This window comes from Myxocyprinus asiaticus, chromosome 43 (assembly GCF_019703515.2).
Source record: "Myxocyprinus asiaticus isolate MX2 ecotype Aquarium Trade chromosome 43, UBuf_Myxa_2, whole genome shotgun sequence".
In the NCBI taxonomy this organism is placed as follows: Eukaryota; Metazoa; Chordata; class Actinopteri; order Cypriniformes; family Catostomidae; genus Myxocyprinus; species Myxocyprinus asiaticus.
Genome location: NC_059386.1, coordinates 11955798 through 12027886, shown reverse-complemented (window position 1 = coordinate 12027886; position 72089 = coordinate 11955798). Strand labels below are relative to the sequence as shown.

Sequence of the window (72089 nt, the reverse complement as noted above, 5' to 3'; positions counted from 1 at the left end):
TTTTTTTTATTTGTACTTATTTCACTTTGTTAAAAGCATACACAAAATATAGTTGTCACAGAATGGACTACAAATTAATTTGTTGCAATATGACAACAAAACAAACATACAAAAAAATAAAATAAGCTAGTGCATGTAAAGTTACAATAATGCTACTAAATAATGAATATACAGTAGTTGATATTCATATAGTATACAGTAATAGTGATGAATATACTGTAGTAATGTATTACAACTTAAACAATAAGTATCACTGAACACTAAATTGAGATTCAAATGATTACAGCACATTACTTTGATAAAAACATAGTTAATATGTTTGTTAACAATAAAACAGACCAGGGAAAGTAAGCAATCACAGTATAAAATAAATTCGAAAATACAAAAAGGTGGATAAGTGTGGCAGAAATATACAATTTGCATTGAATAGGTTTCCACAGTTTGGTTTTGAGCAAATGATTTTACTCTGGTTATTACATTTATTTTCTGGAATGTACTTCTTTCTTGCTATTCTAATAAATAAAAATTCACAGCTGTAAAATAAGTTGAAAAACTTTAATTTTAATAATATACAAGAATCTCAGAGTATCCAAACAGTGGAAGGTTGATTAAACTTGTATCAGAAGGATATTTAGCATTTGTATGCACTTTTTATAAATAAAAGAATCGGAATATGAAATGAAAACAATGTTTTTCATAATAGATTCCTTAATCAGCGAAGAGAATATGGCCAGAGAAGTAGCTGGAACTGGTTATTCCATTTGCACCCCGAGAAGTCTCTATCCACACACAGTCTCCTTTCTGAAGCCTCAGAACTACCTGCCCTTCAGCTAATGTTCGTACATTTAGATTGATTGTTTCAGCAGTTAGCTGTACAATTTGTTTTTTTTTAAGGTCACAGTGCCCAACGTTCTAGTTCCTATGCATGAGAACTGAAATTCATATACACCAGGTATATTGCAGTAGAACAACCCTGTTGTTCGGTCATAATGGTTCTGGCCATTGTAAAGGACCTTATTGAACACAACAACTTTAGCAGAGATCGGGAGGTTGGTGTCAAGGGAAGCAAAGAAGGCAGACTGTTGTCTTGTGGTATTAATGGGTGGTCCAGATTGGTCCAGGTGGGCCTGCTAGACCTCGGGGACCTGGAAAGAGCAAATATTAGAGAGGACGATAAAAAAATCTTTAAGGGATATTAATACTCATCCTTCATGTTTTATTTAGTTTAATACTTTATTAGATAATAATACTGTATATTCATTCATTATAAAGTTTGGAGTGGTATAGCTTCTGCAGTTATCCAGCTTTTAGGGATGATAAAAATTCTGGGCCTGAAACAGTTATCGCTAAACAGCCATGCTAAGTATAAAGTTGGCGTATACATCAATGCATAATTATTCTGTCTGGAAAGTAGCTATAAATTAGTTTTCAAATGGCAAAATAGGAGCAGAAACTTTATTCTAATGTTGTTTATCTAATCTTGCCTCCATTGGTTTATACTGGTTAGATCTGTCATCAGGTATAATTAAAGAACATTGAAGCCCTGTTTACACCCAATATTACAAGCAGTGTGGGTGATCAGATCACAAGTGGTCAGTCAAGACACATCACTTGTGCATTTCCTGCGGCCACTTGTGATCGGAATTCAAAGGGAGGGTCTTTATTTATCAGTGTCCACATATGATTGCATCACTCGAAACAGATGTTAAAACCATGTGTAAACAGGGTCTGAAGAAGTTGATAAACTGGCTTACCTTGTTCCCCTGGAGGTCCTCTGGGTCCGGGAGGCCCTTGAAAGGTATCGGAATCTGAGGGGTTAATGAATGGCTGTTATATTTTTGTGCTATGAGCCTAATTATTTTACATTTATAGTAAATAAATAAATAATTTACCATTTAAAATGCAAAAGAGGTAGAAAACCCAAGCAAGAAGCTTTAAGCAAGTAAAATGGAGGAAGTTCAGGACTTAACAGTTTACAAAGGTCTGGTGCAGTTCCTGGATGAGCTATAAATTACTGCTTAACAGTTAGACTGAGTATCATACATGTCACTGCACCAAACCTGTGTACAGCAATACATACTTGGCCCCTAACAGCTGCTCATGTTCATGCCAGTTTAAAAGTTTTGCAGAGAATTTACAGAGAAGTTCACTTTCATTCAAGCTAAATAATAGTTAATACACAAAACACAGTTATTTACTCTTTTTCTTGCATTCAGAAGAAAATAAAAACTTGTCTAACCTCATTTCCACTGTTTGTAACATGGAAGCCACCGTCACCTGGAAGGTCAAACACCAAACCAAAGGTGAACCAAACTATGGTGACAATGCAGACAGATTGTAAAATGTCTTCAATACCCAATATGTGTCTATGCTACTATGAAATTAGGTACAGTACTTTACAAGCATATATAAAGGTAGGTAGAAGCTTAGGCAGAAATTTGCAGTCGATTGTTAGACTGGAAATGGAAGATGATTTGTGTTATATATGACCACATACATATACTTGATGCATTTAAGAGTTCTTCTGCTTGGTGTCTTACCAGTCTCAATCCAAGGGGTGAGGTCAAAGGCTGGGATATTGTCACAGCTAATGAAACTTGCAGAACTGCTGAAGCGGAAAGGATCATAGGGAACGTCACGGATTCCTGTGTTGTCACAGATGATGCGGGCCAGAGACACAGGGGCCAGTGAGGCTTTTTGTTTGGTTGTGAACACTCCTTCGTTCTCCCACCATAACCTGAACACAATCACACTTGGCTTTAACAACAATCACACGCATACTTGACTAATAGACTAAATGCACAGAGATTTACCTGTCACCCTGGCGAATGTGCTTGAACTGCATAGAGATAAGGCACGCAAAAAGAGGACCAACACGACCACCAGGTACAAAAGGCTCAGCGACGCCTCCTAACCAAACGTCAATGTTGGCAGGGGTTCTGTAAAGCTCAATAAGCCTGCGAGCTAATTCAGTGTTGTTCATCACCACAGCCAATTCTTGCTCATTTTGAGGAGTGGACAGTCCACAGAACTGCCGCCATGCATTATAGCCTTATGAGGAACAAAATGTATGTATACGGTAAGTTTCCTCTCAAAAACACATGGAACTAAATTAAGTTATACAGGATTAAGTTTGGCTTAATTAGCTTTAGGTGGTTGGTTTTCAAATGGTCAAGACTTTGGTAAGAGGCTAGAATGTTTACCTGGTATACCGTGGTCACGACTTCTTTGCATGTTGAGGGCGGCCAGGTCCAAAGCAATGTGGCTTGTAAAAGCAAACAGCCTCTCTCTAAGAGCGTCCACCAACATGTGATCCTGTGTGTTCAATTTTGCCGGCTGACCAATCAATCCTCGGAGCAGAGGATCCACGCCACCTAACAAGAAGAAAAGTTTTAGGGCTCAGTGTGGAGACTGCAACAAATCTGTACTACATTATCTGTTACAGGTTGTGTTCCATTCAGAATATGCCCTTTTCCCCTCTAAGACTTTACACTCAACTGTTAGTGCTTGGAGAGCCAAAAGGTCTGGGGCTTAAAATTACGGTCATTCTGAAGTCATTTTTATTGGAAATTCTTTTTGAAACGACCTTACAGCATGGCTACCATGATTGTTCTCCCTTCAAACTTCCTTGCGAGGCATCATTGACATTGTTTACACCTGGTTTTATAGGTGCTGTAAGTGATTTTTTTAATTAAATGAAATGCAGAAAACATCCGTATTACCCCTCAGATAACACTGTAATAAGTGCCATGAAATATCACACCTGTCTCTCATACAGCCCTAGGCTCTGCTAACAGTCGTGGCCCATTCGGCATAATGCAGCATCCTGTTTCAGCTTATCACCGCCCATTCGGCCCCATTTTGTGGTCGGCCCACCAGGAAAATGCCAGTCCGCCCCTGACCACATCACATTTGAGGTGTAAATGTTAATCTGTCCTAATGTGATCCGGACAGCAGAGCAGCACCCCTAAGCTCAATCAAACACTTTCGCTAAAACGAGTTTTAAACGTTGCCGGTTGCGTGCAGCTTTAAAAGGAAATAACCATATGATGGGGAAATTTAATGAGATCAACATGCAGGGAATCTCAGCTAACACAGGTACTCCACTAAATTAACTGATAATTTTACTTGAAATGTTGCTTTTGTGCTTAGATTACATTTCAACTGCATCTGGGAGAGACTTTTGCATCTTTTTTGCCATTTATTAACATGCAGATGATTGATGTATGTTGTAATGAAATCAGAGACCCTCCCCTCAAAAACCAAACACAAATGATGACAGGAGTCGCATTTGAGACACATGGTAATACCAGGTGTAAACAGCGATGTGTCTCGCCTGACCACGTTATCAGATCAACCAAGAGGCATCTTAATACCAGGTGTAAACAGGATAATTTATGCTGTTTGAAACACAGTGCAAGTCTCCCAAACTTACCCTCAAAAATCACCCTCCAAGGAGAAAAAAAGGCCTCATAGAGGGGCACACTTGGAAATTGAGGATGGTTCTGGTAATTTTCATCAAGACGAAATATGATGGGTTGAATGGCCAGGTGGGCAAAACGGAAAGCTGCAGTGGCAAAGACATTAGCAATGCTAGGGTCCACATTCTCATCATAACCTGGATATAGGCCAAGGTGTTTATTGTAAGCATCAGGGCCAACAATGTGCGGCAGGTATTCCTTAATCACCAGTATCTAAAAGAGAAAGATTTAGGAGTCCTTGATAATGCATATCTGTTCAATTAAAGGTTGTAATTGCTTGTGTTTAATCAATGGATTTTTTTGGGTGGCTTTACCTGTTGGTAGGCACCCACAATCTTTCGTGCCTCTTGATAGAGGGTTTCACTACTCCAACTAGGATTGAGTATGTGAAGGGCACGAGCCAATCGGTTGTGCTCCCTCATGAATAGTGCATGTAATGAGGTAAGAGCAATGTTCTCATCAACACGACCATCCCCTACACAAATGCATAATTTGAGAGGCAAAATTTACCAACTGTCAACTACTATGCAATGTGATAATCTTATATGAAGACAAATTTGCTGCATTTACCATCAAAGAACCAAAATGTTACTGACCTGCAATAAAGCAAGGCACTTCTGTCAGGCTTGTGTCATTGAGGATTTTTCCACGCGTAGCACACATTTTGCTCTGTACATTGGTAAAGGGCAGGTGCTCTCGCCCATTGTCAAGAAACTGATCATTGAAGCGAAGCAGACCACCATCATTGGTCAAGTCACGCAGTTCCTTCGCCAGCCCATCCTCCGCCCCATAAACCTGCCCAGCATCTAGAAAAGCTGTTAGAGTGTTGATCTGTTCTCGGACTTTGGGGACTCCACCAAAGATAAAGGCGGTGTTCCCGGAACCACAAGCAGGTGATGAACGAAAGAAGGGGAGACAGGTGTCAGGACTCAGACGTGGATCTTCCTTTGGGATCTGATTTCAGACATTAAAAATAGCATGAAAAACAAATTAGGAATGAAGTAAACAGGTGGGAAAGGACATTGAGAGACTGCAAAGGTACAAAAATTGACTGACCGGAATTGGGAAGCAGGGTTCGGAGCGCTCGCAGCTCTCATCACAGTTGAGGCCATTGCTGAAAGACCTAATGCTTGGTGAGGTGGGCGTAAGAGTCAGATCGTGGTCAACCCACTGTCCAAAGATTGTGAGCATGAAGGTGAAGTCATTATCATTCTCTACGTCAGCATCCGCAGTGCTTAGAATACGATTGGAAACCAGTCTGACCTGGAATCAACAAGACAGACAGAATTGAGAAATTGTGAACTGATTGGTGACCTACCTGATTGTCATGTTCATTTCAGTAAGCTGATTATAAGTATCTCCATCTTACCAGGGGTAGTAATGCACCATTGTGCAATGTGTTGGGGTCCCACCCTTTGGGCTGTGAGATGCTATCCTCATACTTTGCAGGCAGCCAGCGGGTAAAAGGGGTGTTGGATGCACCAAGGAGAGGGTTCCTCCTAAAGATTGATAAAAATCACAAACAGAGTTCAGTCCACAGCAGTGATTCACTTGTTTTCAGTAACTGCATGAATACAATTGTAAATAATTCAGTAGGGTCCTGAGTCCACTGAAAATGCTTCTGTTTTGCATTTTTCTGATTTGATACATTTTTTGTTTGTTTTATAACATATATTATGACCATAACAAGATAAAAGAATTTTTTTTGAAAAATTAACATGAATTTCAGAGTTTCTTAGTATTTGTATGTCTGCTAATGACAGCCTGTATGTTGCAAGCATGATTTGAGAATGCTGCAAAGAGTATCTTGTGTGCTTCTATATAAGTAAGGAAACCTGACCTTTTGTACAAAGGGGTTAACATGGTCAATGTCACAAATTTGCTTATTCTTTTATTAGTGACCTAGGAATAGTGCATTGTAGTGCACTATCAAACTTTTGAACCCCAATGTATTGTATCAGTAAAAAATTTTTATCAGGTGGTAATTAGTTGAAGAATTTGAAAAAATTATCTGAATAAGGAGGGAAGGACTGACCTGTTGTTGCAGACATTGGAGGCAGTTCGATATTTGTTTATGAGGGGTGTGGTCCTACAAGATGGGGGCTGGGTTTGAGCAGCACAACCTGTCAGACGCTTGATGGTGTTAAGCTCGTCTGGAGTGAGTAGGCCTAAGAGAAAAAACACATTGAGAGTTGTGGGCATGGAACATCACACTGTAATGGATCAGATCTGCATTTCTGTGTGAGTTTTGCAAGGTATTGCCCTCATACTTGTAGCATTGATGGACCTCTTGTGTGCATGATGAGCCTTCTCACTGATCAGTCTAAGCGTCTGCTCCATGTAATCTGCGGCTCTCACTGCCTCACGGGTTTTTCGAGCTGGCTGTTTCATAAGACGCAGTTTGTCCGAAGGCTTGATGACGTCCTTGCGCACCCTTGCTAAACTCCTGGGAGTGGGAAAATGTATGAAAATAGATCAACGACTGGCATGATGGCAAAATAATGTTGAGCAATTTACGTTCTTACAAATTTTACTTACTCATCACGGGAATACTTGTAGGCAGCATCCACAATTTTTTTTGCTTCCTCAATTGAATCTAGAATGAACTGTCTTCCAGGACTCTCTTCTTCTGCTAAATAAGAAAAGGGTATTATGAAATGAGACGTATGCTAGACAGACTATTAATGACTAATACTATAGCAAAATGTTTTTAGATGAATGAGCTGCAAGTCTACTGACTCATGACAGCAAAACAGGATTTCTTGCAGCTAGGGCTGTCAATTTAACACGTTCATTTAGTGCAATTAATTACATGAAAAATTACACATAAAAAATATTAATGCAATTAATCACACCCCTGATCCGTACTTTAATTCCGTAATAAGGAATGTGCCTACTATTGGAGCAATTCAAACTTGATGTTCCATATTGATGTGGCAGTAGGGGGCAGTCAGCGCTCCAGCTGTACAGGCAACATGCCTCGTCAAACCAACAAGAACAACAGGCAGCACAGCCTTCTATAGATGCGATTTTAAGCTCGAAGACAGCTGGACCCGAGCACAACCGAATACAAGGATCTTGTGATGCATTTTTCAAAGTTTCAAACTACATTTTAAGGTGATGTAATTGAATTATTTTTTATTTTTTTATTTTTTTATTAACAATTAAAAATACTGTAGCTCAGACAGACGTAGACCAATAGTAGGGTTGTTTTCAATGATATGGACATAAAGCTAAAAATATTTTGACTTAAGCCACTTTTTGTATTGAAGAAATGCTTAACTTGTGTGCTGCCAATATGTATGTAAATGATGTATTGAGTTATCTGAATTCTAATATTTATTATATATTATATGTATAATTATTTAAATTATTATATACTAAAGTATCATTATTTTTGGGCCTTTCTCAGTAAATATTGATACGTATTTGCGATTAATTGTGATTAATTCATCGATGCATCATATAACTTAATCGATTAACAGCCCTACTTACAGCATAAACACATTTGATGCTATATTTTGCATCTCTTGCTGTTTTTGATTTCATGATTAATTGGTAAACTTACCTAAGGCATTTGTTTTAAGGGCACAACAGCAGCCCACCACAAAAAGAAATGTGTGAAGATTCATCTCTGAAACAGATATACAGAGAAGAGTAATTTTTTGACCATATAATAGACCATTTTATGTTTATGAAAATTGTGTTGGGACAACACATGCAGTGCCATTTTATGCATTAACACTTTTTTGAAAATTTTCTTTTATAGTTAAATGGCTGCGTTAAAACTCTAAAACAAAATATCTGCTCAAAAACATGTCAATGCAACTAACGCTTGGGTGATCAGGATAATACACATAGAAAATGTCAAAATACTGATAGAGAATCAGAAACAAATGACAAATAAATACCAATACTGCTGTGCAAAGTACAATAAACTACATATTTTGTCGAAAGTTTGTTATGACTGAACTCTTAGAATATGATATGTCCTGTAACAGATGGGTTTGGTTCAACTGTGCTCAAATTCAGAGAAAATGGAGAGTGAAAACTGCAGTAACTCCAAAAAAAAAAAGCACAGTTACTGTGTTTTGACTTAAAGGGGCAGAATAGTCTACTAGACTTTAGTTTAACACATGAATTCTTTACATGCATGCCTTGCATTGGGATGAGCATTATTAAGAATAACAATAACCACATATAATTTGTAAAATAAAATTTTGCAGTTAAGAAAATTAATTAAGAGAGAACTTCAAAATATTTAGCATTTCTCACCTGTATATAAGATGTTTGTGACTCAAGGCTCAGAGTGTGTTGTTCTGGCTGAGGATGGAGCAGATGAGCTTTTAAAGCAACCCTCATCCTCAATCTGTGATGCATCACTCAGGGAGTCTCAGGCGTGGCTACAGGATTAGTTCCTTCTTCCTTTTCGCAAGTGCAGTGACCTTGTGTGTTAGTTGTTTTATTGATTTATTTGAAGTGACATTCTGAAACATTTTTACTCTACATTACTGACATCAGTGTTTCCCAACCCTGTTCTTGGCAGACATTGTAAAAAGTGGAAGCATGCAATTGGTATCTCAAGGATCTGTTTTAACTTGATCTAACCCTAAAAATTACTTATTAATGTGAATGATTTCACTACCTTATTGTCTTCCTGTTTCTATTGTTTGTTTTTTTCTTACTTAAAAAACAAGAAATCTTTTCTGTGAAACTGACGAACAATAGATAGGTTAAAAAAAAATTAACAACCTAGTGACCTATAATCTCTGACTATCACGGCAGTAAACGTACATGCTAGGAATTAGAATTTCCTTCTCTAATTATTTATCGGCAAAAAGACCATATTTACTGACTTTGCACCTGTCAAAGAGTTTATGGCTTTGAACAAAGGGCATGTTGTGACTGATCCAAGCCTGGAAACTGATTAGAAACTTGTTTCATGCATTAGCCTAAACCAAGAATGTCTATATTTACAGAATATTTGAAATATTCTGTAATATTGCACGTTCACACACTATGGCTCGACTAGAACGAGAATGACTTAAATGAAGAGAATATTTGATATAAGCTAAAAACCTTATCAGAATTTATTGTCTCTTCATTTTCTTATCAGGTTGTTTGTGTTTTGTCAGATGTCCTACTTTCTGTTGTTGGACATTCAGTATATGGGGTCTCTCATGTATAGTACAATATGTTTCTCATTTATTTATCTGCAGAGAACAGCTCCAGACAAATCGTGCAGCCAACTTCTGCAACAATGATTAGTGGTTCCATGGCAAGTAATGCCCTGTCACAGTAATTATATTCATTACTTTTGTACTACTAAAAGAGTCTACAGATTGGTTGTTTTTTGGTTACATGTATAAACACATCTATGTTAAAACAATGTAGAGGAAGTTATTTTATTTTTTAGGCTAACTGAACTAAAGGCAAAACCTCAAGACAAAATCTGTCTTTCAGTTGGGATTTTGCTATTAGATAAGCAACATATGTCATGTAATGGCGCTAATCAAGTGTTAAGCATGTTCACTTTTCAAATGACTCTCTTTTTCGAATTATCTATCCATCACTTTGTACTGTTGTGAATTGAAATTCATTCCTTCCCTTTGAATCAGCTCAGTCTTTTAACCTCAAGTCGTTTATATACTGTAGTTTTTACACTGTAGTTGAACTATAGATCATAGTTTTAGATGTTTACCGGTGTCAGATTATAGTAAATTTAAACTGTTTCACAAAGTTGAGGGAAACACCAAGTCTCCTGTGCAAAAGCAAGCAAATGCAATGCCACTAAAATGATATTTTTCACCATCCATGGTTATAGGATGGTTACATCCTCTTTTTTCCAGACATGTCCTCTTTTTTTGGACCTGAAAAAAGCTTCTGGCAAGGATTTCAAAATTATCTATAAATGTCCGAGATTTGGCTTTCTTCATATTAACGTGCAGTTAGGACTCTTATTCATTCTGTGTATTTGATACTGCGCACCAGTTTTCGTGTTCACATCTCCTTACGTGATTATTCTGACAGAGAGCGGCAGACTAAGGGTGTTTCTCAATCAGAAGGCTGCAGCCTCGTTAGGCTGGATATCTCGGCTGCCACGTCATCAAGCACCATCGAACGCTGTCTCAATTGTGAAGACACTTGGAAGGCAGCCTCGTATCGCAGCCTTATTTGCCATATTTTGGAGGATGCATTGGGTGTATCCTTTGTGGCCTTCAATCACCCACAATCCATTGCACATGGGAAAAGGTCGGAAAATGTTTCGGTTATGAACGTAACCTCGGTTCCCTGAGACGAAGGGAAAGAGACATTGCGTTTATTAACGCATATGGGGAGTGCCTTCTTACACGACCTAGTTGAAACCTCTCTACAATAACGGCAATATTCTAATATTTGCTATGGTGTTTGAGCCCCACCTGTTTTGGCATGAAACTGTCCGTTATAAAACAGGTACAGAAACACCATTTCCTCAGAATTTCTGACTGAAAACAAGGAACTCTGAGTCTTGTAGTGCGGCTAGCGTTCAAAATGTTTCGTTCCCTTCATCTCAGGGAACCGAAGTTACGTACGTAACCGAGATGTTCACTTATGACTCAGTACACTTGATATTGCTTTTATTAATGCATATGGGGAACAGAATCCCATAAAACAGAACACACCATACGTCCATGCCCATGAGGAGGCCATGCCTCTAGTTGAGTGTACTTTAACACCAATTGGGCAAGTCTTAACCTGCGACTCATAAGCCAGGGCAATTGCATTGACAATCCAGTGAGAAAGTCTTTGATTGGAGACGGACATTCCTTTTGTGCATCTGATCAGCTCTTTGTATCCTTACAAACAAATTTGCATTATGCTGCACAGGGCATAATAAATGCAAATATTGTTCCTCATCCCAATTAATGGAGGAGGGAAGAAGGCCTGAAGGTGAACCACCTGCAATCTGAAGGCGTGGTTAGGACCTTAGGCACATAGCCTTTTCTGGGTTTGACAGTGACACTTGAAAGACCGGGGCCAAACTCCAGTTATGAATTGTCGATTGATAGTGCATGTAAGTCACCGATCCGTTTTACTGAGACCAGAGCCAGCAGTAGTGCGGTCTTAACGAAGAGCATGTGCAAATCAACAGAGTCCAAAGGTTCAAAAGGGGGCCTTGTGAGAGCTTTTAGGACTAAAGTTAAGTCCCAAGTCGGGACGTCTTGCTCCTTTAAGCACAGCCTATAGAGGTGCCAGCTTCATGTGCGTGATACGCAGATATAGTTGGGGTGAGTCCTGCGTCTAATCTCTCTTGAAGAAATATAAGAATTTTGGGCAGTTTACTGGGTCTTTGCCATGTGAGAGACACCAATCAGTCAACACCTTCCATTTTAGCGTGTAGAGGCATCTCGTGGACGGCACTCTGACCAGTAAAATGGTGTTCATAACTGAATGCATCATTTCTGGTGCATCTAGCATGCTCCATTCAGGGGCCACACATGCAGGTTCCTCGCTGGTAAAACACAGGAGCTGTCCATGGTGCTAAAGCAGCTATACAGCGGTGGGATATAGTGATGTGCATGCGCCCTTGGCGCCAAGCACGTCATGGCAAACAGCGCTTCAGCCAGCACTGAAGAGGTCTCATGTGTAAGAGACCTAATAGAATGACGGCGGATGCCGCCACCATAAATCCCAATGCTTTCTGAAACAGCTTCAGTGGAAGTGTTCTCCCCAGTTTGATCTGAGACAGACACTGTAGAATTGCCTGAACACGCTCACTCGTGAGGTGCACGTGCCCACTCGTGGAGACGAGGAGGACTCCCAAAAAGGCAGAGAGCGTGCTCTTCGCCCAGTTCACATCGAGGCCCAAGCTGTTTAGATGCTGAAGCAGCAAGTCTCTGTGCTGGCATAACAGAGCCTCTGATTGCACCAGTAACAGCCAATCGTCGAGGTAGTTCAAGATGCGCATGCCGCTCAGATTCAGATGGGCGAGAACTGCATCGATGTGAGGAGCCAGAGAGAGTTTGAAGGGCTGGACTTTGAATTGATACACTGTTCCCTCGAATGCGAGTCCCAAAAACATCCAGTGATGTCGTACAATTTGGATATGAATGCATGCATCCTTCAGATCTATCGACGGAAACCAATCATGTGGGCGTTCATGCGATAAGATCCGTTTCTGAGTAATCATTTTGAACGGGCGCTTTATGAGTGCGCGATTTAAATGCCTCAGATCCAAGATCAGCCAAAGTCTGCCGTCTTTCTTTGGAACAAGAAAATAACATCTGTAAAACCCTTTTTGTGCTAGACAATTTGGCACAATATCATGTTTTTCACGATGAGATTGTGTATTTCAGCTCGTAACACTGGTGCGTCTTCAGGTGAAACCGTGGAAAACAGAACGCTGTTGAATGGGGAGGCTGGCGTGCAAATTGGATCGTATAACCACGTTCAATTGTTTTTTGCACCCATTCTGAAATACCCGTTAGGGCTCGCCACGCGTCCGCGTAACGGGACAGAGGGCAATTTGGTTTGCTCACTGTTTGATATAATGCAACGCTCACAATAGGGAAGCAGTTGTGCATAATGTGTGTGCTTTGAGGAAAAAGGGCTCTTTACTGAGGATGTGTGAGCAGCTCATGCATTTGCAATGAATGCCATATTCTTTTTTGCACTTATTGCATTCTTTATTGCATTTATTTGAGTGCAAGACACAGAAACAACATTTTGAACAATATTGTGAACAACAATATTCCTTTTCCGGCAAACAGTATTGGGGAGATTGGGAACAATGTTTTGTGTCTCCAGCCAAGCCTTTTTTGGAGCAGACCCGGAGGGAACCGCAGGCTCTGCTTTCTGCATCAAAGGGTTGTGCCCATCAGGAGTGCTTTTGTTGCACGTGCTGATATGCAGGTGCCGGTGAGGCAGCAGGTATGGGGCTTTAAGTCGGGCGTTGGCTTGAAACAGAGCAAGGGTGAACTGGCTGTGATTTACTCTGTTTGGGCATAAAGTGTCTCATAGCCTGTGATTGCTGCTGAATCGCGACGTAACGCTCAGCAACTTTATTCACAGAGCCGCTGTTAGAGGCCGGCTGGAGAAACTGGAGCATCCAATAGAGTCTATTTTTCCTTATCACTCATTTCTGTGAGGGCCAGCCATATATGTCTATCCAGAACTGCCAGGATGCCCATGGACTTGCTGATGGCCTACGCAGTGTCTTTCATGGTATGCAGAGCTAAGTCTGTAGCGGTGCGGAGCTCTTTGAATGTCTCTGGATTGAAGCCGTGCTCGTCCATTAAAGAGGATGGCGTCACTGCGTGAGCGCGCCAAGAAGGGCATGCACTAGGAAGTAGATAGTTTGTTATGAACTTTGGGGGAAAATAGGCCAGATTTGCAGGACGCTGCCGTTTGATGGCGTCCGGACTGCAGGAACCATTCATCGAGGCGAGACTGTTCAGGTTCCTCTGGGGGAGACCATTCAATGTTAAGCTCTTCGACCGCCCTTGTAAGGACGCGGAGCATCTCCCTGTTAGTGGTGCATGCAAACTCCTCTCCCTCACTTGGGGGAGGGGCGGCAGCATCATGACCACTCGTATGATGCAGCGAGAGACATGACTTCGTCATTATTAACCCCAGTGTCAGAACCGCTGCACAAGACGAGGCTGCCCACTCTTTCAGAAGGTCGGAGCTCGTCCCACACATAGTGTATTGGAAAACGTGCTTCAGAGAGATTAAGGGGCTCGCAGGGTGTGTGCCACCACGAGGACCACCTCAAAGTCATCCTGCTTGACCATGCGGCCCCGCCGTGCATCCTCGTGTGAATCTTCGGGTATCACAGAAGAGGCGGGTGGGAGGGCGCGTGAGACTGAATCGTCCCTCAGAACGAGGGTGATTCATGAGCGAAGCGTCCTGAGACTCATACCCTCACAATGAGGATAGTCTGTCTCCATGAGAGCTGACTCTGTGTGGGCACAGCCCAGACAGTAAATGCAGCTCTCATGCTGATCTGATGGCGGGATGTGCTTCTCGCACAAGGAACACTTAAGTCGCGAACACGTAAGTGACTCTTTTAGATGTGTAAATATATAAATTAATATATATTTATATTTGTATCACACAATATACAATACACAATATACAATTGCTTTGTAAGGATACACAAACCCTGCCGAAGTGCTGCGGGGAATCAGGATGCTGAGGCCTATTCACCAGTGAAGCGTCAATCGGCGAGGTTGTGTGATGTTCGCCGGAGCACTGCAGGGGAGCGGAAAGTCTTCCTGCAAAGATTCCGCCCGCTGACTCCTATATATCGACGGCAAAGATAGAGGGCTTCTAGACAAGAGATGATCACTGTCTTGAAGGAAGAAATTCTGAGGAAATTGTGTTTGTGTGCCTGTTTTTATAGCGGACAGTTTCGCGCCAAAACAGACGGGGCTCAAGCACCATAGCCAATATTAGAATATTGGCATTATTGTAGAGAGGTTTCAACTAGGTCATGTAAGAAGGCACTCCCCATATGCGTTAATAAACGCAATGTCAAGTGAACTGAGTCTTAAGGGAACGGGTTGCTTGACCGAGGAGGCGGAAACCTTTATGACGCTGCTTACTTTTTTCTTTCTCTCTTCAAGTTTATTTATTACACATTTGCACCAAGACAATATGTAGAAAAATAAAAAATGCAAGTAGTTTAGACAATACATCAAATTACAAGATGCAAAGCACAAAAAAATAAAATTAAAATAAAAGGGCAATTACATGAATTTGAAAAGCTTTAAAGTTTTATAGTTTTACAAGTCTAGGGTTCTGTTTTTTCATATTTGAAAGGGTTTAAATATAAATTCTAAGATCAGTGTTGCAAAATGTATTGTATAAAGGTTTTTTTGAGTGACTCTAGCTTTGTGAATAAAACATTTTGCTAAAATAATTAAGGGATTAAGGACATATTTCTCATTTTCTGAAGTATATGGGTTTTCTAAACAAAGTGAAATATCACATGGTTTTAAGCATATGGTTTGCCATGCACACTTAATAGACTGTCTCATTCTAGCATTGAGTGCTGAGGAGGAGTCTAGCCTACAGCCTCAGAAGGACGGGTCTTGGAAGGACACTGCCTTACTAGGCTGCAGTCTTCCATTTGAGAAGCACCCTAAGTGTGCAGTCTTTAAAAAAAAAAATATCTCTCTCTCTCTCTTGCCCGCCCACTTGCTTTCTGCACGCGCAGCCGCGCACTGTATGTGTGTAGGCAAAATGTCACCAGACGTGCTCTGCGCTCTCAACCAGAATCATAAATAACGTAAGTTGTGAAAAATATTTGACTTTGAAATATACTACTTATCAGGAAAACGTAAACTAATAGGATGGATAAAATAGACCATGATTAAAATTTTACAACCCCTTCATCTGATATTTGTAGTGCAACCTCTGTACTTGATCTGTAAAGCTGGTACTTTAATGCTTAAAAATTCAGAAAATACAAAAACAAAACACAGATCAGGCTATGTGAGGGGTGAAACAAGCAACTACATTTTTTCTTTTTTTTTCTTTTAAGATTTACACATTTCAAATGTATAAAAATACTATACATTTTTTAAATATATACATGTTACAATAAATGTAATTTGTAATTTGCATAAAATACACCCCCATCACCAAAATCACTTCACACATCAGTGGTCTCCTGTTAGTTATACTACAACACTTAGTTTGGGAAAATGTGCTTTTGCATAATTTTGGTGAAATTTATTGGGGAAAATATTCAATAACTTTACTCTTATGCAGTGTAGTCTCCAAAATCCCTTCACACATCAGTGGTCTACTGTTGGTTATACTACAACACTTAGTGCATAATTTGGGGGATTTTTATTAGGCAAAATATTCAATAACTTTACTCTTATACAGTGTAGTACCATCAAATTCAGTTTACACATCAGTGGTCTCCTGTTGGTCATACTACAACACTTAGTTTGGAGAAATGTGCTTTTGCATAATTGCAGGAATTTTTTATTGTGAAAAATATTCATTAACTTTACTCTAATACAGTGTAGTACCATCAAATTCAGTTTACACATCAGTGGTCTCCTTTTGGTTATACTACAACACTTAGTTTGGAGATATGTGCTTTTGCATAATTGTAGGGAATTGTTATTGGGAAAAATATTCAATAACTTTACTCTAATACAGTGTAGTACCATCAAATTCAGTTTAAACATCAGTGGTCTCCTGTTGGTTAGACTACAACACTTAGTTCGGAGAAATGTGCTTTTGCATAATTTTAGGGAATTTTTATTGGAAAAAATATTCAATAACTTTACTCTAATACAGTGTAGTACCATCAAATTCAGTTTACACATCAGTGGTCTCCTGTTGGTTATACTACATCACATAGTTAGGAAAAAAAGGCTTTTGAATAATTTTGGGGAATTTTAATTAGGAAAAATATTCAATAACTGAGTGAATTTTAGTTCTCCTAAAACAACACGCTTATTTTTATTCTTTTGGCACTTGATTTTTCCTAGATGATCTCATGGATTGCAGTGGAAATTATGGGCAGGTTAATAAAAATTCTCCCATTAATCAATTAATAAACCTTTTGAAAGATGTAACCAATATAGCTGTTCAGGTTGTAGTCCAAAATTCACATTTGAGGTATGACTGTGTGTAATTTGTTGTAGAACAAAATGTCCAAGTATTTAAAAAGTTTTTTTTACCACAGACCTTATTTTACTCATAAATTGACAACCCTATCATAAAAAAACACAAGGCAACCTGGCACAAGACAGCAAATGAAGGGAAAATAAACAGGGAGAGAAATCAAACCGGGACCATGGGTTGCTTGTTGCTGGACTTGTTACGAGCAAAGACCGAGCAAGCCCCCACAAACCGGCGGACGTCCTCCACCATGGCTTGCCACCAAAATGACTGGCAGACAGTGGCCAGAGCTCTCCTGACTCCTGGATGACAAGTCATCCTGAACAAATTACCCCACTGAAGAACGGCAGCCTGAACTGACTCAGGAACAAACAGCAGGCCATCCAGACACCTCACATGTGTCTTGACCCCAACCAAGCCCTCCCTCAAGCACCACTCAACTCCCCAGACGACAGCCCCAACAACACAATCCGAATACAGGACAGTGTCAGGGAGGGAACTGTCGTCCCCTGCAGCAAACTGATGTGAAAGGGCAAACTGTTTAAGGTTCTTTGAACCTGAGCAATAAGAAAGGGTGAAGTCAAAACGCCTGAAAAATAGAGCCCATTGAGCCTGCCGGGAGTTAAACCTCTTGGCAGAATGGATATACTCCAAGTTTCTGTGGTCGATCCAGACCAGGAATGGAACAGCCGCTCCCTCCAGCCAGTGACCCCATTCCTCCAAGGCCAACTTGTCTGCCAACAACGCCTTTTTTGATGTCGTAGTTCTGTTCAGCTGGGGACAGATGTTGAAAGAAGAAAGCACAGGGATTTAACTTCTCATCAGCAGGAGATTGATGGGAGAGAACTGTCCTGACACCTACATCTGTTGCATCCACTTCTACAATGAACTGCCTTTCAGTGTCTGGTCTCACCAAAATGAGAGAAGAAGAGAAACGGGACTTGAGGAAACTGAATGTGGACTGAACCGCGGGGGACCACTGAAAGAGTGTTTTTGTGGAAGTTAGTGCGGTCAGTGGCATGGCTTCCAGACTGTAATTTTTAATAAATCTTCTATGAAAATTGGCAAACCCTAAGAATTTTTGGAAAGCTTTGTGAGAGTCACGAACTGGCCAGTCAGTGACGGCCCTCACCTTAGAGCAGTGTTTCCCAATCCTGGTCCTGGAGTACCTGTTCTTAATCATTATGTCATTTAACTTCTTGTTAGTCAATGCAAAGATGCAAGGAACCGTCCTTCATCACCAAAAAAGAATGCCGCACCAGCAGGTAAAGAGGAAGGGCAAATGCAGCCGGCTGCCAGAGATTCTCTAAGGTAATTGTCCATTGCCTCATGTTCAGGTGCAAACAGGGAATACAGACATCCTCTCAGTGGAAGGACAGGCACAATTATACAGCCGATAAGGAGGAAGAAAAGTGGCCCCGGGCCAACTGAAAACCACCCCCAAATCATGGCAATTGGACGACACCCCTGAGTGATTCACCGCCTCTTACTGCAACACAGAAAGACAGGAGACAGTAGACGAGGCAGAGCCAAGACAGTGAGATAAACAAAATGTGCTCCATGAGCTAACAGAATTATCAGCCCAATTAATGTGAGGTTTAAGTAGACACAAACAGGAATGTCCAAGGACAATGGGCGCAAAAGGAGAGTTAATTAAAAAGAATATTATCTTCTCCTGATGAATACAGGAGATAGTAAGACTCACAGGGATGGAAATCTTGGACACCTCAGTGAGTGGCTAGCCATTGAGCACACTGGCAATCAATGGGGTTGGGAGGTGTTTGCTGGGAATCCCGCATCTGGTCCACCTGATCAGCATCAGGGATGTTAACCTAATCTCCAGAATCAATCAGAACAAAGCACTGATGTGAATTGTTTCCCCACTGCAGGATGGTCGGAAAGAGAGTTTGGGTGCTGGAGGAGTTGAGTGAGGTGTGGTGCTCGCCAGTATTTACTTTTTCATCAGGCACTGCCTCTTGTCTGTGGTGAGGTGTGTTCTGCCCACCTGCACGGGCTCGGGTTCAGACAAAGGGCCGGAAGTTGAAGGAACTGATGGAGATTAAGACTCTCCCCAGGCAGGAAGAACCAGACGGTTACAATGACAAAGAGACAAGCGATTATCCACTAGAATGGCCAATGCCACTAGGTCGTCGAATGAGTGGGAAGATTTTGAGCATATAACTTATCTTTAACTTCCTCTGCCCATGCATAAACATCCATTTGAGCTGCCGCATTCCACTAACTGGATGGCACCAGAGTATAGAACTAGATGGAATACCCCTCCACGGACCGCTCCCCTTAACGTAACGCAGCCAAGTGATGTGCTGCCTCCCTCCCTTTGATCGAGTGGTCGAATACCCTAATCATCTCCTCCTAAAAGTCCTTAAAAGTAGCACAGAACCTGGGCTTTGACTTCCCGGTTAGTGGTGACCCATTCACAAGCTGGCCATTCAACAGTGTGATGACATATGCTACCTTGGCTTCCTCTGTGGCAAACATAATAAGCTGGAGAGAGAACACAACAGAGCACTGGGTAAGAAAACACGACAGGTTGTGGGCTCACCATCATAACAGGGCAGAGGATTGACTATGTGTTCTAGAGTGAGGGGGTGGGGGAGGAGCGGTCACAGCGGCGGCGGTGGTGGCGGTGGACAGAACGGCATCCCGATTGATCCTGAGATGATGTAGTTGGTTGGTGATGTCAGCAACAAGGGTGTCCACCACTTGCTTGGCGGATGCAAGTTATTCTTCATGCCTCCCCAACAAAGCGCCTTGTAGCTCCACTGCTGATCTCACTGGGTTTTCTTCTGAGTCCATTGTGGCCAGTTTGTACTGTCAGACTCAAGTGCAGTGGTGAGTAAACTTTCATAGTCTTTATTAAACAATGCATGAATAAGAAATGCAAAACAAAACATTATCTCCTGAGACAGTGATTGGAGAAATGCAGAGGAACCAGGACAGTTCATAAAAGAGCAATCCAGATCAGGTGTAAATCTAAGGAACCGGGAGATCAGTCAGGGCAGGTGAACTTATCTGAACTTGAGATATGAGAGAGAGCGAGGTCGAGAAAAACAGGCATAATTTAAAAAATTGGAAAGTCAAAAAAACAAACAAGCTAAGGTATCAGGACTGACAGAAGAAATGGCTGGACTAGCCAAGGCAAACGCACAAGACAGCAAATGAAGGGAAAATAAATAGGGAGAGAAATCAAACCGGGGTACTGGGAGAAAGGTGCATCTGATAACGAGCAGCCACAATTATAAAACAGGAACGAATCCGCAGTGAATCTGCAGTTTTTTTAATCTGTTTTTTACGATATGCAAGCATTTTTTCTTAATCAGATATAATTGTTGTCATATCGGATCCACAGATAAATGATAACATCTGGTAGGTGTTTCAGAAATTGCATGCAAGACAGCCATTGCAGCACTGTAATTTGGGACAATGTGAAATAATTGATATAGGCATTATGAAATATAAATGTGGAGATGGGGAGGTGGACAGATGCCGGAAGAATTGTCGGCGGAGCGAGGGAAGCAAGCTTTTATTTCCTCGGGATTTGAATGGAAGGCCTAGATTAACAAGCTCCTCCCAAATTTACGTTTGGAACTTCATTTATGCTCAAGTTAGATGTGTTAAATGCTTGAAAGTTTAAGCTTAACGCTATGAAACGGCCCACTTGTTTAAAATTCTCTAAATTTTGTAATGTTTACTATATAACCTTTCTTTCAATATTAATCTTCTAAGTAACTACAGCTCTTTAGAAATTAAATTATTGTCTCTGTGACAATGTTTAAGTATAATTTTTAGAGTTGGGGTACTCGAGTTCGAGTTACGAGTCCAATTTTAATGGACTTGGATGCATTTTTTCTCAGACTTGACTCGGACTCGAGCCTTTGGGACTCGGGATTTTTTTCCTAGTCCATGATAATTGATTTGTAAAATAAATGAACAAAATAAATAAATACAAATAACGAAACAGAAGTTAATGAAACATGAATTAACTGTGTAACTTTTTAAATAGTCAGGAAAATATTTTTCTGAAAAACCGATAAACAGCACCTATTTATTGTTTTTCTATTTTAAAAGCATTGACGAGCTGCTTAAATATGTTCTTTTACAGTTCATTCCACAATAAAATGCACAATGAAATATGAAGTTATTTTGGGCAGCGAAATGTTTTGTTTATAATTTAATTATAGATTGGGTGACCAGACGTCCCGGTTTATAACACAGGACAGTTCCGGTTTTTGGTAGGGTCACAGATTTTTTCTTCTTAAATTAAATCTCCTCATTGTCCTTATTGCTTTTGTCTCTGGTATCGTTTGCAGAGAAGAAAATCAGTTTTGTTCGCACGTTGATTTGACGATACATTTGTTCTAGTCTTCAGCAAATCAGTTGAAATGTATCTGGTTACCATGGCAATGACGTCATGCACTTTATCGTCTTGTAGGTCAGCGCAAATGCCCAAAATAATGCAAAAATGCATGTCTTCGCGCAACACGTGAGAATGTAAGCGAGGTGTTTCCATAATGTGCATTTTCCCCGTGAGCATGGAGGTAAATCAGTGAATAAGTGTCACATTCAGACACCTGCACTGCACTTTTTACATAGTACAAGCACTTAAAGGAATATTCTGGGTTCAATACATGTTAAGTTCAATCAACAGCATTTGTAGCATAATGTTGATTACCACAAAACATTTTGACACGTCCGTCCTTTTTCTTAAAAAAAAAAAAAAGTATCAATGAATGTTTGCACCTTTTGCAATAGTTGTGTATGTGTCCATCAATTGTCCTAAGTGTCAAAAGCTGGATGTCTATATCATTTAGCCACTGTTGGGAAGAACTCAAATGTGCAGAAGATGCTGGGAAACCAAAGAATGTATAGTATTTTTGTTAAGAAAAGTGGGCAGCTTCACAGCTCAGGACAAAGCAGGGACTCATGAACAATTATTATACAAACAGTCATTAATCATAGAGAAAGCAAAACACCATATTAAAGGGTTTGCTCTCGTGCCAGTAGCTCTAAAGCTCGCGTGCAGTCTGTCTCATGAACGCGCACAGGAGATCAATGGTCGGTCAAGAGTTTTACTTAATAACACATCAGATTTCAGTTTGTTTCTCACCAAACCTTATCGTTTTACTTCAGAACAAGACATGAGTCACACACAATAATTTATTAGACTTCTGAATTTTGAAGCTTGAAGAAGTGGTCACCATAAACTGCCATTGTGTGACATCACTGAGCACAATTTATTTATTTTTTTCACAATATCTCCCTTTGTGTTAAGAAAAAGAAAGAAAATCATATGGAGTTGTAACAACACAGGGGTGAGTAAACAATGACTGAATTTTCATGTTTGGGTGAACTAATCCTTTTAGAAACAAGGGAATGTAAACTTTTGAACCGGATCATTTGTTTAAATTCAGTTACCATTTTGTCTTGTGGAATATATGTGAGTATCTGTTGTCAAATAGCTTCTTCAAGGTAGTACTAAATACATGTTTATGATACCTCTTATTTTTTTTTAAACAATAACACACAGACACATCAGGGTTTTAGGTGCACAAGCAGTGCGCAGAACTGCCCCACATTTTCTGTGAATTAACAATCATGTCCGAGTTAAATGGCCCTAATAATAGCAGTGGGCTTTACCAGTGTTTTCGGATGTAGTATTTGCAGTCACGTTGTGAGATATAACTTCTCAGCGAGTGCTAATTACGTGTTGACTCATTATTTTCCCAAACCAGTTGGCAGATAGAGACAAAAAAGAAATCTCAGTATATATTATTTCTTTAGATAGGGATCATTTTAGATAAAACTAAACTAAATTGAAAGGACAAATTGAAAAGAAGTAGAAATAAAATTCGAAACAATAATAACTCAGGTTGTAATGACTAACGCAGTTTTCACTTTCTTTAGTCTATGTTTGTGTGGAGGGGAAATGCAACAAATAACTGAAATGTCAGCAGAATGCAATAAGAAGTGTGTTGAAGGACAGTTTTGTCTTCATACACCTAAAGCATATGCTTTCATTCTGAAACCACTCTGAAGTTTGTTCAGCAGGAAACTAATATAAATATAATATAAAATATATATATATGAAATACAACAGAGGTGTTAGTGTTACATTTATATTGACAATTGTTTTTATTAGTTGTGAAAGTTAAAATAATATTAAAATAATGATGTTGAGTTTACAGTTACAATTTGAATTCCGATTCATGAACAGATTAATTCAGACTTGACTCAGCCTGTTATAGACTCGGTCTTGAGTCTGACTCGGCCCCTTTTGGACTTGGACTCGACTCGGCTTCGATTGTTTAAAGACTCGGACTTGGCTCGGACTCGACTAAGGTGGACTCGAACCCAACACTAATCATTTTTGTGTAAATGCATTGAAATTTATTGGTCAAACTACTGGTGTCACAATAAACGGGTCTAAAATTGCTTTGTGAGGTGTGTGTCATTTGCTGCCAGATAGGCTGTAGACACACTTCTCACTGTAAAACTCTAAAAATAGTGCTCTGTCAGCAGGTACTTGGAGATGGACTCTGTAATCTCAACTATTTATTTACTGTTTTTCAATTTCCTGAGAATGTATACTTATTTCAGCGAGCTAGTTCAGTCAGGAACACTTCCGTTAAATCAATACTTGACTTAAAATACTTGAATCAATACTTTATTCAATTATAGACAATTAAAGCAATCTGTTGGTTTTGGCGGTATGGTTCTGTTCTGGGCCAACTCTCTCTGCAGCCATGCATGGACGGAGCAGGGAGTGCAGCAAATAAAAACCCCAGGGGTAATAGAACAGATCCAGCAGAATCATTACAACATTGTTTAAAAAAAAATTAAACATACTGACAGTGCAACGTGGTACAATACTTCGTTGCATTATAGACTAAATGTACACTTAAAGAACTTCATATACTGTATATCAATTTGATTAACCAAGAACAAGTTGCAATAACACATGGAAGATAGGAATTCCAAACTCGTGAAAAATTGTAGCACAGAACACAAGACAAATGTAGAGGAAATTAAAAGAAAAGCTGCCATACAAGAGTGGAGCTGTGGATGGAGGAGGGTGTTAAGTGCAGCTTGCATCCATGCAATGGAAAGGCAGCTAAGGCAATGAATAAATGGAGGACTTAAAAAGGACATTTCTGATAAGCATCTGAATTGTATTGGTAATGAACAGGGTGAGCATCAGCTGATTGCGAGCTTGACTCACGTGACCTGCCTGAACTGATGCTACGCTTGATTTGTTTTAAGCCTAATAAACAACACCTAAACCTTTTAAAACTGGACAGTTACATTCATGCAAAGTTGATAGACTCCCTAATGTTCACAAGGTTCTGCGTTGATACAATGAGTGCTTTTGATGACAAAATACATTTACATTTATTCATTTGGCAGATGGGAACGCAGAGGAGCATAAACAAGCCAGTTATGCCCTCCGAAAAACTATCAGAACAGCAAAACGCCAGTACAGGAACAAGATTGAAGGACAGTTTAACACCACCAACTCTAGAAGCATGTGGCAGGGAATTAACATCATCACGGACTTTAAAGGGAATAAAAACTCCGCCATGAACACCGCTGCCTCTCTCCCGGATGAGCTAAATACTTTTTATGTTCGTTTTGAGGGAAATAACACCGCCCTCGCGGCGAGAGCTCTCGCGGCCGAAGCTACAGAGGTTAGTTCACTCTCCGTCTCTGTAGCGGATGTAACCCGATCCTTCCGACGGGTGAATATCCGCAAAGCCGCGGGCCAAGACGGCATTCCGGGCCGTGTCATCAGAGCGTGCGTGAACCAGCTGGCTGGTGTTTTTACGGACGTTTTCAACCTTTCCCTCTCTTTGTCTGTAGTCCCCACATGCTTTAAAACATCCACCATTGTGCCTGTTCCAAAGCAATCAAATATAACTTGCTTAAATGACTGGCGTCCTGTTGCTCTGACCCCCATTATCAGCAAATGCTTTGAGAGACTAATCAGAGATTACATCTGCTCTGTGCTGCCTCTCTCTCTAGACCCATTGCAGTTTGCTTACCGCAACAATCGCTCCACTGATGATGCCATTGCATCTACACTACACACTGCTCTCTCCCACCTGGAAAAAAAGAACACTTATGTGAGAATGCTGTTTGTAGACTACAGCTCAGCATTCAACACCATAGTGCCCTCCAAGCTAGATGAGAAACTCCGGGCTCTGGGTTTAAACAGCTTGCTGTGCAGCTGGATCCTGGACTTCCTGTCAAGCAGACGCCAGGTGGTTAGAATAGGCAGCAACATCTCCTCATCACTGACCCTCAACACTGGAGCCCCACAGGGCTGTGTTCTCAGCCCACTCTTGTATTCCTTGTACACACATGACTGTGTGGCAACACATAGCTCCAATGCCATCATTAAGTTTGCTGATGATACGACGGTGGTAGGTCTGATCACTGACAATGATGAAACAGCCTACAGAGAGGAGGTGTACACTCTGACACACTGGTGTCAGGAGCACAATCTCTCCCTCAACGTCAGTAAGACAAAGGAGCTTGTGGTGGACTTCAGAAGAAAAGACAGAGAACACAGTCCCATCACCATCAATGAAGCACCAGTGGAGAGAGTCAGCAGCTTCAAGTTCCTGGGTGTCCACATCACTGAGGAACTCACATGGTCCATCCACACTGAAGTCGTTGTGAAGAAGGCTCATCAGCGCCTCTTCTTCCTGAGATGGCTTAGGAAGTTTGGAATGAACCGCCATATCCTCACACAGTTCTACACCTGCACTGTAGAGAGCATCCTGACTGGCTGCATCTCCACCTGCTACGGCAATAGCACTGCCCACAACCGCAAAGCCCTGCAAAGGGTGGTGCGAACTGCCAGACACATCATCGGAGGTGAGCTTCCCTCCCTTCAGGACAGATATACCAGGCGGTGTGTGAAAAAAGCTCAGAGGATCATCAGAGACTCCAGCCACCCGAGCCATGGGCTGTTCTCACTGCTACCATCAGGCAGGCGGTATCGCAGCATCAGGACCCGCACCAGCCGACTCCATGATAGCTTCTGCCCCCAAGCAATCAGACTTTTGAACTCTTGATCTCCCACGATCAAAAATACATCAGCACTGCACTTTATTACTCTTATATCTCACACCGGACTGTCATAAATTATATTATTATTATATTATATTCTCTCTTAACAACTTACTATCAACCGACAGCCTGAATGTCAATTCAGTACAATGCAACCTACTGTACATTCTATACATACTATATATATATATATTTTTTTTTTATTGAATAATGTGTATCTAATTGTGTGTATTGTATACTATACAGTGTATGTTATTATTTGTATATTGTGTTGTGTGTAATTGTGTGTATAATAGACTTTAAATTGTGTTGTGTTAATTTGATGTTATTGTAAATTGGTATATGTCTCATCACTGTCACGACTGCTATGTTGATCGGAACTGCACCCAAGAATTTCACACACCATTGCACTTGTGTATACGGCTGTGTGACAATAAAAGTGATTTGATTTGATTTTGAGTAGTATAACTGTATTATTATTTTTTTATTATTATTATTTTTTTATTATTATTATTATTTTAATAGGCATTTACAAGACATACTGTGTACAGAACTATAAATGTAATAGAGTTACATTTGAAAAATGACTTTTCATTAAGTTTTGACGCACTTCCTGTTTAAGCCCCACACACATCCGGTTCTATCCGAATACAGATACAGTTCATTTTGCCAAAGTAACAGATACAGTTAATGTCTTTGCTGCGCACCCCTATTATGTCCTGTTTGGTTAAGTATTGACACGCTGATACCTCTGCATTTAGAAAGAAGAAAATGACTGCTAATCAGTGGATGATAAATAAAGGTTTTTTTTGTTTATTATTTCACTTTGTTAAAAGCATACACAAAAAAGTTGTCACAGAATGGACTACAAATATTTTGTTGCAATATGACAACAAAACCAGCATACATAAAATAAATTAGCTAGTAAAGTTAGAAAAATGCTACTAAATAATAATGACTATAGTTTAGCATTAAATAATGCTACAAATACTTAACAATAAGTATCAATGAACCCTTAAATTTGTTGCTTCTATACTAAGATTTAAATGATTACAGCTTAGTACTTTGATAAAAATATAGGTAACATCTTTGGTAACAATAAAACACATATGCAATCACATATTAAAATAAATATATAATTAGCATTTTGTAGGCTTCCACTGTTCAGTTTAAAGGATTTTACTCTGGTTATTACATTTATTTTCTGAAATTTACTTTTTCCTTGCTATTCTAATAAACAAAGAATTCAAAGTTGTAACAACTTAAAAAAAATAATTGTAATATTATGCAATAATCTCAGAGTATCCAAGCAGTGGAATGTTGATTAAACCAGGATATAAAGCATTTGCTTGCTGTTTTTATAAATAAGAAGCATCGGAATATAAAATGAAAACAACATTTTACAACCCCAATTCCGAAAAGCTGAGACAGTATGAAAAATGCTAATAAAAACAAAAAGGAGTGATTTGTAAATTATATTCACCCTTTGCTATTTTGAAAGCACCACAACTACATATAATATGATGTTTTAACATCTGGGGGGGGCACCATTAATGCAGACTGATTTGTAAAAATTTTGGAGCATCATATACTGCCATCCAGCACCGTCTTTTCCAGGGACGTCCCTGCATTTTCCAGCAGGACAATTTCAAACCACATACTGCCCGGATTACAAGTGCATGGCTGTGTAAACAGAGAGTGTGGGTTCTAGATTGGCCTGCCTGCAGTCCTGACCTGTCTCCAATTGAGAATGTGTGGCGCATTAAGCGCATTCACAGTGGTAAACGAGTGTGTTGCAATCATCTGATTTGAAATTACTGTACATTAAAAAATAATAATAATAAATCACAGGGTAAAACATCATATAAAGTGTAGTTGTTGAGCTTTCAATATAGCAATGGGTGATTATAATTTACAAATCACAAATCCCAACTTTTTCGGAATTGGTGTTGTAATAGATTCCTTAATCAGCGAAGAGAATATGGCCAGAGAAGTAGCTGGAACTGGTTATTCCATTTGCACCCTTAGAAGTCTCTATCCACACACAGTCTCCTGTCTGAAGTGTCAGAACTACCTGCCCTTCAGCTAATGTTCGTACATTTAGATTGATTGTTTCAGCAGTTAGCTGTACAATTTGGTTTTTCTTTAAGGTCACAGTGCCCAACGTTCTAGTTCCTATGCATGAGAACTGAAATTCATATACACCAGGTATATTGCAGTAGAACAACCCTGTTGTTCGGTTATAATGGTTCTGGCCATTGTAAAGGACTTTATTGAACACAACAACTTTAGCAGAGATCGGGAGGATTGTGCCAAGGGAAGCAAAGAAGGCAGACTGTTGTCTTGTGGTATTAACAGGTGGTCCAGGAGGTCCAGGTGGGCCTTCTAGACCTCGGGGACCTGGAAAGAGCAAATATTAGAGAGGAAGATAAAAAAAAAAATATTTCAGTGAAATTTATACTTGATACTTCATGTTTTATTTTAGATTCCTACTTTTTTGCAAAATATATTCATTCATTATAAAGTTGGCAGATTGGAGCGGTATAGCTTCTGCAGTTATCCAGCTTTTAGGGCTAATACATGTTTTGGGCCTGAAACTGGCATGACAGTTATTGCTAAACAGCCCTGCTTATTGTAAGGTAATTCTTCTGTCTGGGCTGGAAAGTAGCTATATATTAGTTTTCAACAGAGGTGGGTAGTAACACACTACATTTACTCCGTTACATTTACTTAAGTAACTTTTTGGAAAAATGTGTACTTTTAGAGTAGGTTTAAAAGTGGGTAATATTTACTCTCACTCAAGTAAATTTCTAATGAATAAAATGTACTTTTACTTTGTTATAATAGGTGGCATTCCTGTCGTTGCATTACTGGGTTTAATTTTAATTAATGTGTAATTTATTGAGAGATTACTGAATGGGACTTTTACGTCAGCGGAAGTTCACATAGCTTCACGCGCTGCCACAGACTGTCACTCAAGCCGAGTCCATCACTGTCTGCTGCAGCATCAAGCTCTTCAAAATGAAACACTTTCTTCACTCAGCACAGTAAAAAAAGAATAGTTTCAATATGCAATGCCTTCATTTAACACCAAGACAAGCTGATATTTCAAGATTAAAATTGCAGCTCCAATTTAAGGCAGCACTCTGAGATAAGTCAAGGCTTTAATGATAACGCAGGCTTTTCTGAGACATGGTGATGGTCATTTGTAGCGTGATTCTGTAAATATGGGCTCTCGAGACATCAGTTTGTAAGTGTATATTTTTAAATCAGTGCAGCAATAATATATCAGTGCGCTTTGTCCTGCATCCCGCATGTCATGAGCAGTATTTACACATTTACCCCATGCCCTCACACTGGAAACTATCGCAGCTACTTCGGGCGGATTAATTGTATAAATCCATGTAAACATCCAAGTTAAGTGTAAATGCCTTTTGCTCTGCTGTTCGCGTGATTGACAACTGACAGCACTCTGCGTGTGCACAGCGAGGGGCACATGTGAGAGATGTGCGGGCATGAGGCGATCGTATGGCGAAGAGAGTGACTGTGTCCGAAATTGTTCACTCATTCACTATTTCCTGTATAGTGAATGCCAGTGAGTGCACTATATCTCAGCAGTGAGTGAACAAAATGAGTGAGTGAATTCGGATGCTGACGTATACACCGAGCATCGAAGCAAAAGCAATATCACATATGAACTTTTAAAATACTTGGGCCTTACTTGTTATTCTTATTAAATAATATATTAATACAATAAATCTTCATTCTGTTTGTCATTTTTAATATATATGTTAATATAAAGAGTAAACACATTTTATCAAATAAACATTATTGTATTTATTTGTTATAATTTAGTATCTTTAAACTACAATACAAGATGGGTAGCATTTCTGGGCGCATAGTGTCCTCTTCCAACCAAATTATCATAATCTACATGTGATAACAGAATATTTAAATCATCCACAGAACGATCATTTCCACTGTGTGCAGTCTCCTGAGTTAAAATAATATCACCTCAGTGAATTATTTAGTAAATAAAGAATTCTTGAATGGCAAAATTCTGTATAAGTATAAATAAAGAGTACATTTTAAAATGTATCTGTATGTTTTGCCTCTCTATATGTTATTTTAATCAAGTAATGATTTGTCAAGTAATTTAATACACTCAGCATGAAATAAAACATTGCAGGAGTGAATGAAGCAGTAAACTGGTGTCTTTCTCTCGCCTGCTCGCACTCACGTTTCCCCCGTAATAATTACTAGAAAGGTTTCCAAACCTCTTGTCTTATTGACAAATTCATCCAGATCTGACAAGAGCCCTTAAAGGAATAGTTCACCCAAAAATGAATATTCTCTCATCATTTACTCATCCTCATCCCATTACAGATGTGTATGACTTTCTTTCATCTGCTGAATACAAATGAAGATTTTTAGAAGAATATCTCAGCTCTTTTAGTCCAAACAATGCAAGTGAATAGGTGCCAACATTTTAAAGCTAAAATCAATATCCTCAGAAGCGATGTGATAGGTGTGGATGAGAAATAGATCACTTTCACATTCTTCTTCTTGTGTTTTTGGTGATTCATATTCTTCTCTGTATATTGCCCCCTGCTGGGCAGGGAGAAGAATGTCTAGCAAAAAATGACAAATATTGATTTGTTTCTCACCCATACCTATCATATCACTTCTGAAGATATGGATTTAACTACTGGAGTCATATGGATTACTTTTATGATTCCTGTATTTGCTTTTTGGAGCATCAAAATTTTGGCACCCATTCACTTGCATTGTACTGACCTACAGAGCTGAACTATTCTTCTAAAAATCATAATTTGTGTTCTGCAGAAGAAAGGAAGTCATACAAATCTGGGATGGCATGAGGGTGAGTAAATGATGAGAACATTTTCTATTTTGGGTGAACTATCCCTTTAAAGTGATAGCTCAGACATAATTTAATATTCTGTCATCATTTCCCTACCCTCATGTTGTTCCAAACCCGTGTGACCTTCTGTTTTCTGTGGAATACCAAATTGTTTGACTGAATGTTAGAGACTGACAGTCTCAGTCACCATTCACTTTCAAAATATGGAGAAAGAAAAAAAGACATTCACTGAAAGTAAATGGTGACCAAGGCTAACATTCTGTCTAATATCTACTTAATGTGTTGCATGGAAAAAAGAAAGTCATATGGGTTTGGAACAACATAATGGTAAATAATGACAGAATTTCCATTAATAATAATAATAAGAAGAAGAAGAATTCTATAATAAATGTTAAATGTGTATTATGTAATGGAATATAAGGGAGTTCACATCCATTATGTCATTTGTGAATGTAACGAGTTACTCACTACTTGAGTACTCTTTTAATTTGATACTTTCTTACTCTTACTCAAGTAATTATTTATGTTAGTACTTTTACTTCTACGTGAGTAATAGTAATTGTACTTTTAATTACAGTACAGTTTTTGGCTACTCTACCCACCTCTGGTTTTCAAATGGAAAAGTAGGAGCAGAACCTTTATTTTAATATTGTTTATCAAATCTTACCTTCATTGGTAGGCAATGATTGCTTGTTAGTTCTATCATCAGGCTTAATTAAAGAACACTGAAGCCCTGTTTACACCCGGTATTAGAATTAGTCTTGGGTGATCAAATCACAAGTAGTTAGTTGAGACACAACACTGTTTACACATTTTAACCTTTGAAATTGTGCGTCTCCTGTGGCCAATTGTGATCAGAGTTCAAGGGGAGGGTCTTTGATTTTGTGACTGCATTACTCAATACATCAGTGTGTTAATGCACAAAAGAAAGTGCAAAATGCATGAAAAGGCAGCACACTATTGCTTCCCAATATACTTATTTTAACGCAGCGGATGATTTACCAGTGAGTTGTCACTGTTGTCTAGGACGCATAGGAACAAATTAGTGTTTACACAAATGGTGTTTCAACCACTTTCAAATGTGGTTTGAGTGATCGGATCACAAGATGTTTTGGACCCCATCTATCTTTATTTATCAGTGTCTGCTTATGATCGAATCACTAGAAACAAATGTTAAAACCAGGGTCTGAGTGAGTTGATAGATTGGCTTACCTTGTTCCCCTGGAGGTCCTCTGGGTCCGGGAGGCCCTTGAAAGGTATCAGAATCTGAGGGGTTAATGAATAGATGTTACATTTATGTGCTATAAGCCTAATTATTTATTATCTATTATTTTTATTTTTTGTAAAGAAATCAGTTTAAAATGTGACATAAGCAGAAAACCCAAGCAATAAGCTTGAAGCAAGTAAAAAGGGAGGAATGTCAGGATTTAACAGCTTACAAAGCTTTGGTGCAGTTCCCAGGTAAGCTATGAATTACTGCTTAACCGTGAGACTACGTTTCACAGCCAAATCTGTGAATTTATACTTCACTGCACCAATCCTGTGTACAGCAAGTGGCCCCATTTAGCTGCTCATGCTTTGTCCAGTTGAGAGATTTTGCAGAGAAGTTCATTTTCATTTAAGCTAAATAATACTTAATGCGCAAAACAACCACTGCTTGCACTTTTTCTTGAATTCAGGAGAAAACAAACTTGTCTAACCTCAATTCCATTGTTTGTAAAATGTATGCCACTGTCACCTGGAAGGTCAAATACCAAACCAAAGGTGAACCAAACCATGGTGACCATGCAGAAAAATTGTAAAATGTCAATACCATATATGTGCCTATACTACCATGAAATTGGGTACTTTGCAAGCATATACAGTATAAAGTTAGGTAGAAGCTTAGGCAGAAAATTGCAGTCAGAAGAAGATGATTTTTGCTATATATGACCACATACACACAGTATGCATTTAAGAGTTCTTATGGTTGGTGCCTTACCAGTCTCAATCCAAGGGGTGAGGTCAAAGGCTGGGATATTGTCACAGCTATTGAAACTTGCAGAACTGCTGAAGCGGAAAGGATCACTGGGAACATTACGAATTCCTGTGTTGTCACAGATGATGCGGGCCAGAGACACAGAGGCAAGTGAAGCTTTTTGTTTGGTTGTGAATACTTCTTTGTTCTCCCACCATAACCTGAACACAATCACAACTGGCATTAACATCATTCACACATAAGCTAGACTATTAGACTAAATGCACAGAAATGTACCTGTCACCCTGGCGAATGTGCTTGAACTGCATAGAGATAAGGCAAGCAAAAAGTGGACCAACACGACCACCAGGTACAAAAGGCTCAGCGACGCCTCCTAACCAAACATCAATGTTTGCAGGGGTTTTGTAAAGCTCAATCAGCCTGCGAGCTAATTCAGTGTTGTTCATCACCACAGCCAATTCTTGCTCATTCTGAGGGATGGACAGTCCACAGAACTGCCGCCATGCATTATAGCCTTATGAGAAACAAAAGGAAGGTATCTGGTAAGTTTTATCTCAAAAATACATGGAGCGCTAAATTAAGTTATAATGCAGCAAGTTTGGCTAAATTAGCTTCATGTGGTTGGTTTTCAAATGGTCAAGACTTTGGTAAGAGGCTGGAATGTTTACCTGGTATACCGTGGTCACGACTTCTTTGCATGTTGAGGGCAGCCAGGTCCAAAGCAATGTGGCTTGTAAAAGCAAACAGCTTCTCTCTAAGAGCATTCACCATCATGTGATCCTGTGTGTTAAGTTTTGCTGGCCGACCGATCAATCCTCGAAGCAGAGGATCCACGCCACCTAACAAGAAGAAAAATATGGAGGGAAGTTTTAGGGCTCAGTGGGTGGACTGCAACAAATCTTTACTACATTATCTGTTACAGGTTGCGTTCCATTCAGAAAATGCCCTATTCCCCTCTAAGAATTTACACTCCACTGTGAGTGCTTGGAGGGCTGAAAGGTCTGGGGCTTAAAATTACGGTCATTTTTATTTCAAATTCTGTTTGAAACGACCTTACAGCATATCTACCATGATTGTTTTCCCCTCAAACTGCCCTGCCAAGGCATCACTGACCCCATTTACACCTGGTATTAAGATGTGTTTTGGTTGATCTGATCACAAGTGGTGTAAATATAGTTGTAAACGGGGTCTAAAGCGTTTTGTAAATTGGATCACAAAAACCACATATGGAGGAAGTCAAAACCATGTGACCATAAGGCATTTGATCTGTGATATGCAAATCCATCCTGATGTGTCCCAGATAGCAGCAAATCACCATATCTCACCTGTCAATCAACCTAAAACAAGAGTTTTAAACTATGCTAGTTAGGTGTGGCTTTAAAATAAAATTATAGTTAGATGGGGAAATTTGAAAAAGGGAATACATATACATGCAGGAGAACTTCACTGATCTTCCTCAGTGTGCCTCATATCAACTTGCAGTGACACAGATGAGGAGCACACACATCTGAAGCTCAGTTAACACAGGTACTCCACTAAAATAATTTATAATTCTGCTCAAGATGTTGCATTTTGCTTAGATTACATTTCAGCTTCATCTGGGAGAAAGAGCATGCTGGTTTTGTTCACACTTTCCTTGTCTTTTCTGACTTTTTTGCAGTTTATTATCACTTATTATTAGCAGTAACACTGACATAGTTATTGATATTTGTTGTCATGAAATCTGAGACCCTCCCCTTTGAAATCTGAAAACAAGTGGTTACAGGAGACAAATTTGAGATACATGGTAATATCAGGTGTAAACAGCAATGAGTCTCATCTGACCACATGTGATCGGAAACACGAGATGCATATTAATACCTGGTGTAAAAGGGGTCATTTATGCTGTTGAAACACTTTGCAAGTCTCCCAAACTTACCCTCAAAGATCACCCTCCAAGGAGCAAAGAAGGTCTCAAAGAGGGGCACACTTGGAAATTGAGGATGGTTCTGATAATTTTCATCGAGACGAAATATGATGGGTTGGATGGCCAGGTGGGCAAAACGGAAAGCTGCAGTAGCAAAGACATTAGCAATGCTAGGGTCCACATTCTCATCATACCCTGGATATTGGCCAAGGTGTTTACTGTAAGCATCAGGGCCAACAATGTGTGGCAGGTATTCCCTAATCACCAGTATCTAAAAGAGAAAGATTTAGGAGTTCTTGATAATACATATCTGTTCAATTAAATGTTGTAATTACTTGTTTGTGTCAATGGATTTTTCTTTGGGTGGCTTTACCTGTTGGTAGGCACCCACAATCTTTCGTGCCTCTTGATAGAGGGTTTCACTACTCCAACTAGGGTTGAGTATGTGAAGGGCACGAGCCAATCGGTTGTGCTCCCTCATAAATAGAGCATGTAATGAGGTAAGAGCAATGTTCTCAATAACACGACCATCCCCTACACAAAAAGAGAGTGCATTAGCATTAGCTTAATGGAGTTAATGCAAAGAGTAGGGCATGCATAATTGGAGATGCTGAATTTACCAACTGTTGACTACTTAAACATGATAATTTCCTATGAAGACAACAAATTACTACATTTACCATCAAAGAACGAAAAAGTTCCTGACCTGCAATAAAGCAAGGCACCTCTGTCAAGTTTGTGTCATTGAGGATTTTCCCACGTGTGGCACAAATTTTGCTCTGTACATTAGTAAAGGGCAGGTGCTCTTGTCCATTATCAAGGAACTGATTGTTGACACGTAGCAGACCACCATCATTGGTCAGATCACGCAGCTCCTTTGCCAGCCCATCCTCTGTCCCATAAACCTGCCCAGCATCTAGAAAAGCTGTTAGAGCATTGATCTGTTCTCGAACTTTGGGGACACCACCAAAGATAAAGGCAGTGTTCCCGGCACCACAAGCAGGTGATGAACGGAAGAAGGGGAGACAGGTGTCAGGACTCAGACGAGGATCTTCCTTCGGGATCTGAGTTCAGACATTAAATATAGCATGAAAGACACTGCAAATTAGGAATGGAAGTAAACAGGTGGGGGAAAAAAACATTGAGAGACTTCAAAGGTATAAACATTGACTGACCGGAATTGGGAAGCAGGGTTCGGAGCGTCCACAGCTCTCATCACATTTGAGGCCATTGCTGAAGGATCTAATGCTTGGTGAGGTGGGCGTAAGAGTCAGATCATGGTCAACCCACTGTCCAAAGATTGTGAGCATGAAGGTGAAGTCATTATCATTCTCTACATCAGCATCCGCAGTGCTTAGAATACGATTGGAAACCAGTCTGACCTGGAATCAATGAGAAAGACAGAATTTAGTAGCTGTGAACTGATTTGTGACCTACCTGATTGTCAAGTACATATTAGTAAGTAGATTATAAGTATCTCCATCATACTAGGGGCAGTAATGCACCGTTGTGCAATGTGTTGGGGTCCCATCCTTTGGGCTGTGAGATGCTATCCTCATACTTTGCAGGCAGCCAGCGAGTGAAAGGGGTGTTGGATGCACCAAGGAGTGGGTTCTTCCTAAGGATTGATAAAAATCACAGAGCTCAGTCCACAGTATTGATTCTCTTGTTTTTCAGTAACTGCATAAATACAATTGTAATTAATGCAGTAGGGTCCAGAAGTCCACAACTGAAAATGCCTCTATTTTTCTGATTTAATAATTTTTTTGTGTTTTATTACATATTTTATGACCATAACATGTCGAGTGAAAAATTGAAATGAAAAATTAACTAGAATTTCAGAATTTCTTCGTATTTTGTATGTCCCCCTTTTGCTTTAATAACAGCATGGATGTCACAAGTTTGACAAAAAAAAATAAATAAATAACTGAAATTTTGTACAAAAAGGGGTCAACATGGTCAATGTCACAAATTTGATTTGTGACCTATAAATAGTGTACTGTATCACACTATCAAACTTTTGAATCCCAATGTATTGTATCAGTAAAAAAAAATTATTAGACTTGGAATAATTACTCTGAATAAGGAGGGAGGGACTGACCTGTTGTTGCAGACATTGGAGGCAGTTCGATACTTGTTTATGAGGGGTGTGGTCCTACAAGATGGGGGCTGGGTTTGAGCGGCACAGCCTGTCAGACGCTTGATGGTGTTAAGCTCGTTTGGAGTGAGTAGACCTAAGAGAAAAAACACATTGACAGTTGTGGGCATGGAACATCACACTGTAATGGATCAGATCTGCATTTCTGTGTGAGTTTTGCAAGGTGTTGCCCTCATACTTGTAGCATTGATGGACCTCTTGTGTGCATGATGAGCCTTCTCACTGATCAGTCTAAGTGTCTGCTCCATGTAATCTGCAGCTCTCACTGCCTCACGGGTTTTTCTAGCTGGTTGTTTCATAAGACGCAGTTTGTCGGAAGGCTTGATGACATCCTTGCGCACCCTTGCTAAACTCCTGGAAGTGGGAAAATGTATGAGAATAGATCAACGACTGGCATGATGGCAAAATAATGTTGAGCAATTTACTGTATGTTCTTACAAACTTTACTCACTCATCACGGGAATACTTGTAAGCAGCATCTACGATTTTTTTGGCTTCCTCAATTGAATCAAGAATGAACTGTCTTCCAGGACTCTCTTCTTCTGCTAAAAAAGAAAAGGATATTATGAAATGAGACATGAGCTGTCTAAATGACTCATGACCGCAAAACTGGATTTTTTGCAGCTAGGGCTGTAGATTTAACGCATATATTTAGTGTGATTAATTATATGAAAAAAATAGTGCATTAAAAAATGTACGCAATTAATCATACCCTTGATCCATAAGTAAATTCCATAATAAGAAATGTTCCTATCATCTTGAAACAGCACTTATGACTAGAGGTGCTGAAAACTAGTGAAACCCTACACAACCAAAGTGAGATGCTCCTAAACTGTCCATCTGATTGGGGGGGTGCTTAATATGGTGCACCTATTGTGCCCCTTAATATGGTACCCCTATGTGTTGCATACATAGCATATATGTTTTTTTTTTTTTCCCTCTGTCTGCTGCCAATATATATATATATTTGAATTATCTGAATTCTAATATTTATTATACTAAATGTGTAATTATATTAATTATTATATACTAAATTATATTTATTTTGGGGCCTTTTTCAGTAAATATTGATAAATGCCATAAATTTGATTAATTAATTGGCGCATCATGTAATTAATTTGATCAAAATTTTGTAGTTATTGACAGCCCTGCTTGCAGCATAAACACATTTGATGCTATATTTTGCATCTTTTGCTGTCAGATTTTTGACAGCGTGATTAATTGGTAAACTTACCTAAGGCATTTGTTGTAAGGGCACAGCTGCAGCCCACCACAAAAAGAAACGTGTGAAGATTCATCTCTGTAACAGAGATATAAAAAAGAAGAGTTGTTATATTTTAACCATATAATAGACCATTTTATGTTTACTAAAATTGGACTTGAACAACTCAAGCACTGTGCCATTTAATGTATACACTTTTTTATTTAAAAATGCAGACATAAAACAGGAATTGAGAAAAAAAAAAAAAAACAATACTGTGTTATTGACTCTTTGGCTATGATCTGTTCTGTGAGACAGGTTCAGTTCAACTGTGCTCAGAATTAGCGCTTATGACTAGAAAATGGAAACTGTGTGAAAACTGCAGTAACTCAATAAATAAATAAATAAAAACATTTAAACAAGTAACTTTACATCCATTTTCTCAGTTTCAGCATTGGCGTAGTGACTGTGTTTTTGGCTTCAAGAGGCAGAATAATCTAGACTAGACTTTAACACATTAATTACTTTACATGCCTTTCACTGGAATCAGCATCACTAAGATTAACCATAACCACATATCATTTTTTTTTTAAATTTGCGATTAAGTAAGAGAGAACTTCAACATGTTTAGAATTTCTCACCTGTATATCAGATTTTTGGCTCTCTGGGTCTAACTCAAGGCTCAGAGTGTGTTGTTCTGGCTGAGGATGGAGCAGATGAGCTTTTAAAGCAACCCTCATCCTCAATCTGTGATGCATCACTCAGGGAGTCTCAGGCGTGGCTACAGGATTAGTTCCTTCTTCCTTGTCGCAAGTGCAGTGACCGTGTGCGTACATTTTTTCAATTATTAATTGCAACATTATTTGAAGTGACATTCTTAGGAAAATTTTCGATTATCTGACAAAATATTTTTACAGTGTGCAAAAAACAAGCAACAGTACTGACACAAAATTATAAATAATATTCTAGTCCTGCATACAGTATTGTAAATTATTATACACTTTGTGCCATATGATGTGTATTATTATATAATTATCATTATATACAGTAAATAATTATATTTCAATAATTATTATATAAATTAAATTATAAATTACAAAATAAATGTTAAAAAGTAATGCAATATGAAGTTTGAGGGTTAGCAATTTAGAGGTTGTATAAGAGGGTATAAATATATTTCAGACCATAAGATACACCACCAAGGAATAAAAATGTTTCTGAATTTGGTAAGTGGTTTACTGTAAATTACTTCACTACCTCATTGTCTTCCTGTTTCTATTATTATTTTCTTTCTTTAACTAACACAATAAATCTCTTTTGTTAAACTGACAAACCATAGTTAGGTTAAAATAGTTTTAACAACCTAGTGACCTATAATCTCTGACTAACTTGCCAGTAAACACCCATGCTAGGAACTAGAATTTCCTTCTCTAACTATTTATCAGTAAAAAGACCATATTTACTGACTTTGCATCTGTCAATGGCTTTGAACAAAGGACATGTTGTGACTGATCCAAGCCTAGAGACTAATTATTTGTTTCAAGCATTAGCCTAAACCAAGAATGTCTTTGACAGAATATTTCATTGACATCTGTAATATTGCACATGTTCACACACAATGGCTCGACTAGAACGAGGATGACTTCAATGAAGAGAATATTTGATATAAGCTAAAAACCTTGTCAGAATTTTTTGTGTTATTATCAATTATTCTTTCAGGTTGTTTGTGTTTTGTCAGATGTCCTACTTTCTGTTATTGGACATTCAGTATATGGGGTCTCTCATGTATAGTACAATATGTTTCTCATTTATTTATCTGCAGAAATCAGTTCCAGACAAATCTTACAGCCAACTTCTGCAACAATGATTAGTGGTTCCATGGCAAGTAATGCCCTGTCACAGTAATTATATTCATTACTTTTGTACTACTAAAAGAGTCTACAGATTGGTTGTTTTTTGGTTACATGTATAAACACAACAATGTTAAAACAATGTAGAGGAAGTTATTTTATTTTGTTGGCTAACTGAACTAAAGCAAAACCTCAAGACAAAATCTGTTTTTAAAAAGAGATTTTGCTATTAGATAAACAACAAATACTGTATCATGTAATAGCTCTACACTTAATATATATATATATATATACTGTATGTTAAGATTTACACATTTCAATTTCACAAAATTATATCAAATTGAATAGAGAAATCTTTAACAAAATAAAATTTAAAAATAAACATTTTTAGTTTTATTCATTTAGTTTTGGGGAAAAAAAAAACAATTTGATGAAACTGAAAGCTATAAATTTTAAAAAAATAGGCTAAAATACACTGGCGGCCTAAAGTTTGGAATAACGTTCAGATTTTGCTGTTTCGGAAGGAAATTGGTACTTTAATTCACCAAAGTGGCATTCAGCTGATTACAAAGTATAGTCAGGACATTACTGATGTAAAAAACAGCACAATCACTATTTGAAAAAAGTCATTTTTGATCAAATCTAGACAGGCCCCATTTCCAGCAGCCATCACTCCAACACCTTATCCTTGAGTAATCATGTTAAATTGCTAATTTGATACTAGAAAATCACTTGCCATTATATCAAACACAGTTGAGAGCTATTTGGTTCGTTAAATGAAGCTTAACATTGTCTTTGTGTTTGTTTTTGAGTTGCCACAGTATGCAATAAACTGGCATGTCTTAAGTTCAATATTAGGTCAAAAATGGCAAAAAGAAACAGCTTTCTCTAGAAACCCGTCAGTCAATCATTGTTTTGAGGAATGAAGGATATACAATGCTTGAAATTGCCAAAAACTGAAGATTTCATACAAAGGTGTACACTACAGTCTTCAAAGACAAAGGACAACTGGCTCTAAAAAGGACAGAAAGAGATGTGGAAGGCCAGATGTACAACTAAACAAGAGGATAAGTACATCAGAGTCTCTAGTTTGAGAAATAGATGCCTCACATGTCCTCAGCTGACAGCTTCATTGAATTCTACCTGCTCAACACCAGTTTCATGTACAACAGTAAAGACAGCTAGAATGTCAAGGATTTGCAAAGCTGTCATTGCTGCATGTGGAGGATTTTTTGATGAGAAGTCTTTGAAGTAGTTTTTTTCAAACTGTAATAGTAATTTTTCATGTAATTAATGTCCTGACAATACATTGAAATCAGTTGAACGCCACTTCGGTAAATAAAAGTACCAATTTCTTTCCATAAGAGCAAAATCTGTACGTTATTCCAAACTTTTGGCCATCAGTGTGTATTTTTTGAATGTAAATATTGTTACATAGTGCTACAGATGTTACTAAGATTACAATTATTACTTTTTGGCCTTTTCATTGTGTATCAATTGACTTTAGAAAAAAAACTATTTTTGGTATTATTGAAGTATTTTAATTAATAATTGTTTTAATTATCAGCACTGGACACTCCAACTTGCATGTCTACAAAAACAGCTAATCATCTCATGTTTAACTAGGACAATGGGTCTCATTCACTAGCCGTACAAATTGTCAGAGCAGAAGGAAGTAAGTTTTCTTCCGGGATAACCTTGTGCATGGCTTGATTCATGCGTCTTTTACAAAGACGAATCTGCCCGATTCCAGCCTTGCTGAAGCACCCCCAGATCATCACCAATCCTTTTTTTTTTATTCTTTTTTTTTTATCCCTTTTTCTCCGAATTTGGAATGCCCAATTCCCACTACTTAATAGTTCCTCGTGGTGGTGCGGTTACTCACTTCAATCCGGGTGGCGGAGAACAAGTCCCAGTTGCCTCTGCTTCTTAGACAGTCAATCCGCGCATCTTATCACGTGGCTCGCTGTGCACGACACCACGGAGACTCCCAGCATGAGGAGGCTCATGCTACTTTCCGCGATCCACGCACAACTTACCATGCGCCACATTGAGAGCGAGAACCCCTAATCACGACCATGAGGAGGTTACCCCATGTGACTCTACCCTCCCTAGCAACCGGTCCAATTTGGTTGCTTAGGAAACCTGGCTGGAGTCACTCAGCACGCCCTGGATTCGAACTCGCGACTCCGGGGGTGGTAGTCAGTGCCAATACTCGCTGAGCTACCCAGGCCCCCTCTTTTTTGTTTTTTTGACCAGTTTTCATTTTCTGCAAATAAATGCTCTAAATGACAATATTTTTATTTGAAATTTGGGAGAAATGTTTATAGAATTAAACAAATAATTTTATTTTACTCAAACACACAGTAAATCCAGAGAAACTTGTCATTTTGCAGTGGTCTCTTAATTGTTTGCAGATATACACATATAGAGATATATATATTTTTATTTTTTTTATTTATTTATTTATTTGTTTGTTTTTTGAAGTCATTTTTAAAATGATGTGCATAATAGCTGGAGCAGGGATAAAAAAAACTCACACAAGCACTAGTTGTTGTGAATCTGGTGGAACATTTTTGCTTTTCTGTGCATGTGCAAGTATGCAAAATCCACACAATAATTAGTGAAATTGACCCAGTCAGTGTTTGAAAAATGTTTAAATGTCTTGTGACCTTTTTTATATATACCAATGCCATATGTGGGTGTGTGCATGCAGTTTGTCAATCAATTTTCTTTTTGCATTCCATCCAACCACACAGAGTTTGGCTGTACTGGGTTAACAAGCCAAACCAGGTTTATTCCAATACAGCATCTTGAAGGTTACTGTAAATTATTCTTTCACAGGATTGTGCAGCAGCTGATTGATACCAGTTTTACTCCAGCTGCACTCTGGCATTGCATCAGTCTAGGCACAGTAATGTATGCGGCTGTATGTTCTGCTCTCTCTCATGAACTTTTCTCTGTGTCTATATTTGACAATGGGAAAAGTTTGGGCCAGTGAGAGCCACCTTCTGTAACTATGTGGACAATTTTCCTTATGCGACCATATACTTGGAAAGTGACCATCATTTCTGTTTGTCATGATAATAGAAAAATGGCTTAGAAATCACTTAAACTGCATGCCAAATCAAATTTTCTTCTTGACAGCTCTAATATTATGTCAAATTATTACAAAGCCTTCATGTAAAAAAAAGAAAAAAGAAAAATGGATTGGTTTATGGATATCTTGCATGTAAAGTGTTACCGATATTATTCCGAAAAATAAGTAGAGCAATAAAATAAGAAATGGAATATTGCATAATGTTTTTGCAATTAGTTGCAATTATGGCTACATTTTACTTCTAAAGAAATGTTCAGTTTACCCCAGAATGGCTTAACTTACCCTTTGACATGGTTCAACTTACCCCATAATATAGGAAATATGGGAAATGGGGCTACTTGACCAATGTTTTAAGAAGTCACTTCTATGGATGTTATAAATGCTCTTGTATAATTTTGACTGATAGGAGACATCCTGGAATATAGTTAGGTGCATTAGTTTTACCTCTACTGCCCATCAGTTTGATGCTCTTCTAAAGTTGTTAGATCTGTCCCTCTCACATTGCAATTGTTTAGGAGGCCCGTTGAGTTGACTAAGTACATTTCCCATTGTAATAGTATAAGAGGTCTACTGAGCAGCACTTTTGATATTATGTGGTTTCTTTCATTTCCATGCAGCCAATCAGTGACTTTGAGTCAAAAGATGCTGTTAGGGCATCAACTTGTCAAGTATTTACTGTAAACTAAATTCAGAGTAATAAAGTTTCAAAGCTACACTCATTATCCACATTACATTTGATTTCCATTTAAATCAAAAGCTAAGTTTCTTATGTTTTACAACTTCTTACAATTTTTGAAAGCATACTTTTACATGGCCCAAACTAAATAGTATTTTTACACACATATACAGGTGCAAGAAAAAGTATGTGAACCCTTTGGAAATAGCTGGTTTTCTGCATTAATTGGTCATAAAATGTGATCATCTTCATCAAATTCACAAGTATAGACAAATACAAAGTGCTTAAACTAACACCACACAAACAATTATAATCTTTAATGTCTTTATTGAACATCTCTTTAAACATTCACAGTGCTGTGTAAAAAGTAAGTGAACCCTTGGATTTAATAACCTGTCGATCCTCCTTAGGCAGCAATTACTTCAACCAAGTGTTTCTGGTAGCTGCAGATTAGACCTGCATAACGTTCAGAAGAAATTTTGGACCATTCTTCCTTACAGAACTGCTTCAGCTCAGCCATATTCTTAGGATGTCTGGTGTGAATGGACCAGACTTGAGGTAATTCCACAGCATCTCTATTGGGTTAATGTCTGGGCTCTGACTGGGCCACTCCAAAAAGTGGATTTCTTATTTGTATTTTTAGCCATTCTGTAGTTGATATTTCTATGTTTAGTGTCATTGTCTTGCTGCATCACCCAACTTCTACTGAGCTTCAGCTGGCAAACAGTCACCCTGAATCTGATGATGGTAAGCCATCCAGGCCCAAAGCAGCAAAGCAGCCCCAAATCATGATGCTCCCTCAACCGTACTTAACTGTTGGGATGATGTTTTCATGTTGGTATGCAGTGCCCTTTTTACATCATACGTAATGCTGTGTGTTCTCCTCAAACAATTAAATCTTAGTTTCATCAGTCCACAAAACATTTTCCCAGTAGAGTTGTGGAGTGTCAAGGTGGTCTTTGGCAGACTTCAGGTGTGCAGCAATGTTTTTGTTGGAAAGCAGCAGCTTCCTTCGTGGTGTCCTGCCATAGACACCATGCCTGTTTAATGTTTTCCATACATTAGACTCATTAACAGAGATGTTAACCAGTTCCAATGATTTTTTCAAGTCTTTAGCTGTCACTCCAGGGTTCTTTTTTACCTCACTGAGCATTCCACAGTGTGCCCTTCGAGTCATCACTCTACTCTCCTCTCCACCAATAGCTAGTGTGTGGTGGGCATTCTGGCGCACTATGGCTGCCGTCGCATCATCCAGGTGGATGCTGCACAATGGTGGTGGTTGAGGAGATTCCCACTACACTATGTAAAGCACTTTGTGTACCTAGAAAAATTGAAGGAATGTAAGGAATTATTATTAATTAATTATTATTATTATTATTATGAATTATCTTGACTAGACAGCCACTTCTAGGGAGAGTAGCCACAGTACTAAATCGTCTCACAGTTTGTCTAACTGTGGACAGATGAATATCTAAGCTCTTCGAGATAACTTTGTTACCCTTTCCAGCTTTATGAAAGCAACAATTCTTGATTGTAGCTCTTCTGAGATCTATTTTCTGGGAGGCATGGTCCACATCAGCAGATGCTTCTTGTGAATAGCAAACTCAAATGTTTGAGTGCTTTTTAGAAGTCAAAGTAGCTCTAACCTACATCTCCAATTTCGTTTCATTAACTGGATGCCAGGTTTGCCAACTCCTGACTCTAATTAGTCTTTGTTGACGTCGTTAGCCTAGGGGTTCATACACTTTTTCCAACCTACAATGTTTCAATGATGTATTCAATATGCACAAGAACAATACAAAATGTGTGTGTTATTAGTTAAAACAGATTGTGTTTGTTCATTATTGTAACTTAGATGAAGTTCAAACCAGATTTTAAGACAAATGTATTCATAAATGCAGGTAATTACTTTTATTTTTATTAGTATTTTTCTTGCCACTGTATATATTTGAATTCTCTGTCTTGTTTGCTTTTGTTTTGGTGCAAATTCTATGTCAGAGATGTGAAAAAATAAAAAAACCATTTAAATGCACGTTTATTGTGATACAGAAACAAATCTCTGTTCTACACCTTAAGTGTGAGTGACATAAGATAAAAGTTTGCGATTAATCATTCACTAATAAATTAACCATTAATCACTAATCAGTAACTCCAAACATAAGTTGGTGAATGAAGGTAAATGATTGCAGGTAACTGAATGGAAATACAAGCATGAGTACTGCAGCAGTACCATCCCAGCCAACATTTCCATATAGCCCCATGTGGGTTTTTGATGGGCTGTCAATTGGACCCTACATAGGCAACCCAAATGGGGTCCAGAAAAAGTTGTCCATCGGCTCCACATGGGCCCCATTTTTGTTAGCCCATGTGGGCAAAAGATGGGGACATTGTGGGCACTCAGTGTGGCCCATGTGGATGTTCATTATATGGGCCCACTTGGGTCCCAAATGGGTGCCAACAATGGGGCCAAGGTGGACTACAAATAGCACCTTTATGGGGCCCGTATGGGTGATCTTGCTGGATCCACAATGGCCCCTTATTATTTCCTCTTATATGGGGCTTTTGTGTGGCCAGAGTGGACTAAAAGTTGGCCCCTTTTAATTAAATAAATCTGATTGCTCTGGGTCAAGTTAATGTGCTGCTCTGCACTTTTGAACCACTCCAAATCTAAGTTACATTGTCTTTGTAAACCTGTGCCTGACCAAACCAAGAATGCCTAAAGTCATCTGAGTCTGTCTATCCACAATATTCCTGAGTCCCATGATGCTTTGCGGGCAATGTGGGTGGAACTTCTGGTTAAGCATAAATAATCATTATTATGTACTAACGCAGCATTAAAAATGACAGAAACTTGAGAACAACTGATCACAGAATTATAGCAAGGCGATATTGTTCTTCCTCACCTATCTGTTAATGATTATGGGTTTCAGGATGATGGCCAAATATTGCAAATAGAAGCATTTTAGTTATTTTGTTGAGTCTTTATCCATCAAATGGAAGAACCTGAGCAGACTAACCTGAAAGGTTATTGTTCCCCAAAATATAATTATGAGAAGAAATTAATATTCCTTAAATCACGGTGCTGTTTAATGCTTGATTCTGATTGGCTGACATGTTCTAAGATGTTAAAAATTACAACTGAATAAATTAATAACTGGTTATAAATAATAAACAATTAAAAAAAAAAAAATTTCAGCTTACAAATCTGACTGTGCTGCCCTCCGTTTCAGGTCCTGCTGGGCTCTCAAGGCACAGTTGCCCTCTCTGTCTCTTGAATTTTCTAAATGGTTTACTGAAGGCCGGATCCACCTCTTTCATACTGACAGTGTGCAGCAAAGGGTTCTGCTTCAGGTTACCTGTGAAGCAAAATAATGAATTCATTTTAAGTCAGGGTTACTACTGCAGCAACAAGGGCACAGCTCATCGAACCCATAAACAATACAATATGCCACAGAGAGCAAAAGTGCTAGCTATGAAGCAAGCAATTTACATGAGCATAGGCCAATCAGAAAAAAAAAAAACAAACAAAATACTTATACTTGTAAGCGCCATTTTCCAAAACTTTGTTTATTTAAGTAAACGAAGGATGTTGAAATGTCTTTTTACCACACAAAGTATCAAAATGACGTGGTTTTCAGAATTAATGTTTGCCATGGCACCGTGTGAGGTTGAACTGACAGGCAAGGTCTTTTGTCATAAAAAATTTTTTTTTAAAAAAGGCGTACGGGTAATTCTTCGGACACACTCGAAGCTCCTCCCTCTGAGACCTAAAGTTGAGATGTAAATAAATATATAGTAGAAAATATATTTACAACAGATTTTCATAATTGTTAGAGTGCAGTAGGGGCAAGTGGGGCAAGTGAAGCCAGTGGGTACACTAAACCACCCCCTGCATCTAGACCTACGTATGATTTGCTTATGCGAGAACACTCACCACAATTTTCTGGAAGTCAGACTCACAGCTTCAACTGCACACACTTCAGTAAAGCTCTTCAATGGAAAGGTGACCACCTCAGGCAAGGTCACAAACACCTGAACATAAAGGCTGATTTATAACATTTGCTTAACAAATGTGCAAAAAAAGTATTAGTTGGATAAAACAGTCATAAAATAAATAAATAAATAAATTTAAAAAATCATAATACTGTAGTGATGAGTGAAAATGTATTAAAAAAGCATAGTAAACCCGTCTGTTTCCCCATGCATACCGATAATGTACATTAAATGTGAAAAATAAATAAATAAACGACTTTTCACCTCTTGTCCTAAATGTCACTTCTTATGAGTTTTTATTATCATTATCGTGAGGCCTTAAGAGAGAAAAAGGTTTAGTGTTAGATAGATAAATAAATAAATAAACATCCTCTGGCACTGCTAAAGAGAGTCAGAAGTGATTGTTTGTATACCCCACATTTTATAGCACAATTTGCTAGCTAACTGCAAATGTTATAATTTTCAATCTTTCGATTGCTAGATCACGTCAGGTGTTTGTTAAATCTGGGCTTGTTAAATCTTGGCTTTAACCTCCCTGAATTCCAAAATCTCCAATTATACGAAAGCAGATGTAAAACTGGGTTAAATTCAGGCTATATACAGTATCTTTCCTTGATATAGAGTTTATATTCTTCGACACACAAGAGATGATGGTGTTCAGGTGGTGACCGTTTATTTTCAAACGAAAAGGCGGGAGGAGGCATGCTGACGCACGTCAATCGTCAAAGCTTGTGGGTGAGGGACTACATGCAAGTGCTTTGATCAAGTGCTGTGTGATTTAATTAGATAAGTAAAATAGTGTTTTTGAGCAGCACATTTTGTGATGCTATCACTAAATAAATTAATAAATGAACACAGTATATATCTACAGTATACACAAACAATTTAATAACGCACAGAATTTCATATTCTTTTAACCATATTAAGTTAACAAATTAATTGAAAATGCATCAGTCAGTTGTACCTATTAAATTAAATCATCAGCAAATACAAACAACAAGTAAGTAATTTATATATAGGCGTGGCAGCGGGGGCGTGGTCAAGCATCTCTCCGGAAGAGAGAAAGCGGTATGGGCGCTTACACCTGAGTTAAATTATGTCTAACACCTGTCTCTAATTTCAGTGAGCATGGGGAGAGCAGCATAAATAGAGCCACACAGCAGATAGACGAGAGAGCCAGCCAGCCAGCCAATTGTGAAGCCATGAGTTTATTAGTTCAAGAGTATATTTTTAAGTAGTTTGTGTATTTTTGGGAGTTAATCATTGAACAGTGCAAGAGCCCTGAACGTGTGTATTTGCTGTAGTAAGGAGAATAAAACGCTTACCTGAACCAGGAAATCTGCTTCTCGCCTCCTTCCACTGAGAAGTCTTACAATAGGCTATAGCCCAAATGGGGCCCAAACAGGACCCTCAAAAAAACAATATTGGGCAGCCTAACTGGGGCCCACATTCAGCCCATCAAAGTGTCCAATCTTACCCCATGCCCAGATGGTGCCCACATAACCCACTTAAATCCCATGTGGGGCCCAATTGGACATGTTGGCTGGGATGGTTCTTGTGTTGTTTCACATTTAATCTATTCAAAGTGCACTCTGTTGGGCCAAACATCCAGAAACTTCTCAAGTATAGACAAATACTTTTCTAAGAGAAAGCTTCTCAACATAAAAGCTTGGTTTGCTTGCCATTTGCTAACGATTTCATAAAAATGTTTAACATGTATAAATAAAACTAATAAGCATTATTATCTGTAATGGGTAAGGGATGGACAAGGAGGAGGCAGGAACTGGCAGAACCGTCAACGTAAACTTTAATGACATAAACTCAACTTAAAACAACATAAAACACATAGACAGACGCACACAGCGGCCGCGTGTGTCTGTCTCTCTCTCAAACTGGCTTCTCCGACTCATCTTTATCTCTCTCTCCCACTGATTAGGCGCCGTGCACACTCATGGCCTGGCCATGCCCTCCTCCTTGTCACAGTAATATATAAATGTCAAAGAACTAAAGAAACTCTTTGACAGCCGTCTTTTACAACATGTTGTAAATGAGCAAGTTACTGTCAGTATAACAATCAGTGTTAAGCACACTATACAAGTTTATTTAGATAACTTGAATTTACAAGAAGGATTTATTGAATAAGAAAATGTATGAGGAAGTTTTAAGCTAAAATACTGTAGGGGGAAATTCCTGCATATACATAAGAACATATTTATTGTTCTCTTTTGTTTACCATGATGTAGATGCTTTCAAAGATAGTCTATAAGAAATGAAAATACACTGCACCCTTTCCCATTGTGCAACAATACATTTCCCTTAACCAAGCAATTGAACAAATTATTTTATAACTGGGGTAGCAGGAACGAACACTTGCTTTTTGCTGTTTGAACATGAACTAACTAATAATATTTAGTAAGACAAATATTAGCACCTCAATCCACCCTCAGAATAAACATATTCTAGCAGAAGTTAGGCAGTATTGTGTGTAGTGTTATGTTTGACTACACAATATAAAATTCTACAAGTGCAGATCTAATGTTCAGCTCTGGTGTAACATCAGAAAGATTAATCTATTCAGATTTTACAAAATAAAAAAATTTAAAATGTTTTACTTTGTAAAGTGGCTTCCTGTTAGAGCTACTTAGACAAAAAGGCTTGTTTATTGTTCTGTTACAAACTATTTGTTTAACTGATAAAATAGAAAACTATAACTAGATTTTTAAAATTTCTGAATAATATGTGATTGTGGTTGCACTTGCAACACAGTCTCATGGCAACTTGTAATAATTAGTTCAAGATGGTGAAATCGTAACATATCGTATGACTTGGCTTGACTTAGTGTGACTTTTAGACCAACAAATCAAGAATTTCAAATCAACACAACACAGGCATCACATTTTAGCTAGCGTCCTATCAAATACTTTATTTTAAGAAAAGAAATGTATCTGAAGAAATTTGGTTACTCGTTACATATTTATTTATGAAATATAAATGACTAATGTACTGTATGTCAATAACCTGTAATAGATTCCCCTTGTCTCATTCCAAACCCCAACGTTTTCTTTCTTCCATAGTACACATACGTAATTTTCCTATTAATATCTTGGTTTAGGTTAAGGGTTTTGATAAGGAGCTAGGCTTTATGAAAAGGTTTAGGTTTGAGTTAGGGGTTAAACTCAGGAAAATTAGTTATAACACCATTTGTTGGTTTGTTTATTTTTCTCTATGGAAGTAAAACTCATACATTTGTATACAAGCCAACTTGAACACTATTTCGTCATCTGTTACTATTATAACGGCTTGTCACGAGACTGGGTTGGTGTCTGCTAGGGTGTTCTGGGAGGTTTCTAGCTGTTGTTTCTTGCTTGCTGAGGTTTTAATAAGTAAGCTCAGCCTGAGAAAGCATGTCCCCGCTTCCCCTACAGAAGGATTTGCTGTGAATTTGGTTATTAAAGGGATTAGTTCATCCAAAAATGAAAATTCAGTCATTGTTTACTCACCCCTTTGTTGTGATAACCCCATATGACTTTCTCTCTTTTCTTAACACAAAGGGAGAAACTGTGAAAAAAATTTGTGTTCAATGATGTCATAAAATGGCAGTTTATGACCACATCTTCAAGCTTCAAAAGGACACAAAAGTATAATTCAGAAGTCTAATAAATTATTCCATGAGTCTCCATGATTGTTATGAAAGCATATGATAAGGTTTGGTGAGAAACAAATCGAAATCTAATGTATTATTTAGTGGAAATGTTCACTGACCATTGATCTCCTGAGCGGGTTCATGATAGGGCACGAGAGCAACAGTTCACGCAGCTCCCTCATGAAAGTTTTTGGACCGGTGCCAGTTCACAGTGGTCAGAGTTACCCGCACGATGCAGAAAATAGAAAACAAGCGATCGACAGAATGTACCGTCGCTCTTTGCTGCTGGTTAGGACAAAAACTCTGATTAGCATAAATAATATACATTTTATCGCATGTCCTTTGCCATCAGATTAGGACACGGTGTGACTGTGGCTGCCTGTAGCCTCCTCTATGTTTCTGTTTGATTTCCAAGAAACTCCATTCAAAAAAATAAGGCTGGGCATAGAAATGCCTACATTGTTCGACTACAAACTCTTCAGACATGTTTAGTAAGTTCTGTTCTTTGGTTTTTGTGCAGCTGTGTTGTGTTCTGTTGTCACTATCACTGTGGTGGACCTGTTTTTAGATAAACAAAATGAGTTTTCGCATGAACCCCATGCCACGAGTTGACTCCGTGAACTGTTGCTATTGTGCCCTATCATGAACGCGCACAGGAGATCAAAGTTCAGTGAACATTTTCACTAAATATTACATTAGATTTCAGTTTGTTTCGCACCAAACTTTATCATATGCTTTTATAACAATCATGAGTCTCATGGAATAATTTATTAGACTTCTGAATTATATTTTTGAGTTCTTTTGAAGCTTGAAGAGGTGGTCATAAACTGCCATTTTATGACATCACTGAACACAGTTTTTTTTTTTGTTTTTTTACAATTTCTCCCTTTGTGTTAAGAAAAAGACAGAAAATCATATAGTGTTATAACAACAGAGGTGTGAGTAAACAATGACTGAATTTCCAATTTTGGGTGAACTAATCCTTTAAGAACAGAACAAACTCACATAAGCACCTGTAACATCCACTAGGTGGCACTTTGCAGATGACCTTACCAAAAAAGATAATTATTCTAGTTTTATTATAATTACATAATTTCAAGCTTCATTTTCACTTTAGAAACATCGTGGAATATAGTGAGATTTACAGTATATAGATTTCATTATATTCCCCCAGAGATCAAATAACTTTCTTCACCATTCAGGATTCTGTGTCAAACCAAGTGTGAAGTCACAACATCATAGCATTGCTTGGAAGTGGCATTACTTCCTTATGTATTTAGCTTAGAAAATGTGAGGTTGACATGAAAATTAAAAACAAATAATGCTAGCAGTTAGTATCTGTATTGAGATTGTCATACAGTACCAAAGTTTAGATTAAAAAACATAAAAAACGAAAATGATGGTCATAGTGACAGTTAGGTGACTTGGAAAATGTCACATTGTGTGTGATACTGTGAGCAATGTATACAGCAGTTGAACATTTCATATGGTAGACTATTCTATGAAAATGCTTACTGGTCCAAAAAGCCCACTTCAAGTCTTTATGATATTCTGGTTCATATAAATGGCTCGGGTCCCTCCCTCAATGTCTATGGGATTTTTTTCATCTGTTTCATCATCCGCAAGATCAACCCTATGTGTGAACAATAATAATAGTGATGCTTGCCACAAATATTGGTTTTACTTGTCATTTGTCAAATAGTCTGATTAGGCAAAAAATACTATTTGTGAACTGATGCACAGCTTTCTCAATTGCACAGAGAAGGGTCTATACTTATCACGGTCGGGTTGTGCTTTTGGGGCGTCACAGGTTGTTTTATATGCAGATGTATAAAGGGTAGTTCCTCTTTGAGCTGATCCTTTCTGTCGCTATGCACAAGGCCAAATTTGACTTTACATTTGCTCTTCAACCTGAGGTGACTGAAAACATGATGGCCATCAAACTTGTGATCTCCATTGTCCTTCTGGGTTCAGGTATATGAGATGCTACAAATGTAATACTACTAATATGCGCTTTCATTATCTGAAGATGAATGTGTGTACCATATACATTCATAGTTCAGTTTTTTAAAAGATTGAAGACTGAATTAAAATATTTACATGTAGTGTGACAAGACATCACAATGTATTATTTGTGCTGTGTATTAGCATGTTGTAAATTTCAGTTTGTGGACAAGTTTACCTGGTAGACCTATACACTTATAACCAAAAAGTTAATTTGCTCATTAGACCTGTAATCACTTAAAAAACTTTGAATAGTTTGAATCTAACAATTTGTCAAATATCTAACAAATATAGTTTGAATCATAACACATTCCTCAGTAGTATCATAAAATTATACTGTTTTTGGCTACTGTAAGTATACATGCAATTCTATGAGACATGCACTAAAAGGCTAAATTTATATGCTCAATGACATTTCCAAAAAACAAAAAAATTTTTTTTTTTTTTTTTAGAAGTTTAATGAACATGTTAAGGTGTTTTTTTGTTTTTGTTTGTTTGTTTCCAGTCAAAGTGTGATCATTTGATCCAGGAAGTCTGATGAATGGCCTGATGGTTGAGGATGACCTTGTGGTAAATTTTTTCATTGTTCAGTGCTTAAGTTTATGTTGTCATATACTTATGTATGAAATGAAAGGCAACATGTTCCTGTCAGTGTACATTTCAATCACATTGCTGGCTGAGAATGTTTCTTTTCATATCAGTTCACGTTTTTCTGGTTACTTCTTATGAAATGAACTCAACTCTTGGCTGAGCTAAATTATAATACTAAAGCATCATTAATAAATTGTAAAAATCCAGAACTCTACTGATTATAGTAATTTACAGACTCCCCTGCCAAAAAAATCTTTAAAAAGTCATAGCTTAGTTTCCAAGACAGATGCAGTTGATTGATAAAATAAATATAGAAGTTATCATTTTCATATCCTCAAATAATTGCACATTGCACCTGAGTACACCAATCACAAACTTTTAAAAGTACCAAAGATCTCATTTCTAATTTTTGCTGTAGCCTTGTCAATATTGTTGGATCAGATAAGGCAAATCTTTTCCTGTAAAATATCTAAACATCCTTAACACTAGATACACTTAAACGAGAAGCAAAATTTCATAAGATATTAAGACTAATTTTCAGAGAGTATCTAAAAAGTACTCAAAATATATTAATTTGTCTCGCCCCATTGGCAATCTTTTTTTTTTTTTTTTTTTTTTTTTTAAGCACAAATCGAACACAAGTCAGATTATACAGTATTATACAGTGAGGCACATATTAGTCTTATTATACACCGATCAGCCACATCATTAAATCCACCTGCCTAATATTGTGTAGGTCCCCTTCGTACCATCAAAAGAGCGCCAACCTGCATCACAGAATAGCATTCTGAGATGATATTCTTCTCACCACAGTTGTACAGACCGGTTATCTGAGTTACCGTTGACTTTGTCAGTTCAAACCAGTCTGGCCATTCTCTGTTGACCTCTCTCATCAACGGATGTTTTTTGTTTTTGGCACCATTCTGAGTAAATTCTAGAGACTGTTGTGTGAAAATCCCAGGAGATCAGCAGTTACAGAAATACTCAAACCAGCCCATCTGGCACCAACAATCATCCATGCGATCATCTAATCAGCCAATCGTGTGGCAGCATTGCAGTGCATAAAATCATGCAGATACAGGTCAGGAGCTTCAGTTAATGTTCACATCACCCATCAGAATTGGGAAGAAATTTGATATCAGCGATTTGGACTGTGGCATGATTGTTGGTGTCAGATGGGCTGGTTTGAGTATTTCTGTAACTGCTGATCTCCTGGGATTTTCACAGACAACAGTCTCTAGAATTTACTCCGAATGGGGTCAAAAAACAAAAAACATCCAGTGAGCGCCAGTTATGTGGTTGGAAATGCCTTGTTGATGAGAGAGGTCAACAGAGAATGGCCAGACTGGTTCGAACTGACAAAGTCTACAGTAACTCAGATAACCGCTCTGTACAATTGTGGTGAGAAGAATATCATCTCAGAATGCTATTTTGAGATCCGGGTTGGCACTGTTTTGGCGGCATGAGGGGGACCTACACAATATTAGGCAGGTGGTTTTAATGTTGTGGCTGTATTACACAATTTTGCTTTTCAAATATATTGTTTTAAGGATCTTTTCTTATTTTACTGATTTGTGGTTCTCTCTGTAGGCAGGTGACACATTTCAGGACTGCACTCAGATTTTTGAGCTCCTGAAGGACCTAATGTCCAATGAAGACATACACATGTGGACATAGGATATTTAGTGAATAATTGTTTGAGGTCCCTCAGCTTATGTCTTAGATATGGTGTTTTACTCTTGTGTATAGAGAAACAGATTCAGGTGAGACTGCTGCTTTTAACAGAACACTGAAAACAAGCTTTTTATTTGTGATTTTACAATCCCTATTTAAACTTTTGGGGAAGAAAAGTCTATGTACGTGACTGCAACTTCTCATATCTCAGATTTGCTGCATGATTAAAAGAACAATGACATTTCCAAGAAACAAGGAAGATGAAATTAACAGCAGAAGTGGATTTCTTTTGAACTGTCTGTGGTGTGGTAACTTTTTCTCTCTCACACTCTTCCAACCTGAATGAACTTGAGATGTTTTTCATCTGGAACTGATCATTTCACCTTTCCACTTCTTGAGGTTATCTTCCTTACCTAAATTTTGATTTGTTTGCAATGTCTAAACATAAAATTGTATCTTCTTAATTAAAAAAAAAAAAATCATTCATACAGTGGCCCCAAGAAGTATATGGACACAAGTCACAACTAAAAATGTGGCATCTGCAAATGATACTACTGGTTTTGCAAAAGTAGGCTATCATTTCTTAATCATTTTTACAATTGCTTCAAACCAACTGTGTTCTGTGTTCTAGTATACACTATATGTTAGCTGTCAAAATTAACACGTCAACGCATGCGATTAATTAAAAAGTTTAGTGCGTTAATTTTTCTTAATCGCTATTAACTCATTTACCATTAATACAGCATAAACCACCATAAACACTTGTTGAAAGGGCGAAACTTTTGTGATGTGTCTTCTAGAGCCCGACTGATATGGGATTTTTGAGACCGAGACCGATACCGATACCGATTTTAGAGGGGGAGAATTCACAGATTACCGATATGGTGGGTGATATAGAAAAATTTTTAAGCTGGAATGAAAACAGACCTTTTCTATGTGGATTGTTCACCGATTTTGCACCGATATGACTATGCAAAGGTGCTCAGAAGGCTGCTTTCTTAAACAATATTTTTATCAGAGAATATTTTACATTATTATTATACACTGTCAACAAATTCTAGAAATGAACACTGAGAAAATAAAGAATAAATACAAATACAATAAACAGCTTAAAAATCATCAGTACTGTATGTTTAGTATAAGTCAGTTGCTGACCATTAAAATAAAGAATAAATAAAATAAAATAAATAGCTAAATAAACATCAGTACTGTTTAGTATCAGTCAAATGCTGACCATTAAAATAAAGAATAAAAAAATACCACTGTCACCACAGACACACACTTACAGTGCTTTCGTGTCAGTAAAAAGCCCAGATGGAACCTATGTAAGGCGCATTTTATTTACAACCGAAGCATGGTTTGACGTGTAAAGGATGGCCAAGGAGAAGGCGGCAACTGGCAGAACAGTCAACGTAAACTTTAATGACAGAAATGGACTTAAAACAACATAAAACACTTAGACGCACACACACACAGCGGCCGTGTGTGTGTGTCTCTCTCTCTCTCTCTCTCTCTCTCTCTCTTTCTCTCTCTCTCGAACTGGCACTCCTGGCTCGTCTTTATCCCCCACCCAGCTGATTACAACAATTCAGCGTCGGGCGTGTGTCGTCACAGCCCGGCCACGCCCTCCTCCTCGTCACACTCCTCCACCTCCTGATTCAGGCCGGGAAAACCTCTGGCATGACGTACTCCCCTCCCCTCCCTTCCTGGAGGGGAAGTGGTTCCCTTCCGGCCATCCTTCTGCCAGCAAGTCTTCCCCGTCTCTCTGAAGCCCTGGGAGAGACAAGGGGAGGGAGAGAGGACACGGAAAGAGCAAGGGGGAGAGACAGAGAGCGAGAGAGAGAGGAGAGAGAGAAAAAAACTCACTCGCCGGTCCCCGGACACACCGTTGCCTGGTCCTTAGCCACTCCTCCACCCTCTGGTGTACGACAGCTGCTCCTTCCCTGGTAGATGGCAGCGAGTCCTCCGACCCCTGGTGGACGGAATGGCTCCTCCCCTTCCTGGCAGATGGCAGCGGTTCCTCCGACTCCCGGTGGCCAGCAGCGACTCCTCCATCCCCTGGCGGACGGCCGCGGCTCCTCCGCTCCATGACAGCGTATCCCTCCTCCTTCCCGGGTTTCGGCACCAGTGTAACAGGTAAGGGATGGGCAAGGAGGAGGCAGGAACCAACAGAACAGTCAACGTTAACTTAAATGACAGAAATGAACTTAAAACAACATAAAACACATAGACGCGCGCACACACACAGCAGCCGCGTGTGTCTCACTCTCTCTCGAACTGGTGCTCCCGACTTGTCTTTATCCCCCTCCCAGCTGACAATTCAGCGCTGGTGGGGCGCGTGGTGAGTTGAGCGCGGATGCCGCGGTGGTGGCGTGAAGCCTCCACACGCGCTATGTCTCCGTGGAAACATGCTGAACAAGCCACGTGATAAGATGCACGGGTTGATGGTTTCAGACGCGGAGGCAACTGAGATTCGTCCTCCACCACCCGGACTGAAGCGAATCACTACACCACCACAAGGACTTAAAAGCGCACTGGAAATTGGCCATTCCAAATTGGGTGAAAAAGGGAAGAAAAAAGAAAAGAAAAGAAAAAAAAAGAAAGCGGAGAGCCAAAGTCTACCAGCAGATTTATATTGTGTTGGATGAGAGTTTAGTTGTGAATGATATTAATATTTGACAACAAAAAAAAATTCCAAAAACCATTTGAACAGTATTATAGGCTTGTAATTTAAAACCAAGCAACACCTTTTTGTAAAATGTTTTGCTTGATAAGTATGATTGTGCTAACTGCCTTTAAAATTAATGCCAGTTGGTTTTATATTTTGTTATCTAAAGACATTCATACATTTTAAAGTGAGGCCTCCATACTTTAAAATGTTTAAAATTCTCCAAATACTGGGGCCACTTTATATAATCTGACAATTTTATCTGGAATAAAGTCAGTGCCATTTTTCATCTTCCCTTTTCAGGCCAAACTATCTACCACTCTTGAGCTCATTTGAGATAAACTGCCTGCCCAAGCCACCAAAATCTGCCATGATGAGGTAGAAAAGACCCTTCCTCTGGCCATCAGCTTTCTTATCAACATGATGGTAAGTAATTCACTCCTTCATAGTTAAAATTAAGCAATAGAGTTCGGGAGGCCATGCTTTGTTGGTGTTATTGCTGTCATTACTTTACAAGAATATTCTGGGTTCAATACAAGTTAAGCTCAATTGACAGCATTTGTGGAGTAATAATCATCCCTCACTTTCATAAAATAAAAAAATAAAATAAAAAAGAGGAAAAATGTAGGTTTCAGTGAGGCACTTACAATGGAAGTAAATGGGGACAATTTTTGGAGGTTTTAAAGACAGAAATGTGAAGCTTATAATTTTATAAAAGCACTTTCATTAATCTTTCTGTTAAAACTCATGTATTATTTGAGCTGTAAAGTTGTTTAAATTTTCATTTTCCAGGATTACAGGGTTTATGACGTTACATCATCATAGCAACAAAGTTGTAAACTTGGTGTTACACACTAAATCATGTTAACACGCATATTGTGTGTGACTATACTTTTGAAACTGTGAGCATTTTTATGTTAACTGTCTGGCCCCATTCACTTCCATTGTAAGTGCCTCACTGTAACCCAGATTTGTGCTTCCTCAGCACAGTTGAAAGTGTGATATTGCTTTTATACAACAATTTAACAAATAAGTAATGTTCAGTTAGTTAAATTCTTCTCCGCCAGTGAAAATAGTTGCAAAAGAGGCCAACACATCAAGCACAACCTGCTCTCTGCACGACTTTCATAAACTGATTTTGATCTAGTGTATCATTTGTGAAGGAATCTGTGTTTTGAATGAATCTTAAGTAGCCTAAATGAATGATTCTCGTTCACTTCCATTGTTTCAGTAGTGAACGACTAAGTGTTTTTTAATGAATCAGTTGAATGAATGACTCAGTTATTCAATGACTCATAGCATAGAACAGGCATATTTGTCACCAGCTGCTGGATGTAAAAATGTAATCCCTAGAAATGGTCACTGAATGAATCAGTGAATACATTCAAAATGAAAGATGAATCAAAATCCCCACCACTATTTTAAAACGCTGTGAACACAGACAAGTGGAGTGATTCAAAAAGTGAAGCGTCCAAGTCCAATCAGATTTGAGGACAAGAGCTAATGTGTATAATGTACATTTCATAAAGTTAAATTGTGTGCATTAAACTATAATTGAAATGTTTTGATTCATTTTTCCAGCAAAGAAACTGACTGTATATATGCCAAACCCATCTGCCTTCATTGACACCTGATTTCACTACAGAAGCCTGAGGAAATCTGCGCTTATCTTGGACTATGTGGAGGTCGTGACAATGGCATGATGAGAGATCTGTTGCTTATTCACATCCACAAAACTGTATCAATGCCAACTATGAAGGTGATTTTTAAAGGATATTATTAAGATGATTGAGGTTTGGCATGTTTTGGTTCCTGAATAGTTATTCTCCTCTCTCAAAACAGCTCGAGGCATCTGTTCAGTGTTCAGTCTGCAGATTCATTGTGAGAAAAATAGATTATCTCTTTCATAAAGAGAAGGCTCAGGTGACACAAATAACATTACACATACACACAGTTCCAAATGTCATTTAATTTTAAATATAAATCCTGATTGCCAGTGTTTTGTGTTTTTGTACCCTACAGAGTGTCCTAACTGCCCTGCTTGAGTTTGTGTACTGAGTTCAGAACTCTGGTTCAGCCACAGTGCAATAGGATAGTTGAAAAATACATCCAATTGTTGATTGACATATTACTGAACAGCAGCTCACCAAACTTCATATGCAATTTTTTGCATTTTTGTGAAATACTTGAAATGCAAGTCATTGGTTAGAGCTCAGGCATAAGCTGATTTTGTACTTAAAGGTTCAAATTTTTCTTCATTAAAAGGTTTTACCCCTAAAGAAGACTCCAGTCATATCAGTAGCTAAAAGTAATGTAATGTGATTGTTTTTAGATGAAATCAAAACCAATTTGAAAATAATGATTTAAAAAAAAGCCTCTATATGGCCAAGTGTGATCATTAAACAGCAGAAGGATGTCATTTAATGAAATAATATACAGTCGCATGAGCTGCGTGCAACAGTATAAATAAGTGGCGCCTGTCTGCCGTCATCTCCTTCACACAAAGGCATGCACACAACGCGACACACACTACTAATGCTTGATTTTCGTGCTGTGATCAGTGACACAAATCAGTGTGTTGAGTGTATAAACGGCTGTGAACTCTATAATGAACTCTTTCTCCATTGCAGCTTGGAGATTTCAGCTCGTGAGTCACGGGTAGCTTGAGATAATAAGCCCTTCACAAACAGGAAGAACTTCAAAGATCTTTCAAAATAAAAGTCCCCCTGAAACTAGAGCTCTATTCAACTCTGGATTTGTGAAATTGAAGACATTACGACAGAAACATATTACTACTGTATAAAAGTGTAATATTCAAAGCTGTCTCAGTAATACTCATAGTAAAAAGAATATCATATTAAATGGTTATATTATTAGATTATTATCTGTAAGCAATATCACATAAGCAAGTGTACTGAATATCAGCATGCTTTTGCCTCAGGTAATCAGATAGTTTTCATGTAATGTTTTCATTAATACTGTAAAGCTCTGTTGTGCATCTTTTTTCTTATATATATATATATATATATATATAAAATATATACATATTGTGTATATATTGTTGAAAAGTATTATATTTTCATTTGATTAAAGCTGTACAGTATGTATTTGATTAAACACAACTTGATCATAACATTTAATTAAAATATTTAACATGGAATCCAGAAAAATTTAAAAAGAAAAGGCATAATTCGTATCTATAAGACTTTATGCAGTTCGTTTAGACAAGTAATTTTCTGTGTAATTTCATCAAAAATCTGAGGTTTTTTAATTTGTTGCCAAAGCAGCGAGTTAGTATTGATACTGAGGTACCAGGGCTGGTATTATACCGAAGCCAGCATTTTGATATCGGAGCAACCCTAGAGTGTACACAACTTAATCATTCATTAAAAAAAAAAAAAAAAAAAAAAGAAAGAAAATTGTTTTGATATTTTTCAAACATTTTTAATTTTTTTTACAAATATCATGAATTTTTGAGTCACAATGTTTTCTTGGTGTTATTCCATTTGACCTGAACAAAATGTGCCTTTTCATAAAAATGTCAAAATATCAGATAAAAAAAAAAAATTGTAATAAAAAAAACTTTATAGAATCATAAGGATCTAAAAGTGTAATTTCTGTTTTCTTTTTTTATCTTTATTGATTTATTTTTGTCACATGCCAACAGAATGCCTGTTGGTTACACCAACTGACTTTGATTATGTGGACAGAAGTGTTTTTTTCTTCAAATATTAATTATATTTTAAAACAAAATTGCTTCACTGCTTTTTTTTTTTTAAAGAGATAATAATAAAAAGATTATTCCAAACTACATATGCCAAAATATTTTTTTAAAGAATTTCAGCTTTTAATTATTTTTTTAATGATGATGATGATGATTATTTATTTATTTATTTATTTATTTTTTGTCTCAGGATGGTTACACCACTTAGACATTTTTTTACAAGCCTCACAAAAAATTAAAATGACTTTGAACTCAGAAATGTAAAACATGTTCATCATATTAGAGGTGTATTCATGAATTTTTTTTTGTGTAAACTGCATTTTAAATATATTTCTGATTAGCTTAATAGATCCAGACAAAAATAAAATAAAAAATAGCATCACGTCATTGACCTTTCTACAATGGCATCTGCAACCAAAAACTATTGCTGGTAACACTTTGTAATAATGGTCCGTCATTAATATGTAACTATGCAGGAATTCATGCAGGATTTATGAGTAGTACTATATTAACACTTTATTTACTACTAACTAATATGGAAACATGATTAACCAATCAGTAAGTAATAGTGAACTGATGACTGAGATAGTTCACTGTTAGGTAATCAATAATTACTGAATTTGATTTTCCTCATTGAGAACTATCAACTAACTATGGCTAATTTAAAATAACTACTAATTAATTACTAATCAAAACATTAATGTGTCTAAAATGTGAATGATTATGTTTTTATTGTGAACAAGATCATGCATGGGTTCTTTGTAGGAATTCATTTATGAATGTAACAGGTCACTAAATCAAGGCTACAGTGTCTGGCAGATTATCATAGTAAAGGATGTAACCACATATTCAGGATTGATGAGGACAAAATGTAATAATTAACCATGGGGGGAAAAAAACATCAGTAGACCAATATTATGAATATTGGGGGGATCCCCAGGAATACACAGCTTACCAACCTGTGTATTCCTTGGGATATCTCTTCTGTTCATTACAATTATTAACTTCTGCATGTTTGATATTGCTGAAGGTCTTTCTTAAATAATTCTGGTGACCCATAAGTAATGAGTCAAGTGTTACAACATAAGTATGAAGGAATTACTAATGATCTGGTCCATTATTTTAAAGAGTCATGGTAATGCATTATTAATTAATCTTACTGTTTCCTTCCTTGGGAGTTAAAGGTTATCTGGACCATTATTCTAAAGTGAAAACACATTATAAACCATTAATAGTAACTGAGGCGCTACTTGTCAGTTAGTAATGAATACTCCAAGTGTTTGTTCCTACATTTTATTCATTTAATCAAACAGATAGTTAACAAACATTCACAGACATTTAAAAAAAAATAATAATTATGGCACTGAATTATGAATCATTGAATTATGAATCATTGAAATAATTAAACATAATTGCATAGGCTACAAATCTTTAGCAGGATAATGCTTTTAATTGCTGGTGCTCACTGTTACTTCATGTTTTAAAAGTTGTATATCTTAACATAAAGTAAAATAATAAAATGATGTGTCTAAAAGACAAGTGTGTTGATCTCCACAAGACTTCAACAGAACACGGAGAGAAATCAAGCAGGTTGATTCCACTTGTGTACTTCCGCCCTAGACAGCCCACTCTGTAAACACGTACAGTTTTTATCAAATTAATTTAACATGTTTCCTCCTTTGTCTATGTTCGGTCTGAACAGAACAGAATGTATGTTAAAGTTTATAGCGTGCAGGCGGATCAACGGGAGGGCGGAGCAAAATCGTATTCGCGCTTCTTTCAGTTTCACCCTGATTGGATTACAATCTTGATGGACGTGACACTCATTCTTTTTTTTTTTTTTTTTCCATTGGATCCATTAAGTTACTCAGAAAAAAATAAAATAAAATAATAATAATAATAATAAAAAATTTAAACACTTCTTGTAAGATTAACCTACAGTATCTATGAAAACAAATTCAAAGTGTTACCCTATTGCTTTGCATGATGCTGCATCCAGGTGTCAGTGTGAGGCCAAAATGACAGACATATTGGCCAGCAGGACATAAAAAAAAATTACTGCGTGCACCTTTAAGTCTTTTACTTCTGTAACAAATGATTCACAATATTGTAACCTTTCTTTACCTTCCATCCTGAGATGTTTATTCATCCCTCTTTCTTTCTAACAGTAGACCGTGCGCTTTCTGATTGTGATTCTTGTCTTACGCTGGCCGTTCTGACGCGTATGCACTTGGGCTCCACTTGGGGTGCAGCTGGCAATGCCATCCCACAGGTAAGGCATTAACCTGCTCCCTTTAATTACTCTTTGGTGATCTTTGTTTGTAATGTTGTTAAAATTTGTACTTCTCGCCTATAGTGCGAGATCTACACACACTATCGTGGAAACCAGGATCTTTCTGGGCAAAGAACAGGAGCCACTGGATGTATGCACGGTATAAACAAGATTTTGAAGAAAATGGAAGTGGTGCTTGCCTGTGCAAAATTTGCAAACATAGTACAAGCATGTTGTGGGTGGGTGCCATTGCCAGGGCAATGCTATGCGGATGCTAAGGCATTCAGAGTGGCATTTAGTGCGTTGCCATGCAGTTGCAAGGGTGTTATGGGTGGTTACCTACTTAAAAAGTCCACCCCCAAGGCTCTATGATATTCTGGTCCCTAGATATGGCTCAGGTCCCTCATTTAATGTAAATCTATGGGATTCTTTGTGTGCCTATTTTACTGTTTGGCAGGCAAACATCTTCACTGTCGCTTGTAAAAGTCACATGATTAGAGGTATGTTTCATATTTGTATCCCTATCCCTCAGTATGCATATCAGACATTCCTATGTAGTTGTTCTGTCTGGTACTACCACAGCCCTCCATCAGATGGCTCTATTGTATTGTTAATTAAATTATTAAACACTGCATTCAATATTAATCATATTTCTAATTAGTTGTTTAAGCTAACTTAATTCATAGTTTGAGGTAGAAATTTTGAAATCAGGTATTTTCCTGTTGCCTGGATCTTTAAGAGGGCAAATCTATGTGAAACTCGAGAGAAGGAGCCAGTCATGGCAGGTGACCCCTGCAGTCTCAGCCCAAAATACCGCTGTAAGGATCTCCAGACTGCTCACTACTCACTGGGGTGAGTGCGCTGATATTTGGTGTGTTCAACTTGAACTGCATCTCGATTTACCGATCAGTGAGATTTGCCGTTTGCAATTGGGGTTGGAGTTGAAAAGAGAGCAGCCAAGCCGGACACTTTGCTCTTCCCGTCGTTTGCTGAACCTACACCAGTCACGGAAGATCACGCGATGTTTGCCAACTAAATGAGATTCAGATATACAGATGCTTGAATTTTACACAAAATAATCAGAAACATTATTCATTTGAAAGGTTTATGCCACGCTGCTTAATACATTGCATGTTGGGTATGCAAGAAGAAAGTACATTAAAAGCCTGTATTATTTTAATACCAATAAAGGAGTCAGTATTTGTAATCATTTTGAATGTTTTTAATGATAAACATAATATTACTATGACAAACATAATATAACATGATATAAGCATGATGTACGGTTATAAAAACATGGAGTTGTGAGAGTTTTCGCCGAACTGGAGGTGTCAGAATAAACACCATTGTAATGGCATACTACCATACTACTCTTATTTCTGCCATAGACTGATATTGCAGTAGTAAGAGTAGTATGTGAAGTATGCAATTGCGAACGCAGTCCATGAAACACGTGTAACTGTTGTCAAATTATGAGTCTTGCCAGTCATGAATGAGCTGTGTCCTCATTAGAGCTCCTGTAGCTCCTCTGGAGCAACTACACCAGCCAGCTGCACTCCAATCCCTCTTGCGGTACTTTGATGGCATACGTCACGGTGACGCGGCGGTGGCGCCAGTTCAAGATGTCTAACCAACATGCACTGCTTCAAGTCCAAATATTATTGTGTTAATAATCTTATGATAAACAGATTTGTTTTTTGTTTTTTTATATAAAAATGTTGTCCTAAATTTGTTTACAAATCTCACTTTGAAAATTCTAATTTTATTCCACTAGGTGGCAGAAAACACTAGAAAAAATATTTTTTTCTCTGTCACATTCCATCACAATATACAGATCTGAAATATAGGTGGCACTCTAATGCATTTTAGCCCTCAAATATGTGCTCGTCCATAGACATTCAGTCTAATTTTCTGTTCAAGCACCACCCTTGTTGTTTCACTGAATATCTCGGCCTCTGAGTGAAATAGAAGCTCATTCTAAAAGTCATTTGAAAGCTGAGAAAAACATTTTATCATCAGAAGTCGAAAACATATTTTCATATTTGATTAATTGTTTAGCATGCTTTTCCTTCTGGATGGCATATTTTTCTCTGGACAACTAAGATATAACATTAGATTATTCAGCCAATCTCACAGACATATAAACAATCACATTTTTAGAGACCTTTCTAAAGTAAAAGCAGATTTAAAGTTTTTAGGTATTTGGGGCTTACAGCAGAAGTTATCGGAGCCTAAAAGAGACGTTTGTATTTGATGACTTACAGAACACATTTTTGCTTTGTGATTCTTTTGAAAATCTTTCAAACTGTGGTATTAGGGCAGCACAGTTTACCATAAAGTCACATTCCTGAGTGAAAGAGCTTTCATTTGATATATGACTTGTCCATTTATGTGCTATGTGAAGGAGGGGTGCGCTAATTTCCAACGCAAATGTTTGAGGCCTTATTTTGTTTTTTTAAGTAAGATAAATGTATAAGTGATGGTTATCTCTGAAATGTTCAGATTCTAAGCTTTCCAATGAAACCTCATATGCCTGACTTTTGTATACAGAGACTTTTAAAATTTTAAGCGTAAACTTTTTTCACGATATAGCGCCCCCCTTTGGACCGGCAGGTCCACTGAGAGTAAGAGGTGCTGTAAGCGATTTAGCGTTCTGAAGCGTTCACGTGACTGAGCTGTTCAATTAGCCATGCCCCCTCATTCTAAAACCCCGCCCTCCAAAGATAATATTGAGATAAAAACCGAGCAAAACGGCAGCATTGTTTGTTTCTGTGGCTGTCAAATTCAACAGTGGCACAATAGCACCCTCAACTGACAAAAATTATGAATCATAACCTCAATGATCTGCTTCAAATGAGAAAGAGCAAAATGATTGACAGGTGAAAAGTGTCCACAGACACATTTTTGTTTGCTGTTTACAAAGTCTACAGCTGTCACAGAGACTGGTGAGATATCTAAGGACACTTGTTTCATTAATATCTTTAAAGGAGTAGGAACACTGTTTGCATACTTTTCTATGAAAAAAAATCGCTTATATCACTTACCTTTAATATATGTTTTGAATGCTGTTAGCAAATATAAATCTGCTTTAAAATGAATGGGAAATGGGGGTGTCAATCTCCAGAAATGATGAAAAAGCACCATAAAAGTAGCCCATATGTCTTCTGATGCCATATGTTCATATGAACGCAATATGGCTTTGCGACATCAAAATAATTGATTCTTGTGTGTCATGTCATTGGCGTCAAACCTGGTCCAATGTGTCTTGAAGCGCCATACTAGACTGTACACAGTGGGATTTGAGAGCAGTGCTGGAAGGCAAGATTATCAGTGAATAATGCCTCTAATTACATTACAACAAGTTATCGTAAGGCATCAAAAAACTTTGGAAATAGTGCACAAGCCCTATTTACCACTTTTATGATACTTTTATGGTGTCTCCATGGAAGAAAGAAAATCATACAGATTGATCAACATGAAGTCAAGTAAATTATGAATCAGAATATTTAATTTTATTCATTTTAATTTTCTATGTAACTCTTACAGGCAGTTTCCTTCTGTCAGATGAATGTGTGGGGATAAGTCGATATACAGCCATCCATGTTAATGGAAAATGTGAACCTATTTGCCAAGTGGCAATTAATAAATCCTGTTATTTCCTGGGCATTGTTTCTAAACATTTCCTCATTTACATAATGTCATTCAGCTTCTTACAGTTTTACAAACCTTATCCACAGATAGCGGCTTCTTTTAATATCATAACCCATATATGTGTGTTTGGTGTGCCTTATCAATATCAAATATAAGTGAAAAAAAAAATCAACATGAACATTTGAAATTACAAACCCAGTTTACATCATCTTATTGACCAATTTTCAGTGCTGAAATAATGTTTTTGTTTTTTCAGTCATAGAGTCAAAGGTGAAAGCTTCCAAACAGGAGTTTTTTCAAGATTCAACTGCCTATCTGCATGCTATCTCAACTTGTCTATGAACTATGTATTTTAAAGACTCACAGAAGTGCTGGACCTTTTGGACTAAAGAGTTTTCCAAGAAATGTTCCTCCTTTTCTGGACTTTTCACTGTTATATTTGCTTTTCAAAGATAATATCTTCAGCAAACAAGATCAAATAGAACAGACTTCTTATAAAACCATGTTTTTGGGGGAGTTGTTATTTTAAGAAAAAGTGTAAACATTGCTCAAGCTGCATCACTGAGCTTACGATACTTTATCAGTTATTTAGTGGCTTGCACAAGGCCGCAAAGAGGTCAATTCAAAGTCACTGTTTATTATCAATATCATCTAGAATATTAGTAAAACATTTCTTTGGGAGGATGACCAATACATATAGATGATAACATTTTTGTATTTGTTTTAAGGAGAAGTTGATACACAAATATTTACCATGGTAACCACAGTTTCCGCCAAATGATCATAGATACTACAGTTTTTGGTACTTGCTTGGTATTAGCCACCACTGTCATTAAAAATAAATATATAAAGGAAAAATGAAAGCTTGCACTGTTTAAAGGAGATCCCATATTTATTTGTCACAGGCCAGCATCATACTGTATCTTCATCGATCACATCTTTTTATAACACATTGGGTTGATATGACAGGCATTATGAATTTATGGTAATGTCAGTTTGGTCAGGAAATATAAGTGTTTCCTAATGTGATTTTACTACTGTAAAATATATATATATATTTTCACCATCTTTAAGGTTAATTTGAAACATGTATCTTGCATTGTTTACTACAGACAGAACAGATTGATAAAATGACTAAATTGAAAAAGATCATTCTGTTGTGTTTGGTTAATTAAACCAACTGTTCTCATTGGATGTCACAATAATCTTGGTTCTGAAACAATGATTAAATGAAAGGCATGTACAACCCGATGAAAGCACGTAAGGAGGTGTTGAAAGAATGACTAGCTTTGTTACAAGTTTGATTTGTTTGACTGTTTTGTACTAAAAGTTTTGAAAATGTACCACTTGCATGTGAAAATCGTACCAAAGCAAAAAAAAAAAAAAAGTGGGTTCCAGTGAGGCACTTACAATGGAAGTGAATGGGGCCAATCTGTACACATTAAAATAATCACTATTTTAAGTCAGCATTCCTTTTTTACTACTAAAATATTACTCAATCCCTTTGTTCAGTTAAATATCATTGCTTTCAACTGTGCATGGTTTGATTATTTGAAGAAATGGGGTGTACGTAGGCAGGTTCTGGGTTATTAAATTGTACTTTTCACATGCATGTGAATTAGAATTTTCGTCATCCACTATCCTGTGGAATTTTGCCCTCAGCAAGAGAACACACCTTCCTGTCCAAAACCACAGTGTGAAAATGATGGGGTCACGGATGACATTTGAAGGTTTTCTCTGTCAGAATGGATTGATATCTTGTCAAGAGGCATTCAGGGAATTTTCTCTGAAAACACTGCATGTAAAAATCGCATTACCTAAGATTTGCAAATATACAGTATGTGACTTTTTTCTAGACATCTTGACATTCAATTATTCAGAAAGAGAAGAATCAAATTTAAGATTTAATCTGTAATTTTGACTCATGTCCCTGTTGCATACAACCAGGGAAAAAAATACATTTTCCTAATAAAGATATTTACCTATAAAAATGAAGCACACACTTACACCACCTAGTACAACATTAAAACCACCTGCCTAATATCGTGTAGGTCCCCGTCATGCCACCAAAACAGCACCAACACGCATCTCAGAATAGCATTCTGAGATGATATTCTTCTCAACACAATTGTACAGAGTGGTTATCTGAGTTACCGTAGACTCTGTCCGTTCTAACCAGTCTGGCCATTCTCTGTTGACCTCTCTCATCAACAAGTGTTTCCGTCCATAGAACTTGATGTTTTTTGTTTTTGACACCATTCTGAGTAAATTGTAGAAACTGTTGTGCGTGAAAATCCCAGGAGATCAGCAGTTACAGAAATACTCAAACCAGCCCATCTGACACCAACAATCATCCATGTGATTATCTAATCAGCCAATCACGTGGCAGCAGTGCAGTGCATAAAATCATGCAGATATGGGTCAGGAGCTTCAGTTAATGTTCACATCAACCATCAGAATGGGGAAAAATGTGATCTCAGTGATTTGGAGCGTGGCATGATTGTTGGTGCCAGATGGGCTGGTTTGAGTTTTCATGCACAACAGTCTCTAGAATTTACTCAGAATGGTGCCAAAAACAAAAAACATCCAGTGAGTGGCAGTTCTGCGGACGGAAACGCCTTGTTGATGACAGAGGTCAGCAGAGAATGGCCAGACTGGTTCAAACTGACAAATTCTACAGTAACTCAGATAACCGTTCTGTACAATTGTGATGAGGAGAATATCATCTCAAAATGCGATTTTGAGATGCAGGTTGGCGCTCATTTGGCGGCACGAGGGGGACCTACACAATATTAGGCAGGTGGTTTTAATGTTGTGGCAGATCAGTGTGTAGAACATAACACACATCATGTCTAGAAATTACAAGTATAATGTTGGCTTTGTGGTACGAGGTTTCCACTCCAGATTGTTTCAAGTATTCCAGTAAGGAATGATGTCGTTACAACATTGGTCCATTCATGGCAAATATTTCAAAAACTCACATTCAATAATTCACGTGACTGAGTACACAATTTTATGTTTTCATGATCCATATTAGCTTAGACATTTCCTATCGAACAGTTTGCAATATCTAGTTGCTACCTATTACTTTTATATTTTTAATAGTGAGTGTAACTTACACATTATTAACAATACATATTTCATACAGCATTGCATTGTTGTCACATACAGCCCAAGTCTTTTTGGAATAAAATTGGGAGTTGGATTCTGGTACAAATAATGTAGCTGTAACAATGTGGGCACCACATATAGAAATCAGCTCATGTCTGTTGTTTTCCCATCTTTCTTTTTAAACTGAATTATTTTATTTCCTCTTCTGCAGCAATATTCTTGTCCTCTGCTAGGCTTCAAAGGAGAGCTCAGAGTATTAAAACAATACTAACTGAAATCCCTCTTATTACTTCATAACAGTACATATCTTGCAAGTTAGTGTTTTTTCATATTGGTTCACACAACTTTGTTACATTAAAAAAAAAAAAATACTATAAACTGAACTGGAATATGTCTTTTACACCACCAGTTTTTTATTTGACTTAAATGTTAATGTTGAAATTGCATCAAGAACAGCTTTTCACAGAAGAATGAGCTTCGGGTCAGATCTTTGTCTCTTGACTACAGGGTCCCCCCAGCTTTTGCCCAATAAATTCCCATGGCTTTTCAGTTGGGATTACTGTACAAGGATTTATTTTAAATACATTTTTAGAGACTGTACTCAAAAAAAGCAATTCCTAGCTAATGAAATGTTTCATAACTGAGAAAATCTGGAAAAAATATTTACTATATACTAGGGATGCACCCATGTATCAGTCCAATTATTGACCAAAATAAAACAATCAGCATATCGGTAATAAGCATGAAAACGCTGATTTAAAAAAAATTATGGTTTATTTAGTGACACATTTTGTTAAAATAATAAT

The 72089-nt window shown here is 37.9% G+C and overlaps 3 protein-coding genes and 1 long non-coding RNA gene across 4 annotated transcripts in view; 1 reads left to right on the top strand and 3 right to left on the bottom strand.

Annotated features, from left to right (window-relative positions):
* Positions 1 to 996: 996 nt before the first annotated feature.
* LOC127433253 (eosinophil peroxidase-like) lies at positions 997 to 8819 on the bottom strand. The gene is made up of 16 exons (XM_051684967.1): positions 8757 to 8819; positions 8050 to 8115; positions 7020 to 7113; positions 6752 to 6927; positions 6517 to 6649; positions 5851 to 5980; positions 5538 to 5744; positions 5078 to 5435; positions 4796 to 4956; positions 4436 to 4694; positions 3204 to 3374; positions 2814 to 3051; positions 2541 to 2737; positions 2240 to 2277; positions 1755 to 1808; positions 997 to 1145 (listed from the first exon to the last, which is right to left on the bottom strand). Exons 2-16 carry the CDS (start codon positions 8111 to 8113, stop codon positions 1131 to 1133), a joined length of 2295 nt encoding a protein of 764 aa, XP_051540927.1. The 5' UTR covers positions 8114 to 8115; positions 8757 to 8819; the 3' UTR covers positions 997 to 1130.
* An 18190-nt stretch (positions 8820 to 27009) lies between these two features.
* LOC127433250 (eosinophil peroxidase-like) lies at positions 27010 to 50586 on the bottom strand. The gene is made up of 17 exons (XM_051684963.1): positions 47887 to 50586; positions 47154 to 47308; positions 38968 to 39129; positions 38360 to 38425; positions 37577 to 37670; positions 37304 to 37479; positions 37069 to 37201; positions 36456 to 36585; positions 36143 to 36349; positions 35674 to 36031; positions 35341 to 35501; positions 34980 to 35238; positions 33730 to 33900; positions 33338 to 33575; positions 33065 to 33261; positions 32296 to 32349; positions 27010 to 28601 (listed from the first exon to the last, which is right to left on the bottom strand). The coding sequence occupies exons 4-17, from the start codon at positions 38421 to 38423 to the stop codon at positions 28165 to 28167; spliced, it is 2679 nt and encodes an 892-aa protein (XP_051540923.1). The 5' UTR covers positions 38424 to 38425; positions 38968 to 39129; positions 47154 to 47308; positions 47887 to 50586; the 3' UTR covers positions 27010 to 28164.
* A 2881-nt stretch (positions 50587 to 53467) lies between these two features.
* LOC127433260 (uncharacterized) lies at positions 53468 to 62241 on the top strand. Its single transcript, XR_007895863.1, has 6 exons — positions 53468 to 53562; positions 54098 to 54162; positions 58829 to 58951; positions 60107 to 60284; positions 60368 to 60448; positions 60548 to 62241. It is a non-coding gene; the product is annotated as an uncharacterized LOC127433260 (long non-coding RNA).
* A 9433-nt stretch (positions 62242 to 71674) lies between these two features.
* LOC127433552 (S-adenosylmethionine synthase-like) overlaps positions 71675 to 72089 on the bottom strand; it is a 14454-nt gene continuing 14039 nt past the window's right edge. Inside the window, exon 9 of the mRNA XM_051685579.1 lies at positions 71675 to 72089. This exon is cut by the window's right edge and continues 3482 nt beyond it. The gene's annotated coding sequence lies outside the window, so the exon portion shown is untranslated.

Excerpts from the sequence above, each read along its gene's own strand:
- LOC127433253 (XM_051684967.1), bottom strand. The coding sequence starts at position 8,113 with ATGAATCTTCACACATTTCTTTTTGTGGTGGGCTGCTGTTGTGCCCTT. Across the intron at positions 5,981-6,516 it reads TCCAATGTCTGCAACAACAG|GAGGAACCCTCTCCTTGGTG; the intron begins GTCAGTCCTTCC and ends ATCAATCTTTAG. Across the intron at positions 3,375-4,435 it reads TTGGAGGGTGATTTTTGAGG|GTGGCGTGGATCCTCTGCTC; the intron begins GTAAGTTTGGGA and ends TCTTCTTGTTAG.
- LOC127433250 (XM_051684963.1), bottom strand. The coding sequence starts at position 38,423 with ATGAATCTTCACACGTTTCTTTTTGTGGTGGGCTGCAGCTGTGCCCTT. Across the intron at positions 37,671-38,359 it reads CCTTACAACAAATGCCTTAG|CAGAAGAAGAGAGTCCTGGA; the intron begins GTAAGTTTACCA and ends TTTCTTTTTTAG. Across the intron at positions 28,602-32,295 it reads AGGACCTCCAGGGGAACAAG|GTCCCCGAGGTCTAGAAGGC; the intron begins GTAAGCCAATCT and ends TGCTCTTTCCAG.